Consider the following 72,089-nt stretch of genomic DNA (forward strand, 5'->3'; position numbering starts at 1 on the left):
CCGATAACCGATGACGATTTATAAAAACCGTGTCATATACATTTAGTCATTTAATGAACCGGACCACGAGTTAAAACCAAGAGGAAGTGGAAGCCCACTTCCCTTGTGTGGGTCTCGGTTTTGCCGAGTGAGAGGGATCAAAAGGGAGAGCTTCTCCTCCCTTCTGACCTAATCATCATTAGTGAAAAATAATTAGGGTTTCGAAGAGCATTCTTCTCTGTAGAAACCGAGATCTCACATCTCAAGAAAACTCACATCAGTTCTCCAAATATTGCAAGGCAATCGGAGAACATCGTCTAGCACAAGGGCATATCTCGGACACGGTCTTGGGTGCAACAATTAGGAGGGAATCTGGTTTGATTTCTGTTCTTTACGCCGTGCATCAAAGGACCCGAGGTTGATTTCTATACATTAATCATTTCATTATGTTTTTCGTTTTATGACTATAAATTGCATGTTTAAATTTACGTTATAGTCCTGCAATTAAAGGGTAGTATACGGATATTAACCCACAGTGATATCACTCGAGTATGTAAGATACAAGAGGAATATTGTCGATCCTCTCACCAAAGGCCTCTGCAGAAAAATGGTGCTGGAGTCAGCACTAGGAATGGGTCTAAAGCCTGTAAAGGAGTGACTTGTGGTGGATACCCGTCTTAATTATTTAAGTTCAACAGGTCAAACGAAATCACAAGAAACTCGAGACGATTAAATACGACTACCATTCCTATTTTGTTTTAAAGATGTAGTATTAACTGCATTTAACGTTCACTGTCAGTTTGTAAAGATGAGCATTTTCTCTTAATGAGTTTATAGTCCCAAAAGGATGGTTTGTGACACTCAAACTTGATAAACTCACCCATGTGAATGTGGGGGGTGCCTTGCCCTACCCCCAAGAGACTCTTCGGGCTTAGGGTCTCTAAAGACATTCATGAAATACAAGGAAAAATAATGAGGGGGCACTTGGTTAGTTCAAGTAAAGATATTTACACCATTTTGTTCATGATGAGTTCATGGATTTTGCGAGTTCTCGCCCTAATTTGAGATCTAGTAAGTGCGCAGTTGACCTCAAACAAACTCCATTTGAGGGTTAAAGGCTTAGATCCACCTAGAATAGCGGTTAAGATCAATTGTAAGTCACTAGACACTAGTTAAAGTCCATAAGACACCAGCGTTTTCACACTAAATCTTTGTTGCCATAGACTTCTATTGTGTCTCCGTGCCTTCTTTTGCATCATGTGGGGAATTGTTGGAAATATGCTTCAAAAGAAGCTTTGAGTAGTAACTTTTTTCCCACATTGACAAAATAACAAAATATCAATAAGTTTATATATCTCTCTTTACACTACCCTACTAAGTGATGTGTGGTAAGTATCTAACCAACCACACACGCGCCCGCGCGCCTCGCCACGGCCAGGCACGGGCATGGGCTCCGGGTGAGCACCTGCGGTGTGGGCTTGCCCACCTTTTGGGCCTAAACTCTACTGTTTTATTTTATTAGCTAGATTCCCCCTTTTGCAGTCGTTGTTTTTCCTGTAGTCAGTAGGCTTCAGCTTTGCAGCAGTAGAGTCAACTAGAGCCACATCAAATTCCTAACGGGGCCATTGCATAACTCTGCTCACCTACGCCCATTGCATGCCAATGCTAAGTTGTGTCCAATGCATATTGTTCACTACAACAGCCACTTTTCCCCTTTTTCGACTATAAATATCCACATAACCTAGTCATTTGAAAACACAACAAAACAATCAGTTCTCTTCTTCCTCTTCTACTGTTCTAAAATGTTTCAAATAATTATCTCTTTGTCATGGCCTACACACTAAAAGGATTCATCTATATTCTTAATATTCTGAATTTCAATATAAAACAAGGCTCGCCCTTGTTGTTAATGTTTTTTTTTTTAGGTGAAATGTGAGTATATATATTATATCAAAAAACCAAGATACATTTACAAGGTTAGGGGATCAAACCCTAGTAAGCTTCAAAAAATCAACCAGCAAACAGACACAACCAAAGAACGAACATAACAGATAACCAAGCCCTCAATGCAAGCAGCTTAGCCACCCATTAATGCTGTTAACCATCCCAGGGCCAGCTTTGCTGCACCCTCTTCTTCCTGCCATCTCCTCTATCTGAGCAGCTAACTGTTCAGGCCTCACAACAGACTGATGGAGTCTGGTGAGGTTTCTCTGATGCCATATCATATAAAGATATACATTGAAAATCATAGTCATTGCCTTCCATTGTAGACTGCCTGTCCTACCATTCAGAAGTTCAGTAATAGTAGGAAAAGCTCTCCCCATCCAGACAGCAAGAGCTGTCCTGATTCTGCAACTGTAATGACACTCATAGAATAAGTTCACCCGGGTTGTTAGTTTTTCTTATCTGAAGTCTTGGCAACGTTTTTGGTGGTTCTCATCTGCATTTTTACCTACATGAAGTTTGCAGCAGTTGTGTAATCCCGAGGGTCGAATGCTATTGAGTCCGTGTGTAGTAGACGGGGCATAATCGACTTTAGGACAATAATCTCAAGTCATGACACAACTTCCGTTACAGATAAGATCATTCCTTTACTAGTTTACTGTTTTACTACCACTCGCCTTACAACTTACATCAAAAACTGAAAACTCTGCACATTTGAACCTAAAAATTTATTCCTAAAAGCCGCGATTAATTTTTATCTAGTTAACTCGTAATTATAACATTGTTTCTACTAAAATCGAAACTGAAACTTGTAAGAAAGACAACAACACCATTTTTAAATCAATGAAATTTGGGGCATAAGGAGTGGGAACCATAGAGTTGGACTAACGGCCTTACCTCTTGTAGCTGGGATGACGACGAAAATGAGCGATGGCGGTGAGGGAGAGGTAGACTAAATACTCAAATACATCACCCGAATGTGACCTGAAAATCCGAATTGACCCTACCCGACCCGAACATGAACTGAGCTTTCTTGACCCGTTAACTGACCCAACACGAAAATGTCTCGATCCGAAACCACCCAACCCGAAAATGACACCACAAAACATAACTCTAATTGAACCGAAAATATTTGAAATGACTTGTTCTCTCTTATTCATTGACCTGAAAATGACCCGACCGGAAATAACCGACCCCCTTGACCCGAAATAAACCTGACCAACAAACCCAAAACACATCCAAAAACCCGAAATAACCCGACCGACAACTCGAAATCAATGAAAGATCCGAACTGACCCGATTCAAATTGGTCCGCCCTGAACCTGACCCGTTTGCAGGTCTAGCAGTAGAAGATGGAGATTGTGTTAATGTGTTCCGTTACAGATAAGATCATTCCTTTACTAGTTTACTGTTTTACTACCACTCGCCTTACAACTTACATCAAAAACTGAAAACTCTGCACATTTGAACCTAAAAATTTATTCCTAAAAGCCGCGATTAATTTTTATCTAGTTAACTCGTAATTATAACATTGTTTCTACTAAAATCGAAACTGAAACTTGTAAGAAAGACAACAACACCATTTTTAAATCAATGAAATTTGGGGCATAAGGAGTGGGAAACATAGAGTTGGACTAACGGCCTTACCTCTTGCAGCTGGGATGACGACGAAAATGAGCGATGGCGGTGAGGGAGAGGTAGACTAAATACTCAAATACATCACCCGAATGTGACCTGAAAATCCGAATTGACCCTACCCGACCCGAACATGAACTGAGCTTTCTTGACCCGTTAACTGACCCAACACGAAAATGTCTCGATCCGAAACCACCCAACCCGAAAATGACACCACAAAACATAACTCTAATTGAACCGAAAATATTTGAAATGACTTGTTCTCTCTTATTCATTGACCTGAAAATGACCCGACCGGAAATAACCGACCCCCTTGACCCGAAATAAACCTGACCAACAAACCCAAAACACATCCAAAAACCCGAAATAACCCGACCGACAACTCGAAATCAATGAAAGATCCGAACTGACCCGATTCAAATTGGTCCGCCCTGAACCTGACCCGTTTGCAGGTCTAGCAGTAGAAGATGGAGATTGTGTTAATGTGTGTAATGGGTTGAAATTTTGGATGATGGAGGAAAGAAAATATTTTTGAAGGGCCGGTTATTAGGAAGTAGTGGTTAGTCCCATTAACATTTTATTGTAATATACGCATCTTTCTGTACAACTATACTGTATTATACACGGACGACTGATGTGACTGGGACATGTCAGCTTTTTGCTCCAAAACAATTGTTAAGTGTTACCATCTTTTGCTTTTATATAGCAAATGATAAATGATCTTTTTGCTCCAAAACAACGGCTATCGGCTTTTGTGACCATACCCAATTAATGTCAATCATTAGGTCATGACTCATGACCTTACTTTTTCACACTAATAATTAATTAACCAAAAAATTATGGTGATCTTTGGAGAGAAGAGGTCAATTTGTGACTTTTGGTGGAGCAAATTGACCCAACTCATAACCTATACGTGGAGATATGTGATTGGTTGATAATATTAATAATTAATATAAAAAAATATACTCCCTCCGATCAAGACAAATGGTCACATAGGGAAAAAGTGGTTATTTAAGAAAGAGTTTTTTTGTCAAACCATACCTTTTATTTATACCACTTTGTTAACACACTACCTTTACTTTTTTTTTTAAACACTTCCTTACTATTTATCTTTTTTGTTTAGCACTGCCAAACTTAACTTTCCGTCAAATATATTCAACTTCCGTCAATGACTTTGTTCTGGCACGTGTTAAGCAACTTTTAGCCTTTTACTTCTTTGTTCTTTTTCTTTCTACGTCATCTACTTCTTCCACTTTTTACTTCTCTTTTCCCCCTTTTCACCTTCTCTATGTTTGCCTGTTTTCAATTTTTCCTCTTCGCCTTTGATGAATCAAGAACTAAAGTATATGTGTGAAAGTTATGTGCACTTACTTTATTTTTATAACTTTTTCTTTCCAATTTTTTATGTAGTATAATTGTATTGGTAGGGTAAACCCTAATTTTTTAATTGGTTTTCTTGTAAAACGAATCTTATGTTGCTTTACTTATATGTAAATTATTCAATTACTTATAGATTAGTAATGCTTAATTGATTAAAGGAAACTTTGTTAATATGTATAAACCCTCATTTTTTCATTCTTATGTTGCTTTATTTGGGTCTTATTATTTTTTATTTAATTTGATGTTAATATGATTAGGATGGAAAAATTCAGCGCTAGTTTGCGAGTTATTCATGGTGGTAAATTTGTAACGAAAGGATGGAAAACTGAGTACATGGGAGGAGCAATGTATATGAAACTTGATATGAGGGAATTTTGTTACTTAACTTGGTTGATTTGGTAAAGAATGAATTTGGGTTTGAAAATGAAGCTGAATTGTGGTTTAGAAGACATTGATTGAGCTTGATAGTAGGCAAGAAAAAAATTGAGAGTGATAAAGATGTTGAACTTTTGATGGATACTAAGGACATTAGTGGTTTTGTTACTATGTATGTGGTCCATGGGGAGAGTGAAGAGCTATTATCCCATCAAAATGTGAAGAGACGGCCCACTGAAAATACAATAAATAGAAGCATTGAAAACCCTACACCCACTTTTGCAGCTTCACTAAATACAACTGGTGGTTGCGATGTAGTTGGGTCACATCCAATCAAAAACATTTATAATACTCAACAAACTACTAGTTAGCGGTAAGTCGAGGTCGATCCATGGGACGGTCTGCTTTGAGTTCTAAGTCTATCTATCTCAATCTATGCTAGTGTCACAATTTGTTTGGGTTTGTAGTTGAATTCTAGACTAATAAAAGCAATAAAGTAAAACAAGCAATAAAAGGAAGGATGTAAACAATTGATTAGAAGTACTAGGATATCATGGGGTCATAGGGGATTCATGGTGTTGATCATACAAACATGTTTACAAAGTTGGAAGCAATTAATGTTGTGGAGGAACCGAGTTGGTTTATGTCTTACGGTTCATAGGAAGAGTTGGGTCCCAGAGCCGAATCGATTAGATTGTACAACACCTACAAGTCGACTTACTTTCCTCCTATTCAACTTCTATGCATGGTCTAACAAGACTCGAGTTGGTTTATATCTTACAAGTCAAGTTGAGTAGATAAGAGATGGTAAAATGCAAGGATTCATAGGCTTAGCATTTCATCAAACATAACATGTGCATAAAGTTGACATCACAACAAGCAAGCAATTTGATTATGAAAACATATTAGATTAAGCATGAATCAATCCCATGTTGGTTTTCCCTAATTACCCACTAATCCTAGCTAAGTAACTACTCACTCATGATCAAGTTTAACATGTTAATAAGGTTGTCAATCATACTAACAAAGCCAAACATGATGAACAAGTAATAAAGATTAACAATAATTAAGACAAGGATTAGGAGAATTATACCTATGGAGATTCCAAAATAATAATGCAAAGAATAATAGAAGAACTTGATGATTGATGGAAGGTTGTCAATCTCCCAATAATAACCCAATAATCTTCAATTACTCAATAATAAACTTGAATAACAAACTTGAACAATAATTAAGGAGAGATTAATGTGTAATTTGTGGAAAGATTAAAGAGTAATCTATTCTAATCTACTCCTAATCTAATCTAAGAGAAGGATTGATTTAACCTAATGAAAACTTGATAAAAAAGATCCCTCCTTGATTATTTACAAGTGGGGTATTTATAGTGGAAATTAGGCGGATGCATTAGGGTTAACTAAGGGCTAAACTAGTAATTACACTTTTGAGATTTGAGCAGGGAGACGCCGGTATTTTTCTAAGGATGGGCGTCTTTCATTGAGGCTTGAAGAAGACGAAATTGTGCTGCCTTGGAATCCGGGCGTCTTAGGCACGGGACGGGCGGATTCGGTGGTCTGGGCACGGGCGTCTTTGAGAGAAGACGGGCAGATTGTAGTAGGGGAAGACGGGCGGATTTGGGTGAAGACGCACGTCTTCTGTAGTTTGGGGACGGCCGGATTCTAGAGAAGCCGCACGGATTGGAGTGTTATCTCGTTTTCTCTTCTATTCTTCCCTTTCCTTCACTTCCATTTTATTCTTGTGGGATTGGTCTTTAGTTCTCGCTTCCTCTTCATACTAGTCCATCAAACATCGTCAAATAGGCTTCCTAATATGCACGAAAGACGGGAATTTCCGCCTTATTATCTTCTTTCCTACAAAACATATGAAATGGGATAGAAAAGCAAATAGGAAGGTTTTGACGGACAAAATGGCCATGAAATGCTATAATAGTATGTAAAATAAGCTCAATTAGGGGACTAAATGTGCGCAAATAATGGTCACATCAAATATCCCCAAACCGAACCTTTACTCGTCCCGAGTAAAGAGGTGACAAAAACTAGACCTTTATTTAAACTAACCTACTAATATAACCGATATGAGACAATTAGCGGGTCTCACTCCGCCCCTTCAACTCACAATAAGACAACCATGAGGTAGGATGCCTTCTTGCAAGGCAAGGTGGGTCTTGCCAAAATGGCGACACATCCAAACATTAAGCACACAAAATCAAATAATGGATGCATCTACAAAAGAATAGACACTCTCCTCATCTAAGTGGCGGAAATTATCTACAAGGGAAGCAATTCAAGGGTACACACTCCTTCATAGATGCAATTTCTTCAAACTACTAAGCCTAGAAGGATACCAATAAATCACCTCCAAATTGTGTCAAGCTAGGGTACCTTTGTCCTCAATCGTTAAATGCTTTTGTCAAGAGTAGACTCCATATGGTGTTAGAAACACTGGAGGATCGCGGAATTCCCCCTCTTGCCTAGACAAGAAGAAGGGTCGTCCCCTCTCTACCATGCACAAAAATGGATACGATGGATAAAGGGATCAATAGATATTTGAGTTTCACTTTGGGAGTTTGCTTTTGTTTTTGTTTTTCCCCCCAATTTCTTGTGGCATTTGACATTTGAGAACACTTTCTTGCCATTTCTTTTGATTTTCGGCATTTCAACACTTGACAACTTTTTGCATTTCTTTTGAACATTTTCAAAGTCACCCCATATGTAGTGAGGGTGCCTTATATTTGAAGCTTTAGGAGATCTATTTTTGCTCCTCTTTTCATTTGATGCATTTTTGCAAACTTTCTTTCACTTTTCATTTCATTGAACTCAAATTGATTTCTTTTTGTGCCCATTCCCTTTGATGACAAAAATGTGGTAGAACATGGATGATGGATGGATGCATGGTTTCAAGGGTCACCTTGGAATAAACGGTAGCCAAGGAGTTATCACACCACAAGGTACTCTTGACTAGGCCTTAAACCATGGGTCAAAGGATACTAGCATGACACATCCTAGGGTGTTTTACAAGTATTCTAACACGCAAATGTCTTAAGAAGAAAGAGTATCTACTAGGGCCTATATATACACTTGTCAAGCTTCCAAAGTAGACGGTTTCGCAAAATTTTTCTAACATGCAATCTACATGCCATGATGCAACTAACATATAAACATCCTAATGCATATGATTCTACCAATTAATATGCCATATAAACTAAATACAAGTCCTAAATTCACATTGTTATACCGCATCAATCAAAATAAAGCCACATAGTCATTAACATAAAGAGGAAAAAGGAGATTGGAAAGATCATACCATGCGGTCTTCAGTATCCTCATGTCTCGGATGTGGCATAGTCAATCAATATGAACAAAGATAGACAAACATAATATATACAATAATATATATAAGACTACACTACAAAGGAAATGAACATGTTTTTGAGTTTTTCAATTTTTCAAATTTTTATGGGTTTTGTTTTTATGAAATTAAAGAACATATTTTTGGGATTCTTCGAAATTTTTCAATTTTTATGTTTTTTGGAATATAAATTTCCATCCCCCACTTTATTTTGGACATTGTCCTCAATGTACATGTAGGAGTAGGAATAAAAAGGAAATACATGTTTTTGGATTTTTGATTTTTTGAAGTAAAGTACAAATGCAATATGATATGAATGAATGCATGCTCTAACTAAATGCAATTCTATATGACATATATAACAAATGAATGCAATCTAAACTACACTATATGATGCATGTTTTCTAGTAGACTATGGTCACCTATGATCAAACCTCCCCAAACCGATTTAAACACTATTTCTAGTGTAGAAATGAATAGGATTGGTCATTAGCGACTATGCATGAATTCTAGTCTATATGCAACTATCTACATGAATCATGTGAGATATATACAATGCAACTATACTATATAAACTAACTAATGCAAATGCAATATGGAGTATTTCACAAATGCAAGCTAAATGTATATGTGGATAACTAAATGCAAGTGCAAAGTCAAAGGATAGGATATCTTACAAATGGTGGTTTGAGGGAGGACTCCACCAAACTCATTCCTTGTTGAGGTCCTTTGTTTTGTCCATAGAGCTCAAGGCTCTCAATAGAAGATCAAAAGCTTGTGAACAAGCTCCAAATAAGCACAAGTATGGTTTGCTTAACTTCAAGACGAAGCTTGGCCAAAGGAATTTGTCATTCATTGTTGTTTTCTTCCTCTTCTTGGCAGTTGGATATTCACGATGTTTCAAACCAATTAGCCCATGATTCCTTTCATCACTAGGTATGAAGTATGGTTCATTTTCATCCGTATACTTCCATTTGCCACCTTCTCTTTCACTTTCGGTGATGATGATAGCATTTGAATTTATCAATCCTTCATGAGTAGAAGGAGAATCCTTATGACTTTGATGACCGAGTTCCTTGGAAGTGGACATTGTGGGTGCCAAATTTCCACAAGTAGCTTCACGTGCAAGTTTCTCTTTGAGTTTTTCCACCAAGTACCCTTTGTATGATGCCTTGACCTTTTGAAGAAGGTCCACAATATCCTCTCCAACAATCATTGGCTCCATGGTGGGGGCAAAGTAGTCTTCATGGGAAATGGGAAAAAGGAATTCATCTTCTTCATGGAAGCATACCTCAAACTTCTCAAGGATGGGCTCCTCAAGTAAGGCAATCTCACAACTCCATTCCTCTTCTTCATTGCAAGACACATATCCCGCATAAGCTTCTTCCATAGGCTTGTCATCATCGCTATCTCCATATGAATCATAGATGGGGGCTTCACTCCTCTTCATTAATTCTTCCTCCACCATCTCAACATTCACATCAAACGATACACCCTCATACTCACAAAGGTTAAGAGTATTTGGCTTACTCAACCTCATATCTTCATCATCAAATACCACACTTTCATACTCACAAGAGCTCAAGGAGATTGGCTCTTCCCACTTCTCATCAAAGGTAACTCCTTCAAACTCACATTCATGGTCAATGTCTAAAGAGTGGTGAGGGGTAGTTAGTTGGGTTTCTTTTATTTGGGCAATTTGAATTTCCAACTCCTGACCTTGAGTAACAATGCCTTGAAGAACAATGTCCCTTCTTTGGCTCTCTTCTAGCATTTGCTTGAAGAAGTTTTGTTGATCTCCCATCAATTTGAGAATCACATTTTGAATGGGTTCATCTTCTTGTTGTGGGTAGGTGTGAAAGTGGTTGTATTGTGTTAATTGAAACTCATTATGAAGTGGGTATTGGGTGGGTGGTTGTTGTGGATATTGGATGTAATGATTTTGGTGGGGAAAGTTGGGGTAGTAGTTAGGATTTTCATTATATGAGGTGTAAGGTAGGTGTGGGAAATAAATCTGTATACTTCCCTTAAACTAGAAGGATTATAACGATTTAATAAAGATGATCTAAGGTCATAAAATAAAATACATAAACATAAGTAAAAAGATTTAGAATTAACCTTCGGTCCTAGCAAATATGGCCTAAGAACAATATCAAAATTGATATTCGCCTATTAGTTGCACCCAAGACGATCTGAGATATGCCCTTTGATTATGCTAGAAATCAATCTAAAATTTTTTGTAAAATTTAATTGTCTTTGTGTTCTTGTGATGAGAAAGAGGAGGCTAGGTCAAGAAAAAGCATTAGGGTAGAAATAATTCTCTACCTTTCTTTTTATACAGACCGAAACTTGGAGTCAATTAGGAAAGATAAAAATCTCCTAATATTCGGCCAAGCTGACCGAAATAAGGAAAAATTCTCCTTATTTTGGTCTTTCCAAAAATATATAAAGTGTGTTAAATTGTCATCTAGTGAGGATCGAACCCATGACCTTTTGGCTTGTGTACCCTCACTATTACCACTATGACACATTCAACTTGTTGATGTTAAATACAACTGATTATATTTAACTACGAATTAACAGATTAATTCGTCCAAACTAACCTTATATATATTTAATTTAAATACTCCCTCCTATTCTTAATAACCCTCCCCTTTCATGGAGGGCACGGGAATTAAGGGAGGGGAGTATTATATGGTAAAGTATTGTAGTGGGGTAAGAGATTGGAGAGAGAGAAGGAATTGTGTGATTAAAATAAGTATTGTTGTGGGGTAAAGTGATTAAAATAAGTATTGTTGTGGGGTAAGGTGATTAAAATAAGATAAAGTATGCGTATTGTGGGGTATTGTTGTGGGGTGAGGTGATTAAAATAAGTATAAAAGTTTGCCAAATAAGGAAATAGGGAGAGTATTGTGAATAGACTAAAAAGGAAATAGGGAGAGTTATTTAGAATAGGAGGGAGTATAACTTATTATATTTAATTTACGAATTGACAGTTAATTCGTCTCAACTTAATATTATTTAATTTTCATTAAATAATTATCTCATCAACACATTGACTAACTTTTTAGTCATTTTGGGCATCAATGTAATTATATTTCTATAACCACATTTCTCAAACACGTCCTATAGGTGTGACCTTTAGGGACCAGTTGATCACCGCCATCTGTATGATAATAACGTCAAACTTTCTAGCAAGCCAACCGTTATTAGGTAAACGTTAATCAACTGATTAAATATACGAAGTATACCCTTGTGAACCTGTAAGAGATTTACAAATGTTATCACACTAATTTGTGGAGGACACCAGCTCCAACAAACTCCCACTTGTCCTCACAAGTGTATGTGCAATAACCGATTCTCATATTCTATAAAATTTCTCCCACTCAATGTAAAACAATTTGCAAATCCGAATTCACAAAGGTCGTATTTTACAAGCGATCAATATCAAGAGTGGTTTTCCCGACTAGAGAGTAACTTATTTGATAAACGAATCAACATTCGAGCATGGCCATGCATTTCAGTTACAACTCCTCGAGTGGCCCTGAGAAATAACTATACCTGATAAGGGTTGGATATTTTCCTCAACTCGAATCCTGCAGATGTAAGCACAGTATGAAATGACCCAGAAAAAATCTACTTAGCCCCAGTTACGGTAGACCGTGAGAAAGAAACCAAAGTCACCCAAAAACTGCCTTAATCTTAAGAGACAGTCGATAGTCAAAAGAATCGACTCTAGGAACACAATGGATGTCCTATCCACGACCTGGCACCGAATGTTATTAAACATTTAGGACTCCATTACGTTGTCACAAATAAAAAATTGTCCTACGAGGTATCGTCATAATCTCGTATCTGTGATCGATTAGTCAACCGTTTAACTAATGGCTCGTTGAACCCACCATCAATCGACTGCACAATATAATAGCCGGAGTTATCAGCTCACATTGGCGATTACAGACCTAAACAAATATAATGTAATTCAGTTCACTTTGTGGCGTTCAATGTTGTCAGTACAATCCACATGAAAAACAAAATGTTATATATATAAAACGATGAAGTTATAAATAATATATGAAAAAGATAATGTATCAAATCCATAATCAAGTACTACAACTTAGGAACATGTTTCATTCCCATGGAATTAACATGCCCTACATGCTTATCATAATTCAACGGTTTGGTCAGAGGATTCGCAATGTTATCATCCGTCGCAATCTTGTCAATCACTATCTCTTCTTGCTCCACGTAATCACGGATCAGGTGAGCCTTCCGAAGTACATGTCTAGATTTGTTGCTAGACTTTGGCTCCTTAGCCTAGAAGATGGCACCTCTATTGTCACAATAGATGGTGATCGGGTCATTCGAACTAGGAACTACCGAAAGCCCTTGTAAGAATTGACGTATCCATATCGCTTCCTTTGCTGCCTCCGAAGCGGCATAGTACTCGGATTCAGTAGTAGAATCTGCTACAACACTCTGTTTGGAACTCTTCCAGCTGACCGCAGCACCATTAAGAGTGAAGACGAACCCGGACTGAGATTTTGAATCATCTCGATCCGTTTGGAAGCTAGCATCTGCGTAACCGGTTGCGCATAGCTTAGTATCGCCTCCATAAGTCAATACCCAATCCTTAGTCCTCCGTAGGTACTTGAGGATATTTTTGACTTCTATCCAGTGTGTTTCACCTGGAGTCTTTTGGTACCGACTCGTCATACTCAATGCATATGCCACGTCTGGACGTGTGCATATCATGACATACATGATCGATCCTATTGCAGATGCATAAGGAACACGACTCATGCGCTCAATCCCTTCAGGCGCCGTGGGTGACTGAGACTTGCTCAACTGCATCCCAGTCGTCATAGGAAGGTTCCCCTTCTTGGAGTTGGTCATGCTGAACCTCTCAAGAACCTTATCCAAATAAGACTCCTGACTAAGTGATAACGTCCGTCGTGATCTATCTCGGTAGATACGGATTCCCAAAATACGTTGTGCCTCACCCAGATCTTTCATCTGGAAATGGTTCTTCAACCATTCTTTAACCGAAGAAAGGAGAGGAATGTCATTCCCAATCAAGAGTATGTCATCGACATACAATATCAAGAATACAATCTTGCTCCCACTCGACTTGATATATAAGCATGGTTCTTCGACCGATCGAGTGAAACCATACCCTTTTATCACTTGGTCGAAACAATGATTCCAACTCCGAGAAGCTTGCTTAAGTCCATAAATGGAACGCTTAAGCTTGCATACTTTCTTAGGATGTTTAGGATCTATGAAACCTTCGGGTTGCACCATGTACAACTCTTCCTCCAAATAACCGTTTAAGAAGGCGGTTTTCACATCCATTTGCCAAATTTCATAATCATGAAATGCGGCAATCGCTAAGATTATCCGAATGGAACATAGCATGACTACAGGTGCAAAAATCTCATCATAATGCAATCCTTGCACTTGAGTGAAACCTTTTTCCACAAGTCGTGCCTTATAGATATCTGGTTGCGCGTCTACAGAACGCTTTATTTTGTAAAGCCATTTGCACTGTAGAGGTTTTACCTTATTAGGTAAATCAACTAGATCCCATACGTTATTCTCATACATGGAGTCCATCTCGGATTGCATGGCTTCAAGCCATAGCTTTGAGTCGGAACTGGCCATAGCACCTTTATAGGTTGCGGGTTCATTACTTTCTAGAAGTAAAACGTCATTCTCCTCGACCATACCAATGTATCGTCCAGGAGGATGAGAGTCTCTACCCGTACTCCTAGGTTCCTCGGGAATATTAATCTGTATCATCGGTTGGAGGTACGACTTCCTCCATCTGTTCCTCGGTTGTTGGTTGGAATCTCCGACGGCTCGAAGGTTCTATTACTCGACTTGTTCTCGAGAAATTCTTTCTCTAAGAACGTCGCACTAGCCGCAACAAAAACTCGATGTTCGGTAGGCGAGTAGAAGTAATGACCAAATGTTCCTTTTGGATAACCTATAAAGTATGTCTTGACCGATCGAGGGCCGAGCTTATCCTCGTGTCTCCACTTGACATAAGCCTCGCAGCCCCAAACCCGAATAAAGGACAAGTTGGGTACTGTTCCCTTCCACATTTCATATGGAGTCTTGTCGACAGCTTTAGACGGACTTCGGTTAAGTATAAGAGCAGCTGACAAAAGAGCATAACCCCATAATGAATCAGGCACTACGGTGTGACTCATCATGTATCAAACCATATCAAGTAAGGTTCGATTTCTCCGTTCGGACACACCATTCAATTGAGGTGTTCCAGGTGGAGTTAACTGCAAAACGATTCCACAGTCTTTTAGGTGTTGATCAAACTCATTTGAAAGATATTCGCCACCACGATCTGAACGGAGTGCTTTAATCTTTCTACCCGGTTGGTTTCATGTACCCTATTCTCGGTATTCCTTGAATATCTCAAAGGACTCACTTTTATGCTTCATTAAGTAGACATATCCGTATCTACTCAAATCGTCCGTGAAAGTGATAAAATATCTATAGCCATCTCTAGCGGTAATTGACATAGGTCCACATACGTCCGTATGTATGAGTCCTAATAGGTCACTAGCGCGCATTCCAACACCTTTGAAGGAAATTCGAGTCATCTTGCCAATGAGACATGATTCACACGTGCCATATGCAGAAAATCCGAATGAGGGAATAGTCCCATTATCGACGAGTTTCTTTACGCGTTTCTCATTTATGTGTCCCATTCGACAATGCCATAGATAGGTTTGATCTTTGTCACCAATCTTTAATTTCTTATTATTCATGTGTAATACTTCCGTGGTTTGATCTAAGATATAAATTCCATTCATGGAAACTGCTTTGCCATAAATCATTTCATTAAAAGAGAAAATACAACTATTATCCTTTATTGAAAATGCAAAACCGTCTTTAGCAAGTACGGAAATAAAATAATGTTCTTAGATAAACTGGGTACATAGTAAAAGTTATTTAAAGATAACTCAAAACCACTAGGGAGTTGGATTACATATGTTCCCTTCGAGCGCTTGACTACTCGTGCACCATTCCCGACTCGCAGGTCCACATCACCTTTCGAGAGGTATGATGTTCTTTAGGCCCTGCAAATGATTACACAGATGAGAACCACAACCAGTATCTAGTACCCAAGTTCCGAAACTTGCATGGTTAATCTCAATCATATGAATATAAGATGACATACCAACAGGAACGACGCGGCCTGCCTTGATGTCCTCACGGTAGACGAGACAGTTCATCCTCCAATGTCTAGTCTTGTGACAATGGTGGCACTCTATGTCACCGCCCTTGCTCTTTGTCTTGCTCTGTGAGCCACTAGTCTCACCAGGCGCACTCTTACCGTTTCCTGGCTTCTTAAACTTTGGCTTACCTACAGCTAGGTCGCCATGAGCCTTGCCCTTACCTTTACTCTTGTTGTGAATCGTGAGAACATCCTACTTCATGCTCCCACTCAATTTCATATCCTTCTCGGTCTGTACGAGAAGGGAGTGTAACTCATGAGGACTCTTTTTCAAGTCATTCATGTAGTAGTTCGCCCTGAAAATGGCAAAACCATCGTGAAGAGAATGAAGCATTCGGTCAATGACAATGCTCTCACTGATTCTACAATTCAGTGACTCCAGTTTCTCGACATTCTCAATCATGTGAAGAATGTGTGGGCTAACCGGTTAGCCCTTCTGGAGTTTCGCATCAAAGAAGCGACATGTATGCTCATATGTAACGATTCTCGGTGCCTTTGAGAACTCGTTAGTGAGCGTGGTGAAAATCTTGTTTGCACATTGGGCAATGAAGCGTCTCTGCAAATTGGTTTCCATTGCAAAGATGAGTACGTTCTTTATCGCACCCGCTTCCATAACGAAATCACTATAAGCGAGTGACTCGTTGATTCCTGCATTTGGGCCTGGGTTGACCGGTATTGGCTCAGTTAAATACCTGAGCTTACCGTCGCGATGGGCGCATTCCGTAGTGCCGCCTCCCGATCCGCAAAATTGGACCCATCATTCTTGATCGAGTGGACTGATTCATTTGGTCCATGAACATTTTAAGCCAGGACGAACGATCTAGTGTGGCACTAGGCATTGAGATTGCGTTATTTCCAGCCATTTGTTGTAACAGTATTATTGATAATAAGCGTGTTCTACACTGCGAAAGAAGAATAAAATAATAAGCATGCATCGTTTTTATTTTAAGTCTAATGAACTAATGTCATAACGCGAAGACTCAAAAACATTTATACAATTGACCTCCCTCAAGAATTATATAAATGACCCCAAGACTCAATTCTCTGTAAATTGATAAGCTAACCTGTTAGCTAATTCTACCGTTAGAATTTCTGGTCGATAAATTTCTGTAAATTCTATCTTTAATCCATCATAATCACGAGAAACTCTTCGGACTATGATGTTGAGGTAAACTAAGTCAACACAACTACTTACCCAACGTAGAAGGGGTCATATTAGGCCTACCGACGAAGAAGGGACTCATAGATGTTTGCCCTTATAAAGACTAATCTCAATTTCCGTTTTAGAGGAAGATCTCATCAACTATTTTTAATTCATTTTAAGTGAACTATAATCTAGCATGCGAGAATGATTTAAACTAAAGTGATGGCTTATAGACTGTGACATCTGCATGTCCATGAAAACCAACATACAACTATATGAGTCAATTTTCATGCATTTTAGTAGTAGGTGGTTTGGTTTTAGGCGGAATATGGTGCAATTACTAGCAGGTGAATGAAAAGCAATAAAATGAAAAACGTAAAAAAAACAGTAAAAGTCCTAGTGTGGCCTATCCTATCAAAATGAACAATAAATACAAGTTTGGAATCCATCCTTGGACCCGAGAAGCTTGTCTTGATGTTCCATCTTGATCCATGTAGCGGGAGTGAGCTTGAATCTTCATCTTTAGTCTTCTTTGAAATTACAATAAATAAAATTACATAATTGACCTATTAATTACATTCTAATTTCAAAACCCAAAACTAAAATAAAGAAGATTCGAGATCTCATAATTACATAAGAAATTATGTTTCCTTCATTACGAAAACATAATTTGACTAAGGCCACACTAAGTATTACAAAATACAACCGATTGCAAAAATAAATACGTAAATAAAATTCATTCATTCGATTCATTCAACAAAAATAAAAGCATCAACTAAAATAAATTAAACATACATAATACAATACATTAATTATGTTGATTAATTTATCCAAACCACCTATTTAAATTAAATTAAGTGACAATTCCGCAATTTAATCACATTAATTTCATCCTCAATCCATATTAAACTTGTAATATGAATTCTATCCGTCAAAATTTTAAACCGCTTTAAAATAACTCGGTATCTTTAAATTGTGAACCGATTCACAATAACTAATTGGCCAAAAAAAAAACAAAATTCCCCTTTTTTTATTTTGTCTCGGCAAAAACTAAAACAAATTTTTTTTTTTTTTATATTTATATCACGGCCGAAATAAAAAACAGCCAAATACCTTTTGTTTTCTTTCTATTTGGCAATTAGGAAACCCAAAAAAAACATTCCATAAATTTTCTTTCGGCAATATGGCAAAAAAAACAAGAAAACAAAACTTTCCTTTTATTTTTTTTTCTCATTCTCGGTTTACCAAAAACAAAAACAAAAAAAAAATTTTCTTTTTTTTTTCTCGGCAAACCCTAAAATCGTCCCCCCTTTTTTTTTCTTTTCTTTTTGCGGCAATATGCCCTAAAACAAGATTTGATTACTAACTTGTTTACCTTTGCTATTAGAACATGATTAGCATATGAAATAATAAACATGATCAATTTATATGCCAAAAAATATATAGCAAAAACAATCTTTTTATCATAAACATGACGATTCCATTTAATTTTAACTTAATCTGCATTAAATCAAAAACTACCAATTCTTCATATGATAATTTTAACTGATTATAAACTATAATATGAAAAATAGAATGGAAAAATATCATCAAACAGAAAGAAAAAAACGGCAAGAAAAACGGCACAAAAAATTTTTTCGAACCACAAAAAAATTCGAAACCCTAATTTTTTTTCTCGAAAATCCTATTGTTCACATACAAATTTTATGAAAATCATCAAAATTAAAATCGTAGCCTAGAGCTCTGATACCACTTGTGGGAAATAAATCTGTATACTTCCCTTAAACTAGAAGGATTATAACAATTTAATAAAGATGATCTAAAGTCATAAAATTAAGAGTAAATTTTCAATTACATCCACGTCAAATGCAGTTTTTTACATTTACTCCCACGTCAATTTTTTTTTATAAATTACACCCAAGTTAATAGCTCAGTTTATAAATTGCACCCAACCCCATTTTCCGGCAAAAAAAATTATGAAATGACAAATTTGCCCCCGAGTCTATTAGGCTGATTTTGTGTGACTTTTGAGTTACTTCCCCTATTTCCCCCTCTCAACCTAATTTCCCCTCAAAGCCAGGGCGGGTCCCACCTTTGAGCTTCATCTTTCTCCTCCATTACAACTTCATCTTCCTCCTCCTCCTCCATTACAACAATAACCATGAAACCTTCCTCGGTTTCAATCATTTTTTCCTTACCAAATAAATAAAAAATTCAAACACCTATACTCCATACACAAATTAAAACTAATAAGCATTGATTCAACCTTAATTAATATCTCCTCCATTTTACTTCTAATTATTTTCCCTTAATGAAAGTACCCCTCTTTCCATTAATTTCCGTCTTTATTGAATCTGCACACCAAAAAACCGTAGAAATCAAAACTATCCTCCACTTTGTTGATTTGTAATCAATGGCAAGAATGGGTAAAAAATGGGTACTGGATTTAATCGAAATGACAAGTTATGATAAAGGTCGTTAATGGTGTTTTTGAGAGGTAAAGTAGAGTAAAGGAGAAGAAGGTGGGTTTACTTAATTTGGAGTATGAAAAAAAAAATTATAAGAAAGATAAACCTATTTAATAAAAGAACAAGGGCAAAATCGTCATAAATTTAATGTTTAAAACAAAAAAATTTGAAATTTGACGGAAAAGTGGTCGGAATCCGATATTGGGTGCAATTTATAAACTGAGCTATTAACTTGGGTGTAATTTATAAAAAAAAATTGACATGGGAGTAAATGTAAAAAAGTGCATTTGACGTGGGTGTAATTGATAATTTACTCTAAAATAAAATACATAAACATAAGTAAAAAGACTTAGAATTAACCTTCGGTCCTAGCAAATATGGCCTAAGAACAATATCAAAATTGATATTCGCCTATTAGTTGCACCCAAGACGATCTGAGATATGCCCTTTGATTATGCTAGAAATCAATCTAAAATTTTTTGTAAAATTTAATTGTCTTTGTGTTCTTGTGATGAGAAAGAGGAGGCTAGGTCAAGAAAAAGCATTAGGGTAGAAATAATTCTCTACCTTTATTTTTATACAGACCGAAACTTTGAGTCAATTAGGAAAGATAAAAATCTCCTAATATTCGGCCAAGCTGACCGAAATAAGGAAAAATTCTCCTTATTTTGGTCTTTCCAAAAATATATAAAGTGTGTTAAATTGTCATCTAGTGAGGATCGAACCCATGACCTTTTGGCCTGTGTACCCTCACTATTACCACTATGACACATTCAACTTGTTGATGTTAAATACAACTGATTATATTTAACTACGAATTAACAGATTAATTCGTCCAAACTAACCTTATATATATTTAATTTAAATATAACTTATTATATTTAATTTACGAATTGACAGTTATTTCGTCTCAACTTAATATTATTTAATTTTCATTAAATAATTATCTCATCAACACATTGACTAACTTTTTAGTCATTTTGGGCATCAATGTAATTATATTTCTATAACCACATTTCTCAAACACGTCCTATAGGTGTGACCTTTAGGGACCAGTTGATCACCGCCATCTGTATGATAATAACGTCAAACTTTCTAGCAAGCTAACCGTTATTAGGTAAACGTTAATCAACTGATTAAATATACGAAGTATACCCTTGTGAACCTGTAAGAGATTTACAAATGTTATCACACTAATTTGTGGAGGACACCAGCTCCAACAGTAGGTTTGTGTTGACTTGCTCCTCAAACTCTCCATACCCATAGTCATACTCAAAAGATCCACCACATACTCCATGTACCAAGTCTTGGGTCATCATCATAGCCAAGATAAAGATACAACTACAAACATGGAAACTACAAGAAAACGGTAAAAACGAACCTTGAGGAACAAGTTCCTCAAAGTTAAAGCACAATTAAAATAGACAAACAAGTAAGAACTTAATCACATAACACCATAACCGGAAACGGCGCCATTTTGGTGGTTGCGATGTCGTCGGGTCACAACCAATCAAACACATTTATAATACTCAACAAACAATTAGTTAGTGGTAAGTCGAGGTCGATCCATGGGACGGTGTGCTTTGGGTTCTAAGTCTATCTATCTCAATTTATGCTAGTGTCACAATTTGGTTGGGTTTGTAGTTGTGTTCTAGACTAATAAAAGCAATAAAGTAAAACAAGCAATAAAAGGAAAGATGTAAACAAATGATTAAAAGTGCTAGGATATCACGGGGTCATAGGAGATTCATGGTGTTGATCATACAAACATGTTTACAAAGTTGCAAGCAATTAATGTTGTGAAGGAACCGAGTTGGTTTATGTCTTACGGTTCATAGGAAGAGTTGGGTCCCGGAGCCGAATCGATTAGATTGTACAACACCTACAAGTCGACTTACTTTCCTCCTATTCAACTTTTATGCATGGTCTAACATGACTCGAGTTGGTTTATATCTTACAAGTCAAGTTGAGTAGATAAGAGATGGTTGTAAATGCAAGGATACATAGGCTTAGCATTTCATCAAACATAACATGTGCATAAAGTTGACATCCCAACAAGCAAGCAATTTGATTATGAAAACATATTAGATTAAGCATGAATCAATCCCATGTTGGTTTCCCCTAATTACCTATTAATCCTAGCTAATGAAACTACTCACTCATTATCATGGGAAACATGTCATTAATGGTGTCAATCATCACAACAAGTATAAACATGATAATAGAATGAAGAAATGAACAATAAAGATTAAAGAGTAAAGGAATTATACCAACTTAAGATGATCCAAATAATAAAGCAAAGAATAATAGAAGAAACTTGATTGATTGATGGAAGGTTATCAATCTCCCAATAATAACCCAATAATCTTCAATTACCCAATAATAAACTTGAATAATAAACTTGAACAATAATTAAGGAGAGATTAATGTGTAATTTGTGGAAAGATTAAAGAGTAATCTATTCTAATCTACTCCTAATCTAATCTAAGAGAAGGATTGATTTAACCTAATGAAAACTTGATAAAAAGGATCCCCCCTTGATTATTTACAAGTGGGGTATTTATAGTGGAAATTAGGTGGTTGCATTAGGGTTAACTAAGGGCTAAACTAGTAATTACACTTTTGAGATTTGAGCAGGGAGACGCCGGTATTTTTCGAAGGATGGGCATCTTTCATTGAGGCTTGAAGAAGACGAAATTGTGCTGCCTTGGAATCCGGGCGTCTTAGGCACGGGACGGGCGGATTCGGTGGTCTGGGCATGGGTGTCTTTGAGAGAAGACGGGTGGATTGTAGTAGGGGAAGATGGGCGGATTTGGGTGAAGACGCACGCCTTCTGTAGTTTGAGGACGGCCGGATTCTAGAGAAGCCGCACGGATTGGAGTGCTATCTCGTTTTATCTTCTATTCTTCCCTTTCCTTCACTTCCATTTTATTCTTGTGGGATTGGTCTTTAGTTCTCGCTTCCTCTTCATACTAGTCCATCAAACATCGTCAAATAGGCTTCCAAATATGCACGAAAGACGGGAATTTCCGCCTTATTATCTTCTTTCCTACAAAACATATGAAATGCGATAGAAAAGCAAATAGGAAGGTTTTGACGGATAAAATGGCCATGAAATGCTATAATAGTATGTAAAATAGGCTCAATTATGGGACTAAATGTGCGCAAATAATGGTCACATCAACAACCCACAAAACTCCTCATTTCAGGCTACCTCTTTCTGCTACTAGACCACAAAAACTTCAGACTTTTAGAAGCAAAATACCTGAAATTCCATTGAATAATCCAGAAATTGTTGAGATAGTTACTGAGAGTGGAGGTGGAGTTGGTGATGAAGATTCTGATGAAGACTCTATTGATCCAGATGTTGTATTAAGTGATGGAGATTTTGATGATGTTGAAAATGATGATGACTTAATTATATGTTGAGTTTGTGGATGAAGACACTTCAGGATTTGGCATTTTTAGATTAAGGGGGGATGAAGAAGATATAGATGAGGCTAATGAAAATGAGGTAGATGATGCTGATTTAGAGTTAGATGAGGAGTTGATATCAGAGGATGATGAGCTAGATAGCAAACATGGATCTGATGATGACGAGGTAAAAACTTACCCCATTTTTAACGCTGACAAAGATTTTAAGAAGCCTATTAATTTGACAGTAGGGCTGAAATTTCCTTCTAATAAAGTATTTAGAAAGGCTTTAAGGTGGAGTGCCATTGAAAATGGTTATGAATATTACCTTTTGCATAATGGAAGTCAAAGAGTAAGTGCTTATTGTAAGCATAGGTGTAATTGTAAGTGATTAAAAAGAAAGGCAAAGTTAGACTCTAAAAACTGTAAGTGTGAGATTTCAAAAAAGTGCACTTTCAAAGTACATGCTAAGAAGTGCACTGAAGAGGAAACATTTCAAATAAGAAGTTTGAGACTCACTCATAGATGTGGCTGGAGGGATACAAATTATATGTGTACATCCTCTTATTTGGCAGAGAAGTACCTGGATTATTGGAAACTTGACAGTTCAGTAACCGTAGCAACATTACAGAAAAAAGTATTGTCAGATCTTGGGGTTAATATAGGGTATTTTAAGGCTTATTATGCGAAAGAAAAGGCTTTAAAGATGATTTATGGTGAAACTGATGAGCAGTACAAGTTTGTGTGGGACAATGCAGAAATAGTACTTAAGCATGATAAAGGAAGTTCAGTCTTTGTTCAACTTGGAAACATTCAAACCCCACCTCCAGTTTTTAAGAGGATGTATATGTGTTTGAGAGGTTGCAAATAAGGTTTTATTAATGGTTGTAGACCTATATTAAGAGTAGATGGGTGTCATTTAAAGGGTGTCTACCCTGGTATACTATTGACAGCAGTGGGAAAAGATGGGAACTGCAACATTTATCCTTTGGCTTGGGCTGTTGTAGAGGTGAAAAACACTAACTCTTGGACATGGTTCTTAGAGTTGTTGATGAATGACATAGAACCTGTGGCCAATTCAATTACCTTCATATCTGATAGGCAAAAGGTTAGCTTATTATTTATTTTGCAAATTTGAATACTTATCTGACAATTATTGATGAGCAATACTAATTGACTTTTTTTTAAGGGATTGGTGGAAGCTTTCAACAAAGTGGTACCTAATGCTGAGATTAGGTATTGCTGCAGACATATTTGGACTAATTTCAAACGCACGTACCCTGGTGAAGACTTCAGACAAACCTTTTGGAGGATTGCTAAGGCTTACACCAAGCCCGAGTTTGACCAACACATGGAGGTAATGAAGGGCATGTCAGTAGGTGCTTTCAACTATTTAAGTTCAATTCCCACAATGCATTGGTGTAGACATGCATTTGGTACTAGTTGCAAATCTGCCATGATGTTGAACAATTGTGTCGAAAGTTTTAACAATGTCATTAGAAAGTGTAGAGATAAGCCTATTATAGAGTTGATGGAATGGCTAAGAAGGTACAACATGAGGAGAATGTGCTCTAAAAGGAAAGGGGCGAGTACCTTAGGGGATGATATCATGCCTGCTATAGTGAAACAGATGGATGTAATATCTACGGAGGCTAGAAAATGTGAAATAGCTCGGTCAGACACGTTTAAATTTGAAGTTGAATACAACTTGGAAATGTGGTGGATTTGCAAAAAAAGTCTTGTGATTGTAGAAAATGGGATGCAACTGGCGTACCATGCGTACATGCATTTGCTGCCATATTGAAAAAGAGACAAGAGCCAAAAGATTTTGTAGATCGAGCATACTGTAAAGAAGTTTACAAGCTGGCCTATGCTCCATCTATCAGCCCTATGCCAGGACTTATGCTTTGGGAAAAGAGTTTGCATCCTCAACCAAACCCTCCCCCTTATAGGAAAATGCCAGGTAGACCTAGCTCTAAAAAAAGAAGAAAAGAACAAGGGGAGAATGAGCAAAGGGTATATGTGAAGAGAACACCACATAAGAAGACTTGTGGGAATTGTGGACAGTCAGGACACAATAGGAAGGGGTGTAAAAATCCCACTGTTGTCAAGTTAGTAGCCAAGAAAAGAACATCTCAGGTTATATTACTTATGCTTTTTGAGGTTTTATAATTATTTACAATTGTTGCCTTGACAATTCTAATTTGTTTTGGTATTTTTTTGTCACAGGAGGAGGTGATATTGACACAAAACCACCCACAAAGTAGTCAATCAACTATTGTTACATCTTCAACTCCCACCCGAGCTGCTCCATCCACAACTCCCACCACACAAGCTTCACTCATGTGATGATGGATCATTGAGACTAATAGATTAAGTTTTAGTTGTTGTAGAATTTATTAACTTGGTTGTATGAACTGTTCGTTTGGTTGAAGTTTGTTTAGACATATTTTGGAACAAACTCCCACCATAACTATCTGTTTGGTTGAAGTTTGTTTTGACTGATCATGAAAGATGATAGTAGATTGTAATGTTAATTATGGGTGTTCTAACAAACAACCATTTTGAAATGAATGGAAAAAATTTGGCCTCGCTTCAATTGAACAACTTCATCACTAACACAACAAAATTTCAATTTCGATTGAACAATTTCATTACACAAAATAAGCATTACAGTACATGACTAACACAACAATAAAAACAACAACTTAAGGATGAAGACATGCTCAAGAGAAAAAAACCTAGTGGAGTAACCTAAAGATGTGAAGGAGTAATTGGAGAAAAAAAATTGAAAGAAGAAAGATAAGGGAAATAGAAGAGGAAAAAGAGGGTAAAAGTTGCTTAATACGTGCCAAAACAAAGTCATTGACGGAAAGTTAAGTTTGGTAGTGCTAAACAAAAAAGATAAATAGTAAGGAAGTGTTTAACAAAAAAAAAGTAAAGGTAGTGTGTTAACAAAGTGGTATAAATAAAAGGTATGGTTTGACAAAAAAACCCTTTAAGAAAAGGTGGAAAAGTGAAGGGTATATTAGGAAAGTTTGATTGGGGCCACATGTGTTTAGGTGGATTAAATGAGTAGTTGGTGAGTGGATGAATGGATAGTAAAGTTGTAAATAGCTAGTGGATGTAAGGGTAATTTATGCATTTTTCATGCCAAATATGGTATGTTACCTGTTCCGGGTGTAATTCCAGAGCAGTTATTTGTTACCACCCGTGCTTGTAGAATGACGTCTTTGGTTGAATCCTCCTTTCGGTCTCCTGAAACAATGAACAAACTGAGGGCTCGGCTTTGGACCGAGCGAACTCACTCTGACGCTCAAGTCAGTAAACTTAAAGAGGTAAGTTGTTGTTACTTGGTGAAGTATATTTTGTAGAGAGGTAAGGAAGATATTACCAAATGAATAGTGATTCTTAGGTTAAATTGTGGATCCCCTCCTCAATGAGAGTTGAGGAGTATTTATAGACTTTCACCTTTTGTCACGTAGTGGCCAAGTGGCCAAGTGGCTAGCAGGTGGAAAGACTAATCCACCCTCGGCCGAGGGACCCATGGCAGGCCGGCGGGCCCTGTTGACTCGCCGCCGAGGGGTCTTGGATATGAGTTCGCGGATGTGTGCCCCGGCTGGCTAGTTGTCCCAGCCGAGGCACAAGAGACAGCCGACAGTGCGTCGGTTAGTTAGGGTTGTCTAAGTCGTTGACTTGCTTGTGGATATCTTTGACCTTGCTCAATATGTTGACTTGGTCAGCGGGTGCAGAATATGCCCCATCAATTTGCCCCCAGCGTAGTCTACACCGTGGTATGGGCTCCGATATGTGTTGAGCGTATATTCTGCGTAAGACAAAACATTCTTTCTCGGACTCTTCTACCTCGGCTTAGTTCTGCTTAGGCCGTACCATATCCCCCCTCCACATGGATGTGTAAAGGGCATCCGATGTGGAAAAGAGAGTGACGTTGGCCGAGACCAGGGTTGAGAGTGCCGGTTGTTTTTGATTGCCCCCGGTCGGTGCTACCTAGCTTGGTTGATCATGTGGCCGGCGGAGAACAGATACTTAGGAATTTGTTGAGGAAGATGAATAGGTAGAGGGATATGAAGGGGCGTGTTGAAGACGCTTGGTCACTGTTGCATTGATTGACGTTCAACTGTTGCAACGATTGACATTCCGCGGTTGCATGTCTGACACGTGTCGTTATTTGATTGGATTGGTACGCGTTTCATGGGCTGTGCCCTGATTGGTCCTTCTTCATGGGCTTTCCCTTATAAATAGGGCAGTTAGTCCCTGAAATTGGCCACCAATTTCATTTTCTCTAAAATTTTCCTCTCTCAACTTTCAAGGGCTTCTTTCTCTTCTAATCTTCAGAGTCGTTACTTCGGCTAGTGCTTTTCTTCAAGGTAAACAAACAAATTTTCTAACTTATTTTGTTAAGTATTTGTTGCTACCATGTCTTTTGCTAATGCCGGACCTAGTAACCGTGCGCCGGGGGGTTCCCCGTCGCGTCTTGATGAGGAGGAGATACTAGACGCCATCCCGATAAGGTCTGGGGGCCCTAGGTCTCCTTCTCCCGAAGTTGATCCAAAAGCTTTGGAGGGTTGGGAGGATGATGATGATGTTGATGATGACGATGATGATCTTTGAAAGGGCTCGTCCTAATGAGGGGAGGCAGTACATCATGGATCACGGCGACGCTTGTAAGGTCTGCCCTGACCGTGCTTGGACCCATAAGTTCGCCAGCTGTTCCGGCGAAAGACTTTTCGAGGGCCATTTCTACATCGGCAGGGGGTACAAAATTGTTATCCCTGAGGAGGGCCAGGCCGTCTGTTGCCCTCCCCCGGGTTGCACCGGCATATACATCCGGCACCTGGAGTACGGGCTCCGGTTTCCGCTGAATGATTACGTTATGGCCATCATTAGAGCCATGAACGTCGCCGTGGCCCAGCTGCACCCGTTGGCTATTAGGACCATAGTCGGCTTTGTCTGGCTCTGTCTCTTCAAGGGGGAGGTCCCAACGGTTAATTTATTCCGTCGGCTTCACCACCTTCGGCCGTCATTTCCTGGTCGCGTCGGATGGTACAGCGTGCAAATGGAGCCGGGTTACGTCTCCGTTGATAAGCTTTCCTCCTGCAAGGACTGGAAAGATCGGTGGGTGTACGTTGAGGTGCCGGATGACTATCCGCTGCCCCGGTCCTTCCAGCACCAAGTTAATTTGCGGTGCGAGAGTAAGGCAGAGCGTGAGAAATGGGTCACCCGGAGTAAGCTTAAGATGGACGCCAGCAAGGTCCCTCTTAATGCGGATGAGAAGTCGCGATGAGGCTTTTGAGGCGGACAAGAGTGGGGTGCCGAAAAGATGGATTCCCCCAACGCAGATCATTCTTCAGGATGAGTCGCTCGCCATGTCGGCCTCATACCGGCCCTAGCACGGGGTGAGTGGGGTCGGTGTGAGGCCCATCTCTCTTTGTCAATGTTTTGTTTCTTGAACTTCGATTTATTTCTTCTACTTAACTCTTGCTTTGTTTTCTTTCGAGACCACTTTGGACCGGACTGTCGAGGATATCCTCCGGAGAATGGGGATTGCCAAGGACAAGACCGTTTCTTGATTTGCATCCTAAGGCTCTAACCCGTGATCGCGAACGTCGCCGAATGATCTCATGGATCGGCGGTGAAAGGCTTGAATGTGGAGGCGGCCCGGGCTAAGGTTGCTAGTAACATGCCGCGCCGAACGCGGAAAGCAAAGTCTTCGGCGGCGACGCGTCGACATCGATTCCACCTCCCATCCCTTCGATCCGAAGGAGACGGTGGTGATCGTTGACATTACCAATGGGGGGGACTCCGATGCGGAGGGATCTCCCCTTGTCCGTAAGAGGAAAGAGCCTGCTCCTGCCGCTAATGCTTCTGCTGCTACCGCTGATACTGCTGCTGGCAAGGAAATGCGTCCTCCGACCAAGAAGGCCAAGCATGGTACGGATCTATCTGTGGCTCGGACTTAGCGGTTCATTAGGCGTTCTCGATGACGGGCTCTCCGGTATGTCCATGTATGTTGACACGGATGCTTTAATTGAATTTTTTTGTAGATCAACCGCTGCCGTCTACCGGTCACACTATTGAACGGCGTGCCGAGAAGAAAGCGTGCGGCGGTGGTCAAGATGCCACCGTTGTCACCTCCTACCCTCGGCCTACCCCCTTACTGATTAAGTCGGAGGGCCTAAGTTTGGCCAGGGTTCTTTGTCGAAGTGGGTTGATATGGCCGGTGCTCTTATTGTGGAGCAAGAGAAGGCCATTCTTGAAGCCGCCCACAGCTCGAGCGGCTCGGGATCGAACTCGACGCTGCGAACAAGGAAGCCGAGAGGGCAAGGCGAGGCCGAGGAGGCGTCCGTCGAGAGAAAACTCGGGGAGGACGCTGAAAAGGAGGTCTTCTTTGAGAGAGCCAAGGCCGAGGCTGCAGGGGGGTGAAGCCGCTAAGGCTCGGAGGGGCGTGACCTCGTTGAAGCACGCCAACCTTTACCGTACGCAGAGGGACGAATGGAGGGGCATGTTTCGAGGCCCGGGGGAAGGTGGTTCGGTCCAAGGATGCTATCATCGCCCAAAGGGAGGAGGACATTGAGACGCTCCAAACCGTTATCCTCCCTAACATGTGCTCCCAACACGGGACTGGCCGAAGAAGCGCCGGGGAAGTGATTGGGGAGCTCTTCCCTCTTGATGGCTCCTTTCCGTGGGACAAATTTGACGTGTTTGTTTGATGACAAGCTCGAAGCTAAGGAGAAAGCCGCGGAGGAGAAGGCCAAGGAGGAGGTAAGGGTGAAGAAGGAGGAAGAGGTGGCCGCGGAGAAGGCGACCCTTCTGGCCGAGAAGAATAAGGCGGCCAAGGAGGAAGCCGAGAGGATGAAGGCATTTGAGGTCGCCGAGGCCGAGGCCGCCAAGAAAGCCGAGGCCGAGGCCGCCGAGAAAGCCGAGACCGCCAAGACGACACGGGTCGCCCATCAAAGATGATCGCTAACGCGCGATGGCAAGCAAGCAACAAGGGCATAGGGAGACGGGCGGTCGTCACCAGGCTCACCCGGCGTCTCGGATAGCTGCAGCTGTTCGGGAGCCAATTATTAAGCCTTTCCTCCCTGACATCTTTTGGCGCTTCAAATGATATGTCTGTAACTTTTGCTTTTCTTTTCCTTGTTTTTGTAAAACTTTGGTAGGTTGCGTTCTGGCTTATCCCTATGGGGACGGCCGTCATCTGTATTCTCCTCACTTGTAACCTGTTATCATTTTTAATAAGAGTTTGCTTGTTTTGCCTCTGGCTTGGCCGAGGTCTTTTCTTGTCTTCGTCTGAGTTATCTTCTTACGTTATTAATTGAGCGCTTCTTTTGTTTACGCCTCGGCGGCCTGGCCGAGGCGGTTTAAGTGCGTATCTCAATTTGTGTTTAACGTTTCTAAGGCATGTTGATCGCTTTCGCGAGTATCAAGCCGCGCGGTAGTGACTGCCGTGACGTCGCTTACGATAGTGGCTGCCGTGGCGTCTACCTCTTGGAGTGCTGCCGTGGCGTCTACCTCTTGGAGTGACTCGCCGTGGCGTCTACTTCTTGGGGTGACTGCCGTGGCGTCTACTTCTTGATAGTGACTGCCGTGGCGTCTACCTCTTGGAGTGACTTCCATGGCGTCTACCTCTTGGGTGACTGCCGTGGCGTCTACTTCTTGGGGTGACTGCCGTGGCGTCTATTTCTTGATAGTGACTGCCGTGGCGTCTACCTCTTGGAGTGACTGCCGTGACGTCTACCTCTTGGGGTGACTGCCGTGGCGTCTACCTCTTGGGGTGACTGCCGTGGCGTCTACTTCTTGGGGTGACTGCCGTGGCGTCTATTTCTTGATAGTGACTGCCGTGGCGTCTACCTCTTGGAGTGACTGCCGTGGCGTCTACCTCTTGGGGTGACTGCCGTGGCGTCTACTTCTTGGGGTGACTGCCGTGGCGTCTGCTTCTTGATAGTGACTATGGGGGGGAAATGAACACTGATGGAAAACTTGGACGATTCTTCATTAGATATAAACATGCGTCGGAGTGCCCACAGTTGTCTTGGGCACCTCCGCCGCTATACAAAGTATTTCCCGAGATTGTCAGTGTTCCAATGGCTCATCAAAGGCACACCCTCTATGTCTGTTAGCCGGTATGTACCCGGCCTCATTTCCTCAACCACTTTGTAGGGACCTTCCCAGTTAGCCGTCAGTTGCATCCATGAGGTCGCCCTCCTGTTGTAAGGATGGGCTTTTCCCCTTCTCTGACTTCTTTGCCACTTTGAGGGATTGCATGTTGCACCCTCTGGCAGATATCTGGATGTTGACCACCTCGTCCTTCTCGTCCTTGGAGACGAGCTTATGCGCTTCCCCACGGTCCGAGACATACATCGGTGTCGGGGCCGGATGGACATCATCTGCGTCGGCCTCGCTCGAGTGACTCGGCCTATGAGAATGTTGTAGGCGGACGAGCCGTCGATGACCACGAACTCAGCTAGGACATTCTTAGCCGCATCTCCCTCGCCGAACATCACCGGCAACCGATCAACCCCAGGGGTACCAGCGGCCCCGGAAAAAGCGTACAACGGATTGGTGCGGGGGCTCAAGTCTTCAACCTTCAGACCGAGGTTGAGAAAGCACTCCCTGAACATGATGTTCGTGTAGGCGCTGTGTCAATCGGGCACCTCTTGACCAGGTGGTTGGATATGTCCAAGTGGACTACAAGTGGGTCATTGTGAGGGGCGATGACTCCCTCGTAGTCCTTCTTTCCAATAGTCATGTCGGGGATGTTGGAAGCGGGGATCGTTGTTTTGGGCACAAAGTCGATGGCCCGATACGGCTCGTTCGAGTGCCGTTTGTGCCCATGAGCGGACCCACCGTTCTCGTTGCCCCGATGACAACATGGATTACTCCTATCCGTTCAAAGACGGATTTCTTATTTGAGCCGCCGGCATCGGTCTTTTGGCCTTTGGCAACATATTTGCCGAGGCTCCCCTTCCGGATCAGCTCTTCGATGGCATTCTTGATGCGGCGGTTGTCGATTAAGTGGCGGTGTGGCCATGGTACTCACGATCGGCTCGTGTCACCGTCCCCCTTCGGCCGGGGGCCTTTCCCACTCTCGGCCCTCGTTCTTGCTCGGGCGAAGACCTCGGCGGCAGATACGACCGGGGGTGTGGCCATTGAACCGTTTCGGTAGTACGGTCACGAACTCCCCGGCGCCCGCCGAGTTCTGCTTCCTGGCAGATCTGTCAGACCGTGACCTATTATTGTCACGGCGTCCTTCGTCCGGGTTGTCCTCCCGGCGGCTCTTTCTCTCTGAGTGCCCGGCCTCGTTGGGGCCTACCCAGGTCTTGTGATAGTCCTCCACCTTTATGACTTGGTCGGCCATCTTCCTGGCGGAGTCTAAGTTCAGGCCGCCGCACTTGATGAGCTCATTTTTTAAATCTCCTCTCGGGAGGCCTTTCATCAGTGCGAAGGCCGCCAGTTCGCTGTTCAGCTCACGAATCTGCTGAACCTTGGCGTCGAACCTCTTCACATAACTTCGGAGAGACTCCCCCCCTCCTGTCTGATAGTCAGGAGGTCCTATGTCTCGACGACCCTCCTCTTATTGCAAGAATATTGGGCTAAAAATACGTCCCTTAGGTCGGCGTAACAGTACACCGACCCATCGGGTAGCCCCTTGTACCAACTTTGTGCCATCCCATGTAGTGTCGTTGGGAAGACTCGGCACCAAACCTCATCGGGTTGCTCCCATACCGACATATAAGACTCGAAAGCCTCGGCGTGGTCGGTTGGGTCGCCTTCTCCTTTGTATGCTATGGGTGGCAACTTCAGCTTAGACGGCACCGGGGTCTCTAGGACGTAGGCGCTGAGGGGCTGTCTGACCACGTGTCGAACGACACGCGGCGATCGGCTCCTCACATCCCTAGTCCGGCTCCTCTCCCCGTGGCGGGAAGGGCTTCTTCTCCGACTCTGGTGAGTCGGGCTTCTTCTCCGACTCTGGTGAGTCGGGCTTCTTTCACTTCTCTGGGGCAGGCCTCGTCGGTGCTGCGGCGCCACCGTCCTCCCGCGAGTGCGGGAAGGACTCAGGTCTACCACTAGCACTCTAGGCTCCCCCGACGTCTTGACAGGGCCAGCTTCCTCCAGTGCTCCGTTCAAGTCTCTTGGAGTCACATTCTGGGCCCTGGTCTCCTGGACGGGTTCCGCCGCTCTTGTCGGTGTGACAGTGTGAGCCGGCGTACTACTAATTAGGTCCAGGAGTAGCTTCAGTTTTGCTGCATCAACCACATGTCCCATGATGGTGACCTGGTCGGCGGGCAGCGGCGTATCTGGTATTATTGGCATCCCGTACTCCGGTTGAATTAACCGGCCGGTGGAGGGCTGCGCAACTCCAGAATTGTGGACGGTATCATCTTGGTAGAATTCGGTTTCGTCAGTCACGAATACCTCTTGTTGTTTCGACATCTTCTTAGCTTTTTGGGTGGGTTTTTGTTTGGGAATGAATGTGACTAGCTTCTAGTATCTTTTCCCACAGACGGCGCCAATTGTTCCGGGTGTAATTCCAGAGCAGTTATTTGTTACCACCCGTGCTTGTAGAATGACGTCTTTGGTTGAATCCTCCTTTCGGTCTCCTGAAACAATGAACAAACTGAGGGCTCGGCTTTGGACCGAGCGAACTCACTCCGACGCTCAAGTCAGTAAACTTAAAGAGGTAAGTTGTTGTTACTTGGTGAAGTATATTTTGTAGAGAGGTAAGGAAGATATTACCAGATGAATAGTGATTCTTAGGTTAAATTGTGGATCCCCTCCTCAATGAGAGTTGAGGAGTATTTATAGATTTTCACCTTTTGTCACGTAGTGGCCAAGTGGCCAAGTGGCTAGCAGGTGGAAAGACTAATCTACCCTCGGCCAAGGGACCCATGGCAGGCCGGCGGGCCCTGTTGACTCGCCGCCGAGGGGTCTTGGATATGAGTTCGCGGATGTGTGCCCCGGCTGGCTAGTTGTCCCAGCCGAGGCACAAGAGACAGGCCGACAGGCTGCGTCGGTTAGGCTGTCTAAGTCGTTGACTTGCTTGTGGATATCTTTGACCTTGCTCAATATGTTGACTTGGTCAGCGGGTGCAGAATATGCCCCATCATTACCATTGGTGTGGTTCATCCATTTTAGGTAAGTGTTACCATCTGTCTGGATCGAAGGGAGTATATGAAAAGGTGATATAATGTGGAGAGATGTAATTGGTAAGAAAGTGAAAAATGATTGCGTTGATGACCTAGATCGTGATCTTCTGCTTGGGAGGGTGAAAGGAGGTCAAGATAAATAAAGTGGGATTAAGAGTAAAATCGGGCCGCGACCTCTGCTTTGGGATGGTCTTATATAGTAAATGATGATAAAATATCACTTTCACCTCTTGAATAATTAAAGAGACAAAAAATAATATTATTATGATAAAAGATAGACCTGGTAAACGGGTCAGTTGGGTCGGATTCGAGTCGGACCAGTTCGGGCCGGTTCATTTCGGGTTTGTCACATTTTCGGGTTATAGCACGCATAATGCTAAAATCAATTATATTAATAAGTAACTAATATTGCCCTGTCATTGTCATTTATTTAGCTATTTCACTTTAGATTGTCTCATTCAATTGTTTACCTTTTTTAATTTCAGAATACTTATTTTTTGTAATTACTAGGGCGATTTTGATATTGATATGATTCATACCAAGTAATGTGTACCACCACTTATAACATTACCAGATAAACTCATCCAATTTTACTCATCCAAACAATCCCTATTCTTATAAAAATTACAACAAGTCTTGCTATAGACGGATATATCTGTCTATAGTAAGAGACGGGTCAAATACCCTTAAAGGGGTGATATTTTTAGGCCCCATCACGCAAGTTGTTGTTTGTCTTATGCGTAATGTGGTATGTTACTTGGCCCATCTTTAGTCATAGACGGATAGTTGCCGTCTATAATGAGATTTTGTGTAAAAATTATCACAAATAATCTTCCCTTTTCTCCTTAATCTTTGTACTAAAAAGTGAACACAAAATCTCATTGAAGATAGGCGATATCCGTCATAAGCTTGTGATGGATACCGTTTCCTCACAAAATGCCCATTGAAAGGTGAGTGGGAAGCACATGAGGGGTGCCCAACCTTGTCCCCCTCTCTCTTTTTGTGAGAGGTTACAAACTTGTGACGAGATTAGTCCGTCACAAGCAAGACTAGTTGAAAAGTGAAAGTAAGAAAAAGTACGGAGAGACTAACATGATTCATCACATTTAGTTACGTCCCGTTAACACAAAGTATAGCGACTTACACCCAAATTACAGTTAATTCTATAAAGATTAGGCCGCCTTGCCGAACTCCAAACCCTCCAATCTTCCTATAAATATCATTCACCAATCACCCATACATCATACCTTTCACAAATTATGAGCAATTCCAAGATAACTCTACTTTGCTTAACACTCCTCATTTCTGCCTTAACCACATCTTTCTCACTCGAATTATGCAACCCAAGTGACAAAAAAGTGTTGCTACAAATCCAACAATATTATGGCAAACCTGAATTCTTAAGTTCATGGTCTAACGATACCGATTGTTGCAAAGAGTGGTACCAAGTTAAGTGTGACGCGACGTCTGGCCGTGTAATTGAGCTCACTTTATTTTCCGGCCCACTATCCGGTGAAATTTCGCCACTCGTAGGTGATCTCCCTTACCTCACAACATTACTCTTTCGTCACCTAACAAATATTTCGGGTACAATCCCATCTACTATAGCCAAACTTACTAATCTTAATGTTGTCGGGCTTAATTTCCTTAATTTAACTGGTCCGGTTCCCTCTTTTTTTAGCCAACTCAAACAATTAACTGATCTTGATTTATCTTTTAACCAACTCACCGGTTCAATCCCGCCATTGCTATCACAACTCCCAAATCTCAAGTTACTTGATTTATCGCGTAACCAGCTAACTGGATCAGTCCCGAACAGTTTTGGTTCGTTTGCACGGTCTGGGTTTACTATCGATCTCTCACATAATAAGTTATTCGGTCCAATTCCTACTTCTCTAGGGAACCCAAGGTTTTCACGACTTGATTTTTCACGTAACCAGCTAATTGGGGACGTATCGTTCTTGTTCGGGACGAATAAAGAGCTTTCTTACATAGATTTATCAAGGAATATGTTGTCATTTAATATGAGCAATTTGGAATTAGGACCGGGTTTAGATTGGATCGATTTGAACCATAACAAGATATTTGGGAGCCTACTAAAATCACTAGAAGATTTGCCAAATTTGCAATTCTTTAACGTGAGTTATAATAGGTTGTGCGGTACGATACCCACCGGAGGACAATTAAGCCAGTTCGACAAGTATTCTTACATTCATAATAAGTGCCTTTGTGGGTCTCCTCTTCAATCTTGTACCTAGTTTATGCAGTTCGATTCGACCAGCAGTAATTAAGCCGATTCAACAAGTGTTCTTGTTAGAATATTCTTAATTGTATTTGCTTATGTATTTCCGATACGTTGCTTTGTGAATTTTTTGGCAAATTGGGATTGATTAGCAAATTAATTAGGTAGTTGCGTTCCTTTGAAACTATTTTGCCCCAATGGTGTCTACGTTATCACTTTTGTTTTTTTTTCAAATTTTTAGGCAACGGCTTTGTCTCCTTGTCATTTTTCAGATAATAGATGCCATAAGTTTATGAAAAATAGAGAAATAGGGAATCCACTAACTTTCTTAGCGGCTCCAGTGATTATTCATTTCTAGAATAGGCCGCCATCATTGTTTGAAGGTGACGATTTTTGAAAAAAAAAAAAGTGAATAGTGAAGCCGCTAGGTTTCTTGGCGGCTTTACTATTCATTTTTTTAAACTTAGCGGCTTACTATAAAAACTGAAAAAAAATAAAAACTGATGACGTGGACACCATTAAGCAAAATAGTTTCAAAAGAATCCCAACTTCCTAATTATTTTGCTAATCAACACCTATTTGCCAAAAAAATCTTGCTTTGTACAATAAACTGAATTACCCTTTCCAAAATCTATCACCTCTTACATTCATATATGCAATAAACAGGTGAATAATAATAGGGCGCGACCGGGTGATACCGAATCTCGGTACCATCGCCTGACCTGCACCATTAATTTTAGGATAAGTACGTGGATTTCCTTTATGCAAATAGAGTTATAAATAATATAAATCCAGTGCAATGCATGCACGGTATATATAAGAGTGTTTATTTTTTATGGTATTATTCATACATTTTAAATCGATACCTCATTAATAAAATTTAATATTTCACTCTATTGTATTTTGATATGAAACAAAAAAAATTGAAATAATGAAAAACTAATAAAAGAGAATTGAGTCGAGAGTGTAAATTTAACTCGAATGGTTCCAAATTTCTATAAAATTTGGTGGCGACTCCTATTCATTTTAATTCGATTCGTTTTTCTTACCTCGAGTCGAATCACAATCAAAGTCGTGAGAAATAAGCAAGTGGCTGTATCCACACCGTGTTGATCCGTCCTACCTTGCGCCGGTTCCATTTCTTACTAGCCAAGCACGGCCGGGTCAATCAGACCCGACTCGAATGTTTGACCAGAATTATGCTCCACCATCGCTCTACAATTACCCACCACCCTTTCATCAAAGATCACTCTGTCGACAACCACAACCTCGGCGCTGCGCCACAATAGCCACTAGAGCCTCACCGTGACAACCACTACCGCCCACCTTACTCTGTTGGTGATATTGATCACAAGAACATTTAAGCACATTTGAGTTTCTTATGTCAAAATCGGCTTGAGCTCTAAATTGATATAATGTGAGTAGGAGAGTATGAAGGTACGTTCATATAATCGGATTTATCGAATACATGGTTAAAGTGGATAAGGGACACTATTTAAAAGTGTTGTACTATATATTATGTCCTTTATCGAGGTCATATACTCGGGATTGGGCAGCCCCGACCGGTGTTGTCATGCACTGGTTGCCAAGAATTGAGGTATGTGGAAGTAGTTACGTCCTCCACCGGGGCAGATAAGCCCTAACAGGGTTTTGCTTATCTTGTACGTATGTTTCATGTGTGTTTCACATGTTTGGCAGTTATCATTGTTTTTGATTGGTTGGTAACAAACCAACGTACTTATCCACTTATTATTATATTTCATATGTAAATTCCACATGCATATATATAGTGTGGGAGGAAACTTGACGTACACACATTTTGCATTTTCGTATTTGTTATCTTACAAAGTAAAAACCAAACTTTTATTGTTTTTTGTATTGTTATTGCCTTAAGACAAACGAATCATCATATTTTACAAAGATTTCGTGTAATCTAAAGGTAATAGCGTTGAAATACTCTAAAAAAGCGCGTTTAGCATGATTCAATTGGGTGTAATATACCGTCTTAAATTGTTTTCATTTCTGTTTTAGTGCCTTTGATTGTATTAGTTACATTCTTGTGTAATATTTTGTAATACAAAACTACAACATTCTTAGCGTATTTTCTACATTTTTGGAAATGGATTCAATCTAGGACATGACTACCAAGTTTGAAAAGTTGGAGAAATTTGAGGGTATCGATTACCGTCGTTGGCAAAAGAAGATGCACTTCCTTCTCACTGCTTTGAAGGTTGTGTATGTGTGGAGTACTTCTGGACCAAGCCACCCGCGCCGCGCGCATCCGCGCGTTGTAGATTAAGGCGGCGACACTTCTTCCACGGAACTTGTAAACAAAGCATGTCATGGGATGTTACCGATTTAAAAGGCTTAGAAAATAGTTAAAAGTTGAACAAGCCTACAATTAAGGAGTCGCCACCAATTTTTGTGGAAAATTAGAAACCGTTCGAATACTTCATGCTATGGCAACGTGAGGTGTGACATAGACACTAAAGACATTCGTTTACTGTAACACCCTCTTCTTACGTGGCCAAGGTAATTGGGAGATGTTACCATTTCGGTTTCCCGACGTAGTGAAATCGGAATTACAATTAAGAAACTTCATTAAATAAATAACAAGTTTAGTTATTACAACATAAAGTAATGAATAAAGTGAATTATACAAATTATAAGTCAACTCCAAGTCCAAGGCGCGGCCCAAATCCCGATCACGTCAACAAGCAAAACCTGTACTCAACCTTCTCCCCATATGATTGGAAATATCATATGCATCGACGGCACCCCGGAAATAGGTGATAATTACACAGACACTGTAATACCACGGTTTTCTGAGTCCTGTTACTGGGCCGAATAGGGCTAACTCGGCCGAGTAATGTGTCGTGTGTTTTCTGGCCAGGCTACTGTTCAGGAATACTCGGCCGAGTAAGGGGTACTCGGCCGAGTACTCTCAGTACTCGACCGAGTATCCGGTCTGACGAAATTATTTCCGCGGTTTGGTTAAGGATGATTAGAGTTATAAATTACGTTTAACAGTTTCACTTTTCATTTTTTACCAAACCTAAATCATTTCTACGTTCTCTAGTCATCCGTAATCTCTCCCAAGTCCTTTGATTGTTCGGGAGTGTTTGCTCATCTCTCTCTCTCATATCGGTTGCGTCGGTAAGTCACTAGTCTTATACCTTTTGTTAGTTTTGTCTTTTATGGTTTTACCCTAGTATTGGGATTTGAGGAAAAAGGGGTGATTGCATGTGGTGATTGGATTGTTGTAATTGTTGTTAGGTGAAGGATTTGTAGAAGAGCATTCCTAGCTTCCGCTTGTAGACGCGTATTCGGATCTGTGCTAAGGTAGGGTTTCCCTACTCAGTTGATTGCATAATTAATTTAAGATGTGATCATTGTGATTGAATTGGCATTATTAGTATTGTTGTTGATTTGTATTCTTGATTGTTGGAGTTGTGGTGGATTGACTATGTTGGTGAGGTGCGTCCTCGACTGAGTGGAGTCACTTACGGGAGTGGCTACACGCCCTTGATTCACCCCTTGTGGAACCCGCCACAAGAGGGGATGTGCACCTTAAGGAACATGGGTTGTTTGCTCGTTGCGATGAGTGGGGCTTAGGTAGGCAAGGATGCGGTCTCCCACGAGCGGTGTGGATTAACTGTTGCGGCAGTAATCTGGCAGGACTACACACTTAAGTGTGTATTCAGTTACGAGACATGAATGGAAATGGAGAATGATTATGGAGTTGTTGTCATTGTTATTCTAGTATTTTTCTTATTTTGATTATACATTGAACTGATCCCGTTGTTGTTTTGTAAAACTGTGGTGATCCATTCGAGGATGGTGAGCAGATTGTGACAGGTGATGGTTGTCTTTAGCTACGGGGACGAGATGGGATGTCATCATTTCGAGTCTAACTTCCGCTTTTACGAGTAGATGTTTTGGTTGTCAGTTGTATTGAGATTTTATATACACTTTCTTTTTGTATTTCTTTGAGACAGTGTAATCGTTTCAACTTTATACTTTAATAAAGATTTCTGAATGGTTACTTTTGATATACTAACCTCCTGCAACCGAGATGGTAACAGCTTCTCATGCTAGGGTGATCCTTGATAAGGCAATTTGGTATGTGGGGGTGTTACAGACATACAATACTAGGATAACTCGCGTTAGTAATGGGAAATCTGACGGAAAAAATGAGCCGTCAGAAAACACGGGAAACTGGCGGATTTCTGACGGAAAAACCGTGAGTAATTGTTCATGACGGGTCATCCGTCAGAAACCTTCAGATAATATTGGCGCGTTGACAAAGTCAATGGCACTAAATAGTATGTGACGGAGAATCCATCAGTAAAACCTAAATTCTGACGGAATATCCGTAAGACAATTCTCACACACTGTGGTGGAATCTAGCTATCACAATAATTGAACATATGACGGAATTTTCGTCAGTAATACCTTAATTCTGACGGAATTTACGTCAGACATTTCAGATATTTCTCACATTGTGGAACTTTCTAGCTGCTACAATTATTGAGCATATGACGTAATTTCCGTCAGTAATACATTAATTCTGACAGAATTTCCGTAAAACATTTCTCACACTGTGGTGGGTTATAGTTGGGAGAATTATTGAGCATCTGACGGAATTTCCTTCAGTAATACCAAAATACTGACGGAAAGACCGTCAGGAACCCGAGAAAATAGAAAATAATTGACGGAATTTCCGTCAGACACTCCTTTTACCTTAAACGCGAACACAACTCCCTCGACACTTTACCAAATAATTTCCTCCAAATCAATTAAACCCCTAACCCTAACCCTCTAAAACCTGACACCACCACTACACTCCTCCACTTCCGGTGCCGCCACCACCACGCCGCTACCACATCCACGTCGTCGCCGCCACTACTAGGTAATATCTTTTGACTTTCCTTCCTCTCTCTTTTCTCTATTTCCTTTTCCTTTTCTTGTTTTCATTGTATTTTGTGCTCTGCCGTGCACAGCCGCCGTCGTCCATGCCGCCTGCCGCCGCCTTCTTTCTCATTCTTCCTTTTTAATTATTTGTGAAGTTAATTAGGTATTTTTTAATCTTCTTTTAATTAATTTTTGTTTAATTAGCTTAATTGATTTAGGATAGTAATTATTGTTGTAATTGTTGGTGTTGATGCATGTTGACTTAGGTTAGAAGCCCATTTTGTTTAAATGTGTGTTGTGAAAATTTTGTGAAGTGTTAATAATGTTGTTAAAAATTGGAATTATTGTTAATTAGATTAGCTATATAAAATGTAAAATGTTCGTTAATTAAAATGTAGATTGTTAGTTAGTTTTTGTTAATTGACATTATGAGGATAGTAATCATTGTTGTATGTTTTGTTTTCAATATTATTAAAATTATTGTTCATATTGACCTACTAACCGTTCAAAAATTACTCATTAGGAGTAATGAGTAATTTTTGAATAGTCCCCGTTTTGGAACTGTCTTTGTACGTTTCAAGCCACTTAGGTAGTAAACATGTACTTGTGATTTGTTAGTGATGAAAGAGTTTGGTGACAATTCCTTTAATGTTCTCTGAATGCATATGTGGAGTAATTATTTATTATACATTGTGTATTTGGAGAACGGAGGGGAATTGCTGCCGAATTTTTTCTTCATTAATAAATCACAAATGCGTGTTTGCTAGTGACTTGAAACGTACATTGATGGGTTTAGGTTGGAGTGATAAGGACCCAATTCAAAGAAAGAAAGATTATTTGTCGACAATCGACATTTATATTGATTATAATGTTTAATTATTGTGTATTATTCTTGATTGTGATTGTTGTTAAGTTATTATCAGGAAAGCGAATTAATGACGGAAAAAGGCCGTTACTGACGGATTTTTGCCGTCGGTAACCCGCGTTGACGCAAGTGTGTAAATATGCAACATGACTATGATATGAATAAGATGCTATCAAACAACCACCACCACGGTACCGGGACACGCCCCGACATACCGACAACCAGACTGGTACCGGGACACGCCCAGATATATCAACAACCACAAGTAGGTACCGGGACACGCCCAGACGTATCGGGTCCGGAACCCAACCGTATCCTATGCCAAACGTGGGATCTCAACCACACGAGTCTCTCCAAACTCGAGTCATTAATTTGCACATCCCTCATGGAGTGGGAAGCTCCAAGAGGGGACTCAAGCGGAAGACGGTCTCCCAACCGCCTTCCGTCTCCTCAACAACAACCAAACAATCACAACTGTCATATTCTCCAATATACATGACAAATACAATAATGCAAGATATCACGCAATATGCCAATTACCGACTCATCAAGTCATCTTGACCAATATCATGTTATAATGCAATTCAACCAACATACTTATCTATTTAATGATGCTATTACCCACTAAACATGTTATAATGCAATTACTTTAATTTTGTGACACTAATTACAACATTAAAAATAACATGTGTAATGACCACATTATTGAAACCGAGTATGATTAACTTACCTTTTAGCATACTACATATGCAATCCGAAACCACCAAGCATCCATATCATAAAACCGTCTTATCCTACATAATTTCATAATAACTTTCACAACACATTCTACAACAAGTAATACTTCTAATTAACCCTTCATTGTTACCCATTAATTACTCCTAATACTAATTAAAACACTAATTAGAATTAACCATGAGAATCCCCCAAATTCTAGGGTTTGAGTCTTAAAACGAATTATCCAAATTAAAGAAAAAAAGGTAGTATAATAGTGACCAAGTGACAAGGAAAAAGAATATGTGAATGAATCTTCCAAATTCTTCACCCATAGTTGTAGTTCTAGGATTTAGAGAAGGAGAGATTTTAGAGAGAGGTAGGAGGGGTTTAGAGAAAAGAAATTAGGATTTGAAAATGGGAAAAACCAGAAAAATAGGGTGTATATATATGTCAAGGCCCATCAAAAGAAACGCCCACGCGTGAAAACTCAGCGGTTCCCGCAGCACTCGGTCGATTGCTCGGTTTACTCGGTCGAGTGATCGGTTTACTCGGGTGAGTGAGGCTCCACTCGGTCGAGTGATATACAATCAGGAGCTTAAGCAAATTTGCAGAATCACTCGGTCCCTCACTCGGTCGAGTGAGGTTTACTCGGGCGAGTACTAGGCCACTCGACCAAGTATTAGCTCTAGAATTTACGAGGTATTACAATCTTCCCCCCTTAAAAAGAACCTTGTCCCGGAAGTTCAACTCACTTTCTCTTTTCCTCCAGTCTCATCACTGATTCTCATGCACTCTCTCTCACATCGCATGCTTGTCTACCGTATACGTTCCTTTATAACATCACACTCATCCTAAGGTTCTTTGTTCAACTCTCATTACTTCCTCACATTCCGTACTTTCTCTTTCCTTAATTTCCTAATTGTTACATTCACTCTCTCTAAAGGAGAACTTCGTCCCGAAGTTCAACTAACAAACCTCATAGTGTGCTTTGTAACACCCTCATACTCCAAGTGCATTACCAGGACCACTTAAGGCATGTGAATGCTACCATCCCGGTTACCCGAGGCAATGTATATCAAATAGACAATAAAGAAACGTACTTTAATAAATGAATTTAAAGTGATACATGTCCAAAAACCAAAATTGATAAAGTAAAATACAACTGTTCCTCAAAACTGTAAAACCAACTAAATAAAAGAATGTTTATGACACAGCGGAAGACTTCTAGACATCTCGTGGCAACTCAACCCAGCTATCCCATGCGCATCATCTCATACCTGCTCAATACCTGCTCATCATCCCCGAATGGATCACCACTGTTGGACCATATAGCTAATATGTTTATGTTTTGATGATGTCAAGGTATTTTACATGTTATATACTTGTTGTGTGTAATCGTTTGTTAAGTATCTTAGAACTAACCTATTACGAGCAACAAAGAAGATTGTGACAATTGTATAAGAAGTTCAAGCCTTCGTTTAAAGATCAAACAATTCAAGATTCATTCAAGAATTATGTGAAGACGATGTTCGTCTAAAGATTTATAAAGCTTGGATGATGACATAACCTATACTCGAAGATCTCCTTGAAGATTAGAATAGTATAGGTGATTATCTCATAATGGTAATCAAGAATGAGTTTCTTGATTAGTAAAGTTATAGCTTTGCAGCTATAACATTACTAGTAAAAGAGCTCAATGTTATAGCTCTTCTACTATAACATTGAAATGCTGAGTTTTTATACATGACTTATAAATGTTTCGAAAATTGTTTTACAATTGTTTAAAGTTTATTTTAAATGTTTTAATGAAAGTATTTATTTAATAAAGCCCGGTTTAGTGAGGAGTCCGGTTTTATGGTAAGCGTTAATTGGTGGTTATGATGGATCAACTTATGAGTTGGACTTTACTACTAATTAGGGTTTCCATATAGCCTCTCCTAAAACCTAAATTCTAATTATATATTAAGATTAGGGTTTGCACGATTCACGAGCCTATGGGCCGTGATATCTCGTGTTGCCTAAGAGATATTAGGTAAAGATTTTATTCTATAATAAGATCTTTACATATATTATATATCTTACTTAATATATTTGTTTATGGTAAAAGATATTCTTGATTTAGGAAATCTTATCATAATCTTAGAATTTATAGTAAAGATAATATTTGGAAAGATTATATTCTATCTTTTAGAATATTCTTTATTATCTTTTAAGGCTTTTAGGAAAGAGATAATAAGAAGATATAATTTGTAATTATGTCTTATTATTTCGGCTATTAGGGTTTGTGCAGAAACCGTGTAGCCTACTCCTTCCTTCTCTATAAATACTTTGCTATTTACAACATCTAAATTAGAGACCTTAAGCATAAACATTATTTTCATCTTTAAAGAGCAAACCGTGTGTTTTAAGCAGAAAATCCGATTTGCAATTTTGAAAGGTCGTGTGTCACAAAACTCGCATACTCGTTCTTCATTTATCGTTATAAGATAATAGTGCTTAGTTGAATTCTTAACTTGTTCATTAACGTGAACCTTTGTTAGAATCATTAGTGCTTTCTTATTAGCGTAAGTTAGTCACTCGAGTATTTAACGGTACTCATTGAGTTACAGCTAGAGTTAGTTGTACGAGTTGGGTTAATAAATTTGTAATCCGTAGAAAGGTACTAAATTTATTAATCGAGAATAGTGGACGTAGGTTTCGACTTGTGAAACTGAACCACTTCAAAAATCCGTGTGTCTCTTCTTGTTTCGTTCTTTCGTTTATTTTGCTTACAATCATTAGTTGATTAGTTAAAGTTTAACCAATAAACTTTAAATAATTAATTACATACGCACAATCGAAAAAGCTTTAAAAAGTTTTAAATCCTCAATTCACCCCCCCCCCCTCTTGAGTATTTTGGATCAATAGACTCTTCAATTGGTATCAGAGCCTCGTGCTCTTGATTGCCTAACCGCAAAGAGGCTGATCTATCTTGTTTTTCATTTATCTTATTGTTTTATATTCCGCTGCCTATCACGTGATAAATAGATTCCAAATATCTCAAGTGTCCCGTCTTTGATGGGAAGAATTACGGATTGTGAAAAAACATGATGACTCACTATGTGAAAGGACACGATTGGGAGTGCTGGAGGATTATTCAAAACGGACCGCACAAAATTCTTGTTGCATCCGAGGAAGGCACTACCTATGAAAAGAAAGAAGAGGACTATGTCTAAGCCGACTACAAGAAGGCCGAGAAAACCTCCAAAGCAATAAGTCTACTGCAAAACGGAATGACTTCCACTGAGTTTGATCGGTTCTCTTCATGTTCCACGGCCAAGGAGATATGGGATGGGCTCGAATTAGCTTATGAAGGTACTTCCATTGTTAGGAAGGACCGAATTAATTTGCTTATGCAAAAATATGAGCTATTCATCATGGAGCCTAATGAGTCTCTAGATAGTATGTCCGCAAGGTTTTCAAGTATAATAAATGAATTAAAAAACCTAGGTAGAAAATTCTGTACCGAGGACATTGCTAGAAAGGTTCTTAGGAACCTTACTAAGAAGTGGCGTGCTAAGGTCACTGAAATGGAGGAATCACGAGATCTTGAAACCCTATCCTATCAAGAACTCATCGGCGCTCTCATGGCCCATGAAATTACTCTTGACATAGACGACGCTAAACCAAGTCGCAATAAGAGTATGGCCTTAAAGAGCGAAGAAGTGGACTCTGACCTAGAGGATGAAACTGTCTTGTTTGCACGACGTTTTAAAAATAAGATTTTTCGAAATAAACAGACAAAATCATCCTATAACAACAGTAACAACAAGTCATTCAACAAAAAGGTTAATGACTCAAAGTCGTCCTTCGCAAATAGAGGTTGCTTCAAGTGTGGAGAATCTGGTCACATGATCAAGGATTGTCCAACATGGGAGAAGATAAAGGACAAGACAAAACGTGAGAAGACAAAGAGAGAATTCAAGCAAGTTATGATGGCTTCGTGTTGGGGAGACCTTGACTCAGAAGATGACGAGGAATCTGAAGACGACGAAGTAGCAAACCTTTGTCTCAGCAGTATTAGTCTTGACCTAATTTCCGACAGTGACGATGAAAGCACAAATTCTCATTCAAACTATTGCTTTCTTGGAGAATCAGACGAAGACGACGATGAAGAGGTAAGTTACCTTGAGCTTAAAAAACGTGTTAGGAAATTGTCTAAAAGTGCTTTAATTGAATTCTTTGAACAATCTCTTGATAAGTGTCACGAACAGGATTTGGAATTGAAAGATCTAAAGGAACATATTCTCGAAATCGCGGAAGAGAATCATACTCTCAAGACTAAAGCTAAGAAGTTGAAATCTAAAGTTATAGCTGAGAAAGCTACAACATTAGATTCTACTATGGCTGAAAAGAAGGAATTAGAGTCCAAAGTTATAGCTAATGAAGCTATAACTTCTGAACTAAAGCTTAACATCAAGCACCTTCAAGCCAAAGTTACAGCTAATGAAGCTATAACTTTAGAACATAGAAAAGTCAAAGAACTCTTGGAAACTAAGGTCACTTCTAATGAAGAAGTGATCTTGGATCAAAAGAAAGAGATAGATTCTCTTTTAAAGCAATTGAAAGAATCTAAGACCGATATGATCAATGTTAAGAAACACCACACCGATGTTGTGTTCATTCTTAACAAACGATACCAGGACTTTCGTGACAACTTTAAAAAGGACAATGATGTAGATCACACGAAATGTCAAGAGGAAATTAAAACCCTAAAAGACCTACTTCTACACGCTAGAAAGGTCCATGACAAGTGGGAAGGTAGCACAAAAGTCCTAAACTTCCTAACCGAACAATCTGACAATAATATGAAGATGGGGTTAGGACATGAGTACTACAGCCGTAGAGATCACTCTAAATGCAAATCAACACCTTCGGATTTTGATTTTAGAAAAAGGAAGTATGCTGATCTTCCTGAATACTTGATTTGCAATTACTGTGGTCATACGGGTCACATCCAAATCAATTGTGTCAAAAAGGCTCATGATATAAGAAAGAATGCCGAACATGCCAAAACTGCTGACACAGTTGTCGAGGATAAGGAAATCCCCACTAACGAACCTAACGAAGAAAGGAACAATAAATTTCGTTGGTTCTATGACATGGCCTTTGACTACTCTAAGAAACCTAGCACTTCACAAAGCCCTTGTAGATCTCAACCCAGTAAACCTATTCACAAGGCAAATAGTCAAGAGAGACCTAGAGAAATTCCTAAACCTAGAGAAAACCCTAGAACTCCTCCCAAGCCAAACAAACCTAAAGTTAGAAAAACGGTTATTAGACAAGTCTGGATTCGAAAGGATCTAGTTTATAGAGTAACTAATCATAAGGGACCCAACTTAGCTTGGGTACCTAAAAATCGTATCTAATCCCTTCTGCGGGGAAGAAGTGAAAGAAAACAATCAATGGTATCTTGACAGTGGATGTTCAAGACACATGACCGGAGATAAGAATCTGTTTCTTTCACTCAAGCCCTTCAACGGAGGAAAAGTGACGTTTGGGGACAACAAAAAGGGAAAGGTTATTGGCGTTGGCAAAATCGGAATTTCTAAATCTCACGCAATAAGTGACGTTTATCTCGTGGATGGTCTAAAACACAATTTGCTAAGCATATCTCAACTATACGACAAAGGTAACAAAGTAGTTTTTCATACTGATAGTTGTCGCATTATTATTGAAGGAACTAGCAACGTCATTCTTGAAGGCCACCGAAAAAGGAATGTGTATATGGTAGATTTAAATGTTGTGCCTACTAACTCCTTTTCGTGTATGAAAGTTACACTTGATGATCCTTGTTTATGGCATAAACGGTTTGGTCACATTAGCTCACTAACCTTGAACAAGCTCAAGAAGTGGGACTTGGTGGAAGGGTTACCTAAAATCAAGTTCGACCAAGAAAAGATGTGTGACACGTGTGCAAGGTGCAAACAAGTAAGATCATCGTTTAAACCGAAAAGAGTAGTAAGGACAAATCAAGCCTTGGAATTAGTGCACATGGATTTATGTGGACCAATGAAGGTAAGGAGTAGAGGAGGATCCAGGTACGTCTTCGTTCTTGTAGATGACTACTCAAGGTATGTATGGCCTATATTTCTTCATTCAAAAGACGAGACTTTTGATGAATTTGATTGTCTTATGAAACGTGTTCAAAACAAATATAAGACTAATATTGTATCTATTCGTACGGATCATGGCACCGAATTTGACAACCAAACTTTTATAGAATATTGTAGAGTTAATGGTGTAGGACATAACTTTTCAGCACCAAGAACTACTCAACAAAACGGTGTTGTTGAACGTATGAATAGAACCTTAGAAGATATGGCACGTACAATGCTTATGTGTAGTGGTTTACCTCGTAATTTTTGGGCTGAAGCCATAAGCACTTCTTGCTACATCCATAATCGTGCTATGATCCGACATATCCTTAAGAAAACCCCCTACGAACTCCTTAGAGGTCGAAAACCCAATATCTCCCATCTTCGCTATTTTGGGAGTAAATGTTTTGTACATAATAACGGTAAGAACCGTTTAAGTAAATTCGACCCTAGGAGTGATGAGGCGATTTTTATAGGATATTCAGATCATAGCAAGGCTTACAAAGTCTTCAATAAGAGAACTCTTTGTGTTGAAGGAAGTGTCCACGTTATCTTTGATGAAGATAACGTGTTCGATAAGCCTTTACAGGATGAGGAAGAAGACTTGGATGAACCCGACTTTCGTCTTTCAAGAGACGATCCTCCGGAATTGGAATTAGAGGACAATGAAATTGAGGGAACGAATGATGAAATTGATCGTTCCTCAAACGATAAAAAGGAGAAAGGCAAAGTTATAGTTGATGATACTATAACATTGACTCAAGACAAGAACTCCCAAACCAATGTTATAGATGATGTTACTGTAACATTGAATCCAAATCAAGGTGTAGAGTCTGAGGTTATAATCGGCTCAAACACAACACCCGGATTGGATTCAGGGGGAACTTCCTCTAATTCCGAACCAAATGGAATCGAGTCAAGCTCAAATAACGATGAAGAACCAAGCACTTCGACGAAGTGGAAATAAAAGAACTCACACCCCATGGACAATATTCTTGGGAATATTAAGAAGGGTGTTCAAACAAGACGTTCCTTAAACAACTTCTGCTCTTTCTACTCTTTCCTATCCATGATCGAACCCATGAATATCAATGAAGCTCTCGCTGAATCAGATTGGATTATAGCCATGCAAGAAGAGCTTCAACAGTTAGAAAGAAACAAGGTTTGGCATTTAGTTCCTAGACCAAAAGATCGTACATTCATTGGAACTCGGTGGGTCTTCAGGAACAAATTAGATGATGCCGGAGTCATTGTCAGAAACAAAGCAAGATTGGTGGTTCAAGGGTATAATCAACAAGAAGGAATAGATTATGACGAGACTTTCACACCTGTTGCTCGTCTTGAAGCTATTAGACTTCTGAGAGCAATCACCGCACACAAGGGAATGAAGCTCTTCCAGATGGACGTCAAGACGACATTCTTGAATGGATATTTACAAGAGGAAGTTTTCGTTGAACAACCCCCTGGTGTTAAGAATATCAAATTTGAGGATCACGTTTTCAAATTAGATAAAGCCCTATACGGATTGAAGCAAGCACCTAGGGCTTGGTACGACAGATTATCCAAGTTTCTACTTGACAGTGGATTTAGTAGAGGATCCGTCGATAAAACCCTATTTTTGAAAACAGAGGGTTCGGACCTTTTGGTTGTTCAAATATACGTCGATGATATCGACTTTGGATCGACCAACCGAAGCTTATGTAAATATTTTTCTGAGTTGATGACTTCCGAGTTCGAGATGAGTATGATGGGAGAATTGAAATTCTTCCTAGGTCTGCAGATACAACAAACAGATGAAGGCATTAAGATCCATCAACAAAAATATATCAAAGAATTGATTCGGAAATTCGGAATGGAAAATTCACATGCTATGCCTACTCCAATGGTCGAGAACAAGAAATTGACATTGGATGAAAACGGTAAATCAGTTGATGAAACTACTTACCGTGGGATGATTGGGTCACTGTTATATTTGACCGCAAGTAGACCCGATATTATGTTTAGCGTATGCGTTTGTGCGAGATATCAATCATCTCCCAAAGAATCGCATATGACGGCCGTAAAACGTATTTTACGTTATTTGATTGGAACGGCCACCTTATACCTATGGTATCCAATGGAGTGCAATTTTGATCTAGTCGGTTATTCTGATGCCGACTACGCAGGATGTTCTCTAGACAGAAAAAGCACGTCGGGTGTCGCCACATTTGTCGGACCGTGTATCATCACGTGGGGTTCGAAGAAACAAAATTCGGTTGCTCTTTCAACTGCTGAAGCCGAATATATTGCCGCAGGACTGGTATGTACTCAACTTTTATGGCTTAAGCAACAATTACGTGATTATGGTGTTGACGTAGGATGTATTCCTATTTTATGTGATAATACTAGTGCGATAATAATTTCCAAAAACCCCGCACAACATTCACGTACCAAACATATTGAAATAAGACACCATTTTATTCGAGACCATGTTGAGAAGGGGAATGTAAAACTTGAATTTTGTAGTACTGAAAAAGAATGGGCAGATATTTTGACAAAATCATTAGCTAGAGAACTATTTGAGACTTTACGGTTGGAAATTGGTTTAATCAGTGGTACATAAGCTTCTATATTTGTTCAATCTTTTTATGACTGACTAGTTAAGTTAAGATTGTATGACTGTGTCCGTATATTGCGTTGCATGAATAATTTCGTTTATAGAAATATTTTTATCATAAGATTCTATTTGCTATTTAGAATTTAATTGATATACAAACATATTCTTATCACAATAAACAAAACACACCATATATTTATCTTTCCAAATCATAAAAATCTTTCAAATAAGCTCACAAATACACGGCTCATAATTCCTACATCAAATCAATTTCCTAATTCTTGTCTTATCACCATAAATTCCCATACTTTTCACTTTACCTATTCCTAATTAAAGACACTTAAGATAATTCACCTCCACTTGTTAACCCTAAGCCTACACCTATATCTACCCTTGCGTGTTACCCGTCCACCCATCCCCACTTGCCTATTTTTCTTTCTTCCAAATTTTTACAATCATTACACCTCTTCTCCTTTACTCAAACCATCACCATCACCCCCTTTTTCAACAAATCACCATCATCATGCATCCATCTCATGCAAAAAATACCCGATCCTCAACCCGTCACCACCAAAACCGCCCATTTCCTAACCAAACATCACCTTTACCACCACATGATCCTCATTCCATGAATCATCCTTCACCTCAACCAAATTCAAACTCGCCCCAGTTTCGTAGTCGGGACGAATCGGTGTCCGAAGGCAAAAGACGCCGTCTTTTCAAGGGTAAAAATAATGTAGTTGTTGATGATAGTGAAGTTGTGGAGGAACCCGAGGTGATAGTTCGGAATGGTGTTGCTCGTACTCTGCTTAGGGATGCTTCAAAAGCCGCGACCAAGGAAGGTTTAAATCGTGTTCGGCTTACTCATGATGAAAGCGTCTTAGTTAATCGAGTTTTGAGGTATTCCATTCATGGTGGTAGGTACTATCCGAAATCTTAGTTGGTTAGTGTACCCGTTCTTGCTTTCTTTGTTAATTTTCTTGATTTTCAAGGGTGGAGTCACATTAGTCAGTTTTCGGGTCCTATTTACCCAGTTGAGGTGGTACAATTCTTTACTAGTGTCTCAATCAAGAAAGGTGTCTTGCATGCGATTGTTACTGGAGTCGATGTTACTGTCTCTGTTTCGGATTTTTGCTCTTCTTTTTTGGTTCCCGATGAAGGAATCGAGTTAAATCCGAGTCTTGAGTGTTCTAATGTTGTGAGTGAAAAGGAGTTGTTAGTGAAGAAGTATTTTGAGGAGATGACGGAGGGTGTCAATATCGTGGTTTGTCCTCTCTCGGCTAAGATCAAGTTCCTCTTGAACTTTTTATGGAACACAGTGGTGCCGAGGATAGGTGGCCATGATAAGGTGTCGAGTTATGAAGCGATAATGGTTTATTCTTGGTTGGAAGGTCAGAAGGTGAATTTGGGTTGTGTTGTCTTGCATCGTATCATTCAGACTAGTCTTACGGTCACTAAGGACAAGTTGAGCACCACAATCGATTTGTCGTATGGTATGTGGATATCTCGTTTGTTGGAAATTAAGCGAGTGGTAGGGCCTGACAGTTACGGTGTTAGTGCTCGGGATTGTATGTGTGACAAGTTGATCAAGCTAATGGGTCTTGTTGTTGATGGACCCGAGTTGCAACTTGCAAAGGATGTTGAGAAAGCCCCGGTGGATTCGGGTTTAGGAGCTATGGAGTCGAAGTTGGAGGGGTTTATGAGTGGTTTAATGGAGAAATTCGAGGAACATTCGACTAATTTGGCTACGGCATTGTCACGGGTTGGACCATCTCGGTCTTTAGACTCCGGTTTGGATGCTAGTCGGGTGTACTCGTGGATGGAGAACGTAGACAAAAGGTTAGCGGGTTTTAAGAGGGAGTTGAAGGCTATTCGTGGGGAAGTGTTCCCACACGGTGATCGTCTCACTTTCCTTACAAGTCAGGGTGGTGCTTTGGTGATGCATGGGAAAGCGATGGCGGGTGATCAAGCTCTCACGTTAGAGGCCACAAAGGCTCTTTCTTTGAAAGTGCTTAATTTTGAAAGGAGCATTGGTACTCTTTCGCAGTTGGTTCGGAGCTCGTTTGACCGTCTGGATGCTTTGGAGCACCGCACTAGACCCGACTACGTGAACCCGTATAAGACCCGCAACATTTGATTTCCTCTCGTCCTACCCTCATAAGTGATGCGTGTCATTTATATGATGTTTTACATCTCTTTTTACACGCATTTCAGAGCTCATTTGTGTAATATATGCTACATTTCTCCCTATTTCTGTCTACTTCCGTATTTTGTACTTTGTTGCAGAAATGTGAAGAATTCAGCGGGAAATCAAGCCAAATCTGTCCCCGAGTAATCTGCATTGCAAATGACGTAAAGGAATTTCTTAAGGAACGAGCTTGGTGCGCAATCCAAGGCCCAAAAGACGAATCCACGAGTTTAAAGAAGTCAATTAGCAGCTCAAGCAGTCGATCGACTAGACCCATCAGTCGATCGACCAACTATCGGGTTCCAGAAGCTACTGTTGCTGAGGAGCAGTCGATCGACCAACCTGAGTAGTCGATCGACCAGATTTCTATTCCAGACGAGATTTAGAAGGTCGTGAATCTCAAGGCCCGTGAAGTTTAGGTTTTAGAAATAAGTTGTTACGATGATTGCTATATAACGTAACACCAACATCCAGTTTGAGTATCGAATAACACATCACATACTTTATCAGTTTTAGTTCTATTTCATAATTAGGGTTCTTAAGATTATTGTTCTTCCGTTAATAAAGTTCGGTTTACAGTTGGTTTTGATCTCTTCTTTGCAATCCTTTACGCGGTATTCTTCTGCTCCTATTTCAGTTTTACTATTTTATTGTCATTCATAGTATAGGAATTGCTAGGATAGTCCCCCGAAAGCCAACTTATCGTTCTTTGTTAATTGTTTATTTCCTTGTTTTGATCATGAATTCTCCTATGTTATTGGTAGATTTTATTGTTATTGATATTCCCAGTATGAGTAGCTAATTTCATAGTGCTAGGATGTAGGGAAATTGTAGCATAGGCGGCACTAGATTGAACACGGACTGAACCCGCGTGTCAGTCGATCGACTGACATTGTTGGTCGATCGACTGACCTAGTAAGGTTATCCTTCGTTTTAAATAAATTTAATCTTGTATTTTACAAATCGAATGCATGCGACCAGTTAGATACCTATTTTGTGACCGACCCATTAGATCGAAAGATAGGGAAGGTTATTTGACCGTCAATTAAATCGACTAAACTGTGCTAAGATCGAAAGATAGGTATAGTTTAGACCATTAGTCGCTTTTCAGGACGAAAGTTAGTATTAGTGACATTAGGGACCTATAGCGAGATCGAGAGATGCTATTTGTTAGGAGTGGACCGAGAGGACCTCTTATTTCCCGCCTTACGTGTTTGATTGACCGACTTAGTTTGCTGCCGCCGAAGCTATAATGACCCGACCATCCTAGTACCCTTCTTTTATCTGTTTAAATCGTATTTTTAGTTTATTTTCTTTTTATTGTTATTAGCTATAGACCAATTCAAATAAACCCCCATAATAGTTACCTCAGACTGAACATAAATCAACTAAAGTTTACAACTGCCTCCTTGTGGTTCGACCCTGTTACCACTAGCCTAGGTTAGTCTTAATAGGAGATTATAAATTTTATCTTTGGTACTCACAACGACGGGTATCAATAAGCCCTTACCTTAATTAGCTTTTCTTTTTATTTTTTCTTAATGGTGTGTTAAACAAACTCTTATTCGGCCCATTTTGGCAATGCACTTGTGGTTATGGCCCAAGTGTTCTATTAGACATGTGATCATTCGGCCCACTTTGGCTTTAAACATGTTTAATTCTTAGTTTGTATGTTAATTATCTTTTGGATGCTTCTAGTCTTGCATGTTATTATTATTTCTTATGGTGTTTTTATCTCTTGTCTCATCTTATATTATTCTAGTCATTTTTGATTTGTTCTTAACTTTTCGATGATGTCAAGAGGGGGAAAGAACGTCTATAGAAAGCATCTACCTAAGCTTGCTCCTTGTCAAGACCAATTGTCTCTTAAAGTCCTTAAAGTTTCGGTTTTGAAAAATTGTCTTGATCTTGCGTTAATCTTTATTATCAAGATAACGGTGTTATATTGAGGGGGAACTTTTTACACTAGTCACAATTGTAGGAGACTTGCCATCATCAAAAAGGGGGAATTTGTTGGACCATATACCTAATATGTTTATGTTTTGATGATGTCAAGGTATTTTACATTTTATATACTGGTTGTGTGTAATCGTTTGTTAAGTATCTTAGAACTAACCTATTACGAGCAACAAAGAAGATTGTGACAATTGTATAAGAAGTTCAAGCCTTCGTTTAAACATCAAACAATTCAAGATTCATTCAAGAATTATGTGAAGACGATGTTCGTCTAAAGATTTATCAAGTTTGGATGATGACATAACCTATACTCGAAGATCTCCTTGAAGATTAGAATAGTATAGGTGATTATCTCATAATGGTAATCAAGAATGAGTTTCTTGATTAGTAAAGTTATAGCTTTGCAGCTATAACATTACTAGTAAAAGAGCTCAATGTTATAGCTCTTCTACTATAACATTAAAATGCTGAGTTTTTATACACGACTTATAAATGTTTCGAAAATTATTTTACAATTGTTTAAAGTTTATTTTAAATGTTTTAATGAACGTATTTATTTAATAAAGCCCGGTTTAGTGAGGAGTCCGGTTTTATGGTAAACGTTAATTGGTGGTTATGATGGATCAACTTATGAGTTGGACTTTACTACTAATTAGGGTTTCCATATAGCCTCTCCTAAAACCTAAATTCTAATTATATATTAAGATTAGGGTTTGCACGATTCACGAGCCTATGGGCCGTGATATCTCGTGTTGCCTAAGAGATATTAGGTAAAGATTTTATTCTATAATAAGATCTTTACATATCTTATATATCTTACTTAATATATTTGTTTATGGTAAAAGATATTCTTGATTTAGGAAATCTTATCATAATCTTAGAATTTATAGTAAAGATTATATTTGGAAAGATTATATTCTATCTTTTAGAATATTCTTTATTATCTTTTAAGGCTTTTAGGAAAGAGATAATAAGAAGATATAATTTGTAATTATGTCTTTTTATTTCGGCTATTAGGGTTTGTGCAGAAACCGTGTAGCCTACTCCTTCCTTCTCTATAAATACTTTGCTATTTACAACATCTAAATTAGAGACCTTAAGCATAAAAATTATTTTCATCTTTAAAGAGGAAACCGTGTGTTTTAAGCAGAAAATCCGATTTGCAATTTTGAAAGGTCGTGTGTCACAAAACTCGCATACTCGTTCTTCATTTATCGTTATAAGATAATAGTGCTTAGTTGAATTCTTAACTTGTTCATTAACGTGAACCTTTGTTAGAATCATTAGTGCTTTCTTATTAGCGTAAGTTAGTCACTCGAGTATTTAACGGTACTCATTGAGTTACAGCTAGAGTTAGTTGTACGAGTTGGGTTAGTAAATTTGTAATCTGTAGAAAGGTACTAAATTTATTAATCGAGAATAGTGGACGTAGGTTTCGACTTGTGAAACTGAACCACTTCAAAAATCCGTGTGTCTCTTCTGGTTTCGTTCTTTCGTTTATTTTGCTTACAATCATTAGTTGATTAGTTAAAGTTTAACCAATAAACTTTAAATAATTAATTACATACGCACAATCGAAAAAGCTTTAAAAAGTTTTAAATCCTCAATTCACCCTCCCCCTCTTGAGTATTTTGGATCAATAGACTCTTCAACCACAGTTTTCAAAACAGTTAAACCGGGGTCAGTTACTGTTTGCATAAACAATACAATAAAAGCAATACAACAATCCAATCCAATCAACCAATCTCCATCATAACTCCACTCACCTGACTACACACTAAAGTGTGTAGTCCTGCAAGAATACCCATCGTAACAAGTATTCCACACTGCCAGTGGGGGACCGCAACCGTTCCTACTTAAGCCCTGCTCATCTCATCCGAGCGATAACCCAAGTTCCTAAATGTGCACATCCCCTCTGTGGCGGGTTCCACAGAGAGCGAATCAAGGGCCCAAAGCCACTCCCACAAGTGACTCCACTCAGCCGAGGACGCACCTCGCAAACCACAGACAGTTATACAACTAACCACATTATACCACAACAACTACCAATTACCAATTCCAACATGGTACAAACCAACAACAACGATCAACCAACAACAATACTTTGTAAACAATAATCGAGTAGGGAAACCCTACCTGGAATAGCAACCACAAGATCGTCACAGCAGCTAATCAGAAATGTTCCTCTACGAATCCTCCTCCTATAACACATATTCATATAATTATCACCTAATCAACATAATACACCCAAAACCCCTAAATCTACCCAATTAGGGTTTTAAACAAACTCAACGAAACATTATAAAAATTATACAAGAAGCTTACCCTTGACACGACGATCTCAACGGCGTAACGAACAAGACAATCCGACGATCCTAGCCCTTGGGATTTGCTGATAACGCGATGAAGGAGAACTATGTAACTTCTTTTTCTTTTGAAAGGTTTTAGAAAGGTGAAAAAGTGATTAAAAGAATGAAGGAACCTTTTTATACTAAACACGCGTTATTAACAAAACCCGGCTAATATAACCCGTAAGACACACTTACTCGATCGAGTAAGTCACTTACTCGATCGAGTGACCCTTACTCGATCGAGTGCCCAACATACTCGATCGAGTACTCATCAGGTAGCCTACTGTTTCGTATAAAAACATACTTACTCGACAGAGTAAGCCCCACTCTATAGAGTACCCATAGACATTGAAAACCGTAGTATTACAGTCTTCCCTCCTTAAAAAGAACTTCGTCCCCGAAGTTCAACCCATACACAAAACAAAATATACTATCTCAACTCCGACACAACAACATAACCAAAACACAAAACAAAACTCCTAACCAAAACTCAGACTGACTCAAAACAACTAGTAACTTTTACCAAAACCACATAAACCATACCAAAACCTTATGCGATCACCTCTTACCCCCTCTAAAAGAAACATGGTTACGTCCCCATAACCACACATACCTGATCAAAAGGAGACGGATACCGCTCCCTTATAGCCTCTTCCGCCTCCCAAGTAGCTTCCTCAACCTCATGGTTAGACCAAAGAACCTTAAGCAACACTGTTTCCCCATGTCTAGTTTTTCGAACCATGCGATCAAGAATCTGTTTTGGCACCTCAAGATAAGACAAGGACTCATCCAACTCGATGTTCTCCACCTCTTACACATGTGAAGAATGGCTCACATACTTCTGTAACTGAGACACATGAAACACATTATGCACCCTATCCAAAGTCGCTGGTAACGCTAACCGGTAAGTAACCTCCCCCACACGATCCACAATCTCATATGGTCCGATAAACTTCTGGCCCGGCTTCCCTTTCTTACCAAACCTCATGACCCCACGCATTGGAGACACTTTCAAAAGAACCTTGTCCCCAACCTGAAACTCTATGTCGCGACGATGTAAGTCTGCATAACTCTTTTGTTGATCCTGGGCCGCTTTCATCTTTTGCCTGATCAGCTTAACCTGTTCTACCATCTCTTGTACCATCTGTGGTCCTAAAACCACGGCCTCAGCTCTATCATCCCAGCAAATTGGACTCCTACACCTCCTCCCATACAAAGCCTCAAACGGTGTCATCCCAATACTCGTGTGGTCGTATTTGTTATATGAAAACTCAATCAGATCCAACCTATCCTCCCAGCTACCACCAAACTCCATCACACCAGCCCTCAACATGTCCTCCAAAGTCTTGATGGTCCTCTCTATCTGCCCATCTGTCGCAGGATGAAAAGCTGTACTCATCTTCAAGGTAGTTCCCATCACTCCTACAACTCTCTCTAAAACCGAGATATGAACCTCGCATCTCTATCTGACACTATATCCTTAGGCACCTCATGCAAATGAATCACATGCTTCCTATAAGCCAAAGCTAACTGTATCTTGGTCCAAATATCTTTCATCGGAACAAAGTGAGCTGACTTGGTCAAACGATCAACTATTACCCATATCATGTTGTTACCCTGTTGACTCCTCGGCAAACCCACGATAAAATCCATCGAGATAGACTCCCATTTCCATTCAGGCACCTCAAGAGACTGAATCTTACCTTGTGGTCGTCACTGCTCCCCCTTAACTCTCTAACATGTCAAACATCGAGCCACAAACTCAGCTATTTCCTTCTTCATCCCAGGCCACCAGAAAGTCTTCTTCAAATCTTTATACAACTTGTCACGGACTGGATTTACAGAATATGGTGGGCAATGAGCCTCTGCCATGATCTCCTTTTTCAACTCCTCATCATTAGGAACACACCACCTGCCATCAAATCTCATACTGCCATATATATGAATAGAGAATCGAGACACTGTCCTTTTCTCTACTCCAGCTCTCCACTCCTCAATCTTAGGATACAAAGCCTGTTTCCTGCGAATGTCATCATAAAGATCTGGCTCCACTGTCAAGTCCCCTCTAGCATCCCCATTCTGTATCATATGTATCCCTATTTTCCCCACCTCATCTCTCAATCTCACCAAAGACATAGCTGTGCATAGAGAACGCATATTTTTCTTGCTCACCGCATCAGCAACCACGTTTGCCTTCCCTTCATGGTATATAATATCCATGTCATAATCCCCTATCAGCTCCATCCACCTCATCTGTCTCATGTTCAACTCCTTTTGAGTGAAGATGTACTTCAGACTCTTGTGATCTGAAAACACCTTAAAGGTCGCCCCATAAAGATAGTGCCTCCAAATCTTGAGAGCAAACACAACTGCACCCAACTCCAGATCATGTGTCGGATAGTGTGTAGCCCTGCCAGATTACCCATCGCAACAAGCAATCCCCACCGCCAGTGGGGGACCGTAGCCAATCCCCACCTAAGCCCCGCTCATCAACGAGCGATAACCCTGTTCATTATTGTCCACATCCCCTACTGTGGCGGGTTCCACAGAGGGCAAAACTAGGGCGTGAAGCCGCTCCCGCAAGTGACTCTACTCAAGAACCATCACCACAACCACACCAATTCCAACGCTCCAACAATGATCAGCAGACAACCAATCATACACAATACAACACAATCTCAAATCAATTAAACATGAACTGAGTAGGAAAACCCTACCTTATCGCCAATCCATGAAAAGCATACACATATAGCCAAGCAAGACTCCAAGACGCATCCTACAAACGGTAACCACATCCTATTACAAGACTACCCCAGAAGCCTACGGAGAGACGACGACAAAGCAATGACTAACCTAGCGATTCGAACCGACAACGACAATGACGACATCCTCACTAGCGTCCTTCATATGTAACCCAATCCCCTTCCATGGTTAGTTTCTAGGCTAGATGAGAGTGTAGGGAGAAGGTGGGTGATAGGTGAGAGAGGAATATATTAGGGTTAGAGAGAAATGGAACCGTGAAAATAAAATAAGACTTGCGAACTTGTGTTTTATAATTACGCGTCAACATCGGCTATACTCGGTCGAGTACTCTCATATTCGGCCGAGTAAGCCTTACACGGTCGAATGTTCTCACTACTTGGCCGAGTAGCCTCTACTAGGTCGAGTAATCAACTGCATAAGTCACTTATCTTACTTATCCTCTTACCTATCCCCTCCTAGGGTCTTCCGTGGTCAAAGGGTCGGTAAAAGGGTCCCTAAACATGGCGGGTATTACACACGGCCTTATAAACATTATTACAACCCAACTAAAACAAAACGTGATACAACATGATATTTTGAAATCTGTTTCATAACCATTGCATCCCCCTATACCTGAGGACGACATCACGCTACCATCACCAACAAACGCACGATAGTGTGAAACACCATAATCATATTAACATTCATTGCATATATGCAATCTCATAGACGGGGTGCTACTATCACCAACAACCATAACAACATCTCAACTCCAGGGAATACTACAACAAGGTCACAATGTTTACCATGGACGATTTACATGACGATTGGGAGGCAACATTACAAACAACATCTATACCACCACTCATAGGGTCAAAGTCTCACATAACCATTCTCACACTTATTGATGTGACTCATATCTGCACACTTTTAGTCCCCGAACTAGCCTCGTTCCTATGCTTTCTTGTAGGTATTAGGGTCGTTTCTTATCTTTAGCTTCCCACTTTGCATATTCAATTATTTGAGTTTTTGTGTCCCTGGTAGGAGAGGAATGCTAACCTTGCATTTATGGAGTAATTTGGAGCTAAATAGATCGCATCTAACGACCAAGCAACAAGGAGGAGACCAATACTAAAGGCCTAAGTAGAAAGAACAAGTAGATTGGGCAATGATGAAGACCCCTACGACCCCTTAATGATCCCCATGGATCTTGAGGCAGTTAAAGAAGAGGAAACTATCCTGACCCATGATTCGGGGGTCCAAAGAGCAGACCAAGCATCCTGAAGAGCTCAGACCGAGCGTCCTGAGGAACAACCAGGGCGTCCCGAGCTCAGCCCGAGCGTCTCATGCTCCGGCTGGGCGGTTCCCTATACAGTATGAGCATCCAACGTAGGGAGGTCGTGAGGTTCCTTAAGGACTTGAAAGGCGTTAACCTTCTTCTTAGGGACTTAATCGTCATTTAAGCCCTTAGTAACCCTAATACTTGTACTTAGTATAAATACCCCATTGTTTTAGGGGATTAATCATTAAGTTATTTACCAATTCCTAATCAAGTTTTAGTAGGTTAATTACATTGTAATCCTTAATTCAATCTTAATTAAATCTTAATCTTTCTTTAATCATTCAAGTGTTCTTAGATTTAGTTAGTTAATTTGAAGACTATTTGGGTTTATTGAAGAATTGACAACTTTTCATCATTCATCAAGTGTTCTTCTAGTATTCTTTGCTTATTATTTGGATCATCCTTAAGTTGGTATAATCCCTTTTATCTTTTGCTTTATTATTGTTCATTACTTTACTCATTCACCATGTTCAACTTTGTTAGTATGATTGACACCCTTATTAGCATGTTTACTATGATCATGAGTGAGTAGTCTCTTAGCTAGGGTTAATGGGGGATTAGGGGGATTTAATCATTGGGGTAGATCTATACTTAATTTAATGTGTTTTCATATGATTGCTTGCTTGTTGTAGTTTCAACTTATGCACATATTATGCTTGATGAAATGCTTGATTGACAACCTAGCAAAAATCTCCAATCCATTCAACAAGACTTGTAAAATATAAACTAACTCAAGCCTTGTTAGACCATGCATATAGTTGAATAGGAATAAACTAAGTCGACTTGTAGGTGTTGTACAGTCTTGACCGACTCGGCTCCGGGACCCAAATCTTCCTAGGAATTGTAAGACATAAACTAACTCGATTCCACTACAACAATAATTTGCTTGCATCTATGTAAACGTGTTTGTATGATCTTTACCATGTTTCCCCTATACACCCATGGCACCCTAGTGTGATAATCAATTGTTTACAAACTCTATTTTTTTATTTGCCTTGTTTTGCTTTCATTTCTTTACATTTCACTGTTAAGTACTTTAGATTGCAAACTTCAAACTCAACCCAAATTGTGACACTCTAAGACATCGCTTTTTACAACCGATAACTTAATCCAATACCCGTCCCTTGGGATCCGACCTTTACTTACCACTCTACTAAGAATAGTTAGTTGAGTTTATAAATGGTGTTTGATAGGGAGAATAGACGACAAATCGACCCCTCATCAAAATGGCGCCGTTGCCGGGGACGGTGTTCAATTGAATTGTTATCATATGTTGTTTTTAGTTGTGTCTTCCTTAGCCTTGGGGAAGTCAAATTCCTCAAGGTAGTTTTAATTGTTTTCTAGTTGTTTAATATTTGCATGTCTAGGAGATCACAAGGTGAACCTTTGCCTATTGATCCCGAGATTGAAAGAACCTTGACCAATATTAGAAGAGTTGTTAGAGGAACTTCGACAATTGTGGGTATTGGAGAACTTGTGGACATTGGTATCGTCCAATCGGATAGTGTTGAGTTTACCAACCCTTTTGCAAGACAAGGAGAGGAAAACCCAACCCCAAACCAACAACAAAATCAACCTACAATGCCTAAGTTGTCACCTCATTCCGTACCAACCGAGGAGAACCTACCAAATGGTATTCCAACACCACCTCACTTAATCGGTAACTTCATTGCCAAATCCGCATTCATACAATTAGTTGAGAGAAGTCAATTTGGACGGATGCGTAGTGAGGATTCTCATTTACACATGGAGACTTTTTGTGACTATTGTGATGCAATCTCTTAAACGGGGATGACTCAAGACCAAATTCGATGGGTATTGTTTCCTTTTCCCTTAATCGGAACCGCAAAGCAATGGTTAAAAAGCCTAGACAAGGCCACTCCTAGTATTGATTCATGGAAGAAGTTAGCATTTTCCTTCTACAAAAAAGTTCTACCCTCCGAAAAAGACCAACATGTTAAGAGCCCAAATCACCGGGTTCAAGCAAAGAGATGAAGAGTCCTTATATGAGGCATGGGAAAGATTCAAAGATACATGTCGCTCTTGTCCTCATCATGGACTCAGTGAATGGTTTCTTGTTCAACAATTTTAGAATGGGTTGTATGAAGATGCAAGGAATGTGCTCAACATGGGTTCTAATGGAAGTTTCACCGAGGTTGATGACAACCAAACATGGGCAAAGATAGAAGAGATGGCGGTTCATAACTCTGAATACAGTAGGCCAAGAAAAGCGACTAGGGGAGGGAGACATGAAGTTGACTCCATCACACAATTGAGTGCCGATTTGAGTGCCCAACTAACCTCCCATATTAACACAATGAACTTGAAATTTGAGAAGGCCCTATCCAAGATGAATGAGGCTTCTCAATCAGCCAAGCAACATGTCAATGCCATGGTGATGACTTCCTCTATCCCAAATGTAGTGTGTGAGAATTGTGGAACCTTGGTACATGATCAACAAGAGTGTAGGGGCACAAGTGAGCAAGTGAATGCTTTCCAAGAATACAAGAATGGCACCCCTTACTCCAACTACTACAATGAAAATACCAAATTCCACACAAACTTCCCATACAAAAGCCAAAATGTTCAAAATCCTCAACCCACATACACCCCACCTCCAATGAAAAACCCTACCCAAAGAGCATACTTCAACCAAAACCAACCATCTTACAATCAATTCAATTACCAAGCTTTTGATGTTCAAAAAACGGTCTTCCAAATGCAAAAGAGCCAACAAGATTTCTTTCCCCAAATGCAAAGAGATATCCAAGCCAAAGACACAACCATCAACAATATCCTTGCTCACACCAAGATGTTGGAGACTCAATTGTCTCAATTGGCCTCTTCAAGTTCCTAAAGACAAAAAGGACAATTACCTCCCCAAGGTAATCCTCCTACAATACATAAGACTATCAATGCCATCCACTTGGGGAGTGGTACAAGATGTGAGAGACCTAAGATGCCCATTGAAGAGGATGTTGTTGAAGAAAATGTCAAGCAAAATGTTATGATTGAACCATTAAAAAGGAATCCTAAGGTGGTAGAGCCAACTACCAATGACTCATCAAAGAAGAGAAATGAAGAGAAGGCCAAAGAAGTTGAAAATGAGCCTATTGTGATTAGACTTCCGTTCCCAAGTCGCCAAGCCAAGCCCAAGCTTGATGAGAAACTTGGAAAGTTCATGGAGATTGTGAAGAACTTAAAGGTTTCTAAACCATTCACAGAGCTAGTAGACCATGTTCCGGCCTATGCGAAATACATGAAAGATATCCTTACCAAGAAGAAGTCCAAAAGGAAGTTGGAAACCATTGCCTTCACAAAGATTAGTAGTGCATCCTTCAAGGGAATTCCCCACCTAAGCTCAAAGATCCGGGAAGCTTCTCCATTCCATGTACCATTGGTGACACCACAATCAACAAAGCACTATGTAATCTAGGTGCAAGTGTGAGTTGTTAGGTTCATATACCTATTATTAGACTTTTCTAATGGTGAACTAATTAACATTTTAATATGAGTTCTAAAGATCTAGTGCATGCATAATTAAATAAGAGATTAAAAGAAAAATAATGTTCCTTACATTGTTTATGGTTCGAAATTAGGGCACAAACAAGGACACCTTCCTTATTTGTTCTTGAGCTTAAATGTATGGATGATCCTCCAATCTCAAATATAGAGATACTCCTTACAAATTGCACCAAAGACTTTCCCTTAAACTAATATATTAATTAACTAGTTTAATATATTAGTAGCCCTTAAATGTATTCTAATAATATATATATTACTACTCTAGTAACCTTGTATTGTTATATTAGAATTTTGATGAACAACTTATGTGAGATCTAAAACTATTTTAGAGAAATAAAGAGAAGGATCTTATAGAGAATAAGAGGAAAAAATGCATGAATGAAAATAATAGAGAACAATTTCTCTATATGAGAGAGGGGGAGCCGGTTAGGGGGTCATAGAAGGCCAATGCATGGCCTTCACCCTTTTGCTTTTTCTCTTTTCTAAATACATAGGTATGTAAGGCTATTATTTAGGTTATGATGATGTTTTATTCATCAATTAAATAAAACATCCACTATCCTATAAACCCCTCCATATGTCGGTTCACATATAAAATGGACTTCCATTTTATTTTGTCAATTTGTCATTTGTCGCACAATATGTCACATGTAGTATGTAACATGTTATTAATTAATTTAATGCATATTTATCAAATAAATATCATTATATATATTAATTAAATTACATATAACAAATTGTCTAGTAATTCACAATTACATGATATAAAATGGGTCATGTTAATATAATTCACAATATTTTATAATTATAATTAACCATTCATTCATATCTCAATTGTTTCATAAACAATAATGAATTTTAGTAATAAAATCTTTTAATTACTAAAATAAATCTTATTTAATCAAATTACAATAAGATATAAATATTCTCACTCACAAATGAATTGTTCAAATTTAAGGACTTGATTAACTTGTATCGATATACAATTAATCAACTAGTCTATTAAGGGAATTATCCTATAGGTGTGACCTTAAGAGATCAACTGATCACTATTTAGGTATTTTTTACCGAGTTGATTGATTCGGGTCAATGCGGTCTTACTCGTTGGTTGATCGTAAGATTGTTCGTATGTTGATATTTAAATAAAGAAATAAAGTACGTAATGGAAATTGACACGTAAGATTTGGTGACGCGGAAAACCCAATGTGGGAACAACCGCGGGAGGGACGGTACCCTGCCAAATATTGTACTATGCTTGAATGAGAGGATGATTACAATTGTCTCGATAATGCTAATCTCGCTAGCACGAAGTATTTGTGTTTTTAAGATCTTGGATGAATGTATGTGTGCGTATGTGAATGAACGAATCCCCTTCTTTGGTTGCTTCCTTGGCTATTTATAGGGCAAGAACCCTAGATGTCTCCTACCTCGATTATGGAAAGGGAATATAACTTCCATAATAACTCTTTCCATGTTTGATCGTGTCCCTCAATTCTCCCTGATCTCCCTAACATCTCTCTGACTCCCCCTTTCCTAATGCCAGACGCCTCCTCTGACGGGCTCCAGTCTTCTCCTGCGTGCATGCTGGCCCAATACTTTATTCAGTTACGGGCTCCTGTCCTCCTTATCACTCCCCCCATGATCCATTATTTTATCAAGTGGGCCTCCTTTTTATTGTGCTATTTTTAGCCCAAACAGTTTGCCCCAAATTTCTGGTGAAGTACGCTTCGAGGTGTCGAGCAAGGAATTTACATAATCGAATGCTAAAACCCTAAGCCGTCATTTGTACTTCTTTTCATGCAGCTCCATCACGTCAGCCGTCCACTTCCTCTTTTGTTGCACCCCAACCCCCACTTTGTACTTCCATTAACTCCAAAATCATTTTTAAAATCTCTCACTCTCTCTAAACCCTCATGCTACTTCCAGCAGGTATTCTCCCCATTTTCTCCTTTAATTTCCATTTTCTCTTTCTTCACCATGGGTAAAACCCGACAATCTTCATCAACCCCTGCACCCGCTGACCGTAACCCTGCCCCAACCTTTCCTTCTCGGGGACTCTTTACTTATCCCCATGACTGCGACTTTTCTTTGACTGCTGCTGACATTCCCACGATCAAGGGTTTGCTTGGTCTTGGTGAGGGGGTGGATATTGCCATCCCTGAACCGGGTCAGAAAGTCGATGCCCTTCGTCTTGAATGGGTTTGTTTTTATCTGTACCCGTTTAAATATGGCCTCCGTTTTCCTTTTCCCAAACTCATCCAAGATTTCATCTTTACGAATAATTTCGCCATGGCACAAATTTCTGCTGCCGTCTGGAGGGTTCTTCTTTACTCCCTGGCCGCTGGTCAAAATACTGGTAATTCTATCACCCTGGGCGATCTAGCCCATATGTACAACATCAGGTCCCTGGGTAGGGGTCAATTCTCATTCCGGGGCCGTGGAGAGGCTCCCTTCAGGCATGTGTCCAAATCCCGAGATGAGAAATAGTTTGAGAACTTCTTCTTTGTGAGGAAGGACTCCATCTAGCCGCTTGCTGATTATATCTTCGAGAAATGGGTTATAACTTCGAGTAAGTAGCCTCCCTATCACCTGATTTATTTATCTCGCTGCTTACTAGCTTACTTCATCGTCTTCGTGCAGGCCCCTGTGACCTGACTCGTATTGGTGCCAAGATCCCTGCCTGCAGCAAATTGTTCAGTATCCTTGAATCCGAGAGAAAGTTCTGTGACCTGCTTCCTGGTTTTTCACCTGCTTCCTCTTCCAACCCTCTTCACTCAGCTCACAGCATGTCTTCTGGTGAGCTTACCACAATCATTTCAGTTTGCAGCTTTATTAATGTTTTAGTCGTCCTGACGCCTGAGACTACATCTGCTTGCAGGCTCAAAAGTTGACCCTTTAGAAATCATCCTCCAAAGCGCAAAAAGGAAGAGACCTTCTGCCAGCCCTGACGTGGCATCCGCCTCCAAGAGGAGTGCTCCCGCTGCTTCCTTCCAGACTCCTCATACGCATTCCAGTTCTGCTGTACCCGAGCCCTTGGAGGTTGATCCGTTGTCTCGTCATCCGCCTACTCCTTCTGTCAGTCCTCGTGCCTCAGCTAGCGGAGGCATCACTGCTCATTTCCCAGAAGGTTTTGGGAATATGGACAAGGTACCATACTGGCCGGAGATCGACCAGCTGCTCTTCCCTCCTCTGAAGGAGACATTCTCAGAGTTCTCCCCAGAGGAGATGGCTGAGAATGACGTGCACAATACCTTCATGGTGAATGCTCTTAATCTTTTACCTGTTTGTTTGCTTTTATTTAGATTCTGCCCTTTGACTTCCTTGCTGACTTCTGATTTTTCCGGCCCCAGACCCTCCAGTCTGCACTCTATAATAGGAAGATGATCAACATAGTGCAGACCACCAGTCGTGCCACCAATGCCAAAAACCATGAACTGAAGGGGACATTTGCCGATTTGGCGCAGCAGCGGTCTGATCTGAAAGAGCGTGTGGTGGAGTTGAAGACTGAGCTTGTTGTCACCAAGAAGAAGCTGAAGGAAGGGGCTGATCAGCTGGCTTGCACTCAAGAGGTGTGCAACACTTTCTCTGACTCCCTCAAGCGCTCTGATGAGAAGATCAGGGAGCTGATCTCCCTGGCCACCAATGTTGTTGCCTATGCTACCTAGCGGGGCAAAATCAGCGGGATGCGTGCTGCTCTTGAGGAGGCTCCCACCCAGCAAGCTATAGAGGAGGGTGAGAAACAGCTGGAGATGCTCTATCCTACCCAACCTGATCTGAGTGCGCTGATGCCTGAAGTTGGGGAGGTGAATTCTCCTGCATTGGTTGAGCAAGCTGCTGGTGGAGATGCTGGAATGTCCCAGGATGCTGCTGACGGAGCTTTGGATGCTATGGCAGCTGAGGGTGTGCAAGCTCGTGCGGTACCTGAAACAGGAGGTCAGCAGGCAGAGGATGTGCCAGAGGTGGAGGTCATTAATGTGACCGATAATTAAGTATTTTTATGTTTTAATGAACTTTTTTGGCAGTCTGGCCCAGAGGTGGCAGACTTGTATGTTTTAAAACTCTTTTTTGGTTGCTCTGCCAAGGTCGCGGTTAAACTCAGGGACCGTATCTTGGCCATGTTTTGGAATGCCCCTTGCCTTAATTTCTGACAAGTCCAGCTTATATTTTGTGTGCTCGGTTTTTAGTTTCCTTAGTTTCGGAAGTTACCATGTCAGCCTGCTGGCTGATTTAGGCGAGTCCCGTCATCCTGAAAAGGATGACTTTCTGACTCAGCTAGCTGCCATTTCAGCCTGATGGCTGATTTTAGGCATATGCCGCAATGTAAGAAGGAGTGGGCGTGTCAACCTAAGAGGCTGATTTAGACCAGCCTGGTCAGCCTGAAGAGGCTGATCCAGACTAAGCTAGCTGCCGTGTCAGCCTGATGGCTGATTTAGGCGTATGCCGCAGTTTTGGACTACTTAACCTTGCCCATGACGCAAGGTGTGTTCATCACGTTTAAAGCCAACAGGGGCGTAATTTAGGCAAGTTTATCATCATTCTAGGACCGATGGGACGCTGCAGGATACTGGTAGCGCAGAGATCCCTACGTTCCATGTATGTTGATGCGTGTCATTTATATGATGTTTTACATCCCATTTTACACGCATTTCAGAGCTCATTCATGTAGTTTATGCTACATTTCTCCCTATTTCCGCGTACTTCCGTATTTTTGTACATTATTGCAGAAATGTGAAGAATCCAGCGGAAATCGAGCTAAATCCGTCCCCGAGTATCCTGCATTGCATTTGACGTGAAGTATTCGCTTAAGGAACGAGGTTGGTGCGCAATCAAAGGCCCAAAAGACAAATCCACGAGATTATGAAAGTCAAGTAGCAGCTAAAGCAGTCGATCGACCACTACCTTCAGTCGATCGACCAACTATCGGGTTCCAGAAGCTACTGTACACTGCTATTCAGTCGATCGACCGGTCACTTCAGTCGATCGACCAAGACGCTGCCTCAGACGAGAATTAAAAGATCGAGGAACTTGAAGCCCATTATGTTTAGGTTTTAGGAATTATGTTACGTATACTTTCTATATAACGTAACCTAGTTCGACATATACATCATCCAGTTTTAATCAAGTTTGTTTACATTAAGTTTTACATATAGTTCTTTAGAAATAATTAGGGTTCGAGATTACATTCGGTATTGAATACAATTCGCTTTGTCATTCGGCTTTGTTCTTTTCCTTCGCAATTCACACGGTACACTCTAGTTTTATTCTGTTATTTTCGTTCATAGTTGTCGAATTGCTAGATCAGTTCCCAAGCCGAATTGCCATCTTTTGTTAATTGTTTATTTTACCGTATTAAGCATGAATTCTTCTGTCTATCTTATTAGTTTTATTGCTGTTATCGCCCTTAGCATGAGTAGCTAAATAATTTGTGCTAGGATGTAGGGGAATTGTAGTGTAGGCGGCAATAGAATGAACACGGCCTGAATCGCGTGTCAGTCGATCGACTGCCATACCTGGTCAATCGACTGACCACGTGAGGTTTTATTTTCGTTTTAATTGTTTTAATTCTTTATTCGATGAATCGAGTGCACACGACTAGTTGAATGCCTAGGATATGACTGACCCATTAGATCGAGAGATAGGGACAGTTGTTAGATCACCAATAAAAATGACTAAACTATGCTGAGATCGAAGGATAGGTAAAGTTTAGACCGTTAGTCACTTTTCAGGACGAAAGTTAGTATCAGTGATATTAGGGACCTTTAGCGAGATCAAAAGATGTTATTTGTTAAGAGTGGACCGAGAGGACCTCTTTATTTCCCGCCTCATGTGTTTGATTTAGACCTGTTTAGTATGCTGCCGCCGAAACTATAACGAACCGACCATCCTAGTACCTCTTTTTATATTTGATTTTATATATTTCATTAGTTTACATTTCTTTTATTGTTATTAGCTATAGACCAAACCCAATCAAACCCCCACCTTATTGTTACCTTAGACCGAATTTAAACAACTAGAAATTACGTCCGCTCTCTCGTGGTTCGACCCGATTCGCCGCTAGCTATAGTTGTAGTTGGAGATTATAAATTTTTTTTTGACACCTCACGACGGGTATCAAATTTTGGCGCCGTTCTTCGGGGAGGCAAACTGTTCTAATTTTTAGTTGTTTTTATTTAGTCTTTCTTTAGTTTAAGGGACTTCCGTTCCTTAAACTTTTCTTATATTCTTTTTGTAGTTTCTTCTTATGCGCGCAGTCACGGGGTGGTGAACTAGTACCATTCAATCCCGAGATCGAGAAATCCTTGCGCGAGTTGAGACGATCACAAAGGGTATTACCGACGAGAGGAAGAGCGAGTACTCTGTCAAGCTACTACGAGAACGAT

The 72,089-nt window shown here is 40.0% G+C and overlaps 1 protein-coding gene and 1 non-coding gene across 2 annotated transcripts; one reads left to right on the forward strand and one right to left on the reverse strand.

The window, feature by feature from the left end:
* The first annotated feature begins 22,723 nt into the window (after nt 1–22,723).
* Nucleotides 22,724–25,315, forward strand: LOC141649043 (uncharacterized). Its single transcript, XM_074457745.1, has 7 exons — nt 22,724–22,928; nt 22,996–23,318; nt 23,415–23,809; nt 23,858–24,074; nt 24,156–24,640; nt 24,718–25,105; nt 25,196–25,315. Exons 1-7 carry the CDS (start codon nt 22,724–22,726, stop codon nt 25,313–25,315), a joined length of 2,133 nt encoding a protein of 710 aa, XP_074313846.1.
* A 38,823-nt stretch (nt 25,316–64,138) lies between these two features.
* LOC141650043 (small nucleolar RNA R71) lies at nt 64,139–64,245 on the reverse strand. The gene has a single exon (XR_012546106.1). It is a non-coding gene; the product is annotated as a small nucleolar RNA R71 (small nucleolar RNA).
* Nucleotides 64,246–72,089: the final 7,844 nt, after the last annotated feature.

This window comes from Silene latifolia, chromosome 3, assembly GCF_048544455.1.
Source record: "Silene latifolia isolate original U9 population chromosome 3, ASM4854445v1, whole genome shotgun sequence".
Lineage (NCBI taxonomy): Eukaryota > Viridiplantae > Streptophyta > Magnoliopsida > Caryophyllales > Caryophyllaceae > Silene > Silene latifolia.

Bases quoted from the DNA above. Each gene is read 5' to 3' on its own strand.
- LOC141649043 (XM_074457745.1), top strand. From the start codon at position 22,724: ATGGTCACATCAACAACCCACAAAACTCCTCATTTCAGGCTACCTCTT. The intron at 23,319-23,414 runs GTAAGTGCTTAT...ATTTCAAAAAAG, and splicing joins TGCATAATGGAAGTCAAAGA to TGCACTTTCAAAGTACATGC. The intron at 24,641-24,717 runs GTCAGACACGTT...TTGTGATTGTAG, and splicing joins AGAAAATGTGAAATAGCTCG to AAAATGGGATGCAACTGGCG.